The sequence below is a fragment of the Watersipora subatra genome, chromosome 7 (assembly GCF_963576615.1).
Source record: "Watersipora subatra chromosome 7, tzWatSuba1.1, whole genome shotgun sequence".
Taxonomy (NCBI): domain Eukaryota; kingdom Metazoa; phylum Bryozoa; class Gymnolaemata; order Cheilostomatida; family Watersiporidae; genus Watersipora; species Watersipora subatra.
The window spans coordinates 17,897,292-17,969,380 of record NC_088714.1 but is presented as its reverse complement, the minus strand read 5'-3'; the positions used below and the strand labels follow the sequence as shown (position 1 = coordinate 17,969,380).

Genomic DNA, 72,089 nt, shown 5'->3' with positions numbered 1-72,089 from the left:
TTCAGTTTTAGTTCAATTTTGAGCTATAAGGAAAGTGTCATGTTTAACCAAAACCAAAGCAGATAAAAAATAATCAAGTAAGTTAATTATTTGGCTCAAGTTTAATTTTAGATCAGATTTTTACTATTATTTTTACAATTTGAGATGTATAAAATTTACTCAAAATTTGTTTCTACTTATAAATAATAATCATATAAAATGTAATTGTTTCACAATTAAACATATATTAGCGAATCTTTTGATAATTTACGTTCTTGTTATCAATTAATTAGTTTTTGATAGTTTAATTTGTTAAGGCAATAGAATCTTCTCCTGTCATAGTTGTTACAAGCGTGTCTGTTGAGCTAACTTTGCATGATGGTTTATTGTAATGCTTGCTTAAAGAACATAAAGCTAGAAAAAAATTCCATTATAGATTCATTACTTAGCATATAGAAATTTGGCATAAAGATATTTGGCAAATTTCGTTCAAGAAACTCAACTCTGCTAAAACAGAAATCATTATGTGACTGCAGTATTATACATGTAAATGCAAATACAAATGGTACCTTCCCATTTGCTTTCCGCATAATCTGTTTGACTCCATGTATATCAGAATCTTCTAAAAATGCTTCCCACTGAAAAGCTCCAATCATGGCTGTAATGTAGCATTCTACAAAACATCCTTATTTAAATAACTAAATTTTAAAGCTATTACTAGAAGAAAAAAGGTGCATAGAAGAATGAAAAGGTTTGTAGCTGTGAAGTTAATATTCAACTGCATCACTCGCGCATTATGAAGTAAATGTTTTGGAAGGAAAAATTAGAATATAAGCGCCTAAATACTTTTTTATTGAACTTTATTATGTAGATTATTTATTAATTCTAAAATGCGTAAGTCTTTAGTAGGAAGTTGATTGTATGGAATATAGAATATGCCTGAATCCTGGCAACTTAATCAGATTTTACATGGTTGCAAATACGTTAAAATCATCAAGATAGCCAATTCACATATAATGAGGAAACAATCTTTCTAGGCAAGAGGTATTTACTTTCACCAAAACACAATTCGGAGTGTTTACAAAGTAACAACTAGTTGAAAACCTTTTTCTAAAGTCGCACAACCTTTTGTATTTTAGAAGCAAAATAAAGGTTTTTAAAATATGCTTTATCCTTAAGTTGAGTGTATTCTTGTGTTTTGCTAATTTAATTTATCCTACTGTGATTTAGCCACAATCATAACCTGTCTATCAAAAGATGAATACTTTCATTTTTGAGTGACAGGTCATGCTTGATAAATATTTTCTGATAATATACGAGTAACAGCAAAATGAAAAAAAGTGATGATAAAGGTACAAAAATAGTTGAACACTTATTTTATTATATATAGCTAAGCAAAATTTCATAACTATATTGCATCCAGTTTTAACGGAAACAATTTAAGGGGTGTTCAAAATGTATTTTAAACTGATAATAATTCATTACAGATCACCTTTTTCAAAGCTTAACTTTAGATTTCCCAAGAATATATTTTGAAAACGCTAATAGTAGTTTTGATGTATATGACTACTTGAATACAAAGCTCCTGGTGAGCTAAAAGCACATAAGTGTATATGAGATATATAAGTCAGCCTAAACTATACTAAGACCTCCATAAAAAAATAATGACATCTTAGATAAAAGCTACTCTAGAGATAATTTCTATTCTACCTATCTCAGGCTGTACAAAAGCTTACCAGGTAGAAACAGCGTCTTAGTTAAAATGTCAGCGCTGCAGTAAGACATCAAGTATGAAATGTATTAAATTATTGATAAATAGTGAGTCATCAAGTTTGTAGTGTATTAAATTATTGACAAATGTCTCCTAATTTAAGAAATTCTCATTTACTGCCATTCATAGGTAATTTAGCTGACTGTGTTGTAATTAAGTTAGTTATAAATTGATTTTCCAAGATTGTAAACTCATAAGAGATGCTTAAACTACCCTTAATTTATTAAAATTGTTGTGAACCAGAAATGTGTAAAACTGAGTTGAACGATCTAAATAATATGAATGTAGAGTTTTGATGTAAACTCTTAATTTTATTTAACATATGGAACTATATGTGAGGTGATTTCACTGGTTACTATGCAGGTCACAATCTTTATTGAGTACCGTAAAACATTTGAAACTGTGAGTACCTAAAATAACATTCCAGTACCATTTTTTGTACTAACTTGTTGAGCACAACCATTATGAATGGAATAAAAGATGAAAAGTTATCATATGATGGTAGTAAAAGTACTGAACATCAACTGAAATGTGACAAGAAACAAAATAACATGGAATAATAAAACAAAACAGATAAGTAACTAACCTGTAATATCTTGTAAATAATCCCATGGTAATTGACAACTTAATAAATGATAGTGGTAATTCAAATCTGGCTGCCTTCCACTGAAGCTAGAGAAACGTCATGCTATGAGTTAAGCGCAACTTTCGCTTATGACTCAACGCCTGCAACTATCATTGGTCAGCACAGATTAGGCTATTCTGACTCGGCATGAACTCTGGGAATGTTAAACTAATAAAATTTTTTTACACTCACCTAAATTTCCTAAATTAATTATAATACATAGTTTTTGTTGTTTTCTTGTTGGTTTCCGGTTTATTAATTATTGAATAATTTACACTAAACTACTGATAATAAGTAATATTTTGTGATTGATAGTTGCTAATCTAAGTGCTCCGCCAAACTACTACACTGTGTACTGACTTCTGCAGAACAGTTGTTTGCGGCATGGGTAACCCTTTTTTTATTAAGAAATCAGTTCCCCAATTTGATTTTTAGGTTGCGCACCAAACTGCCTGAGCCCGCAATAGTTTTGGTCACTCTACCTAACTTCCAATCACTTCCAGCTCACTGGAGTATCTTTTCTTAATATCTATACTCTATATACTTTCTTTATGTTTATACTGTAGCTGACTAGATCATTATTCGTCCTCACTTTTGATTAGAGGAAGGTTTCACTGTAGAGTTTTGATGAAAACTCCTAATTTTATTTAATGCATAGGAGTATAGGTGGGGTGACCATAGTGCACCAAAGGGTTTCTGAACAGATCAAGCCGTTTGAGCCAGCAATTATTTCGGTAACTCTACCTAGCTTCCAATCATTTTTAGCTGTCTGGTTGTCTTTGACAATGACAACGTCTCCTTCTTTGACATTTGGTTGCGTCTTTGTATATTTCTGCCAAACTGTTATGGTGGTTAGATAGTCAGTTTCTATGCTTTCCAGATCTCTTCTGCTGCTGCCTTGGGCTGTCTTCCCCCGTTTACTGCTATACAAGTCATCTTTTGTGAAGTTTCAAGGTGGTGGAGCCAGTAATGGTTGGCATTTCATGGTCACTATATTAGGTGTAATCACATGATCCTTTGAATCGCTTGTTGAGGTAGCTGTCAGGGGCCTACTGTCGATGATATTCCTTGCTTCATAAAAGAAGTTTTTAGAGTGTTGGCGTTCAGTTTATTTTTCAGCTTGAAGGTCATTGCATTGAGTACTGCTCTAACCAAACAAATTGTTCTTTCCAAAGCTCCTCCTTGATGACTTGTCTCAGGTGAGTTGAATTTGAAATGAATGCGGTTCTCTAGCAAGTATTGCTTAGTTTCCTTACTGGTTATCTCTAGTTGCTTTTCAATCTCATTTTTTGCACCAACAAAAGTAGTTCCACTGCCACAATATATTGTTTGAACTGGGCCTCTCAAGGCCATAAAGCATCTCAGGGCTTGTATTAGAGTGTCTGTGCTCATGTCGTCTAAGACATTTATATGAACTGCTCTAAAGAAAAGACAGGTTATCAGAAGTCTCCATATTTTGGGCTCTGTGCGCCAGTTTTTCACGTAATAAGGACAAAAGGTGTTGATTCCAACGATTGTGATTAGATGAGTAGCCTCCATTCTTTCTTTGGGAGTTCTCTCATCAGTTTTGTGTCTGGTGCCTTTCTTAGTCTAGCACAGCTCACATGGTTAAGCACTTGCTTTACTACACCAGTTCCATTTATTATCCATATTTCAGCATCTCTAATTGCTGCGACTGTGATTCTTTTTCCTAAATGTGATATTTGTTTATGGTAATGCATTGCCAAAAGATATGCGAGGTAGGAGTTCTTAATGATGATATGGTGTTTTTGTGAATAACTCAATGTTGAAGCACTGGTTCTCCCATCAACATAAACTATACCCTCATCATCAATCTTAGAATTGAGCTTGATGAGAGACTTCTCTTTCCACTCCATAGGATAACTCTCTGCTTGTGCCATCTTTAAGACCAGTACTTCAGTCTTGTTCAGATCATTGGTGTTCAGTTCTTTGCGCCCCCGCTGTTTCTGTTTGATGAAGCTCTTCAAAAATGCTATCCTGTGCACTAGTTTCTTCAAACTACTGAATAGAGTGAATTTTTTTATGCTCTGTGTGTTAAAAGTAACCATGGTAACTAGTCCCTTCTTTGGCACTTCTTGGTCAAATTCATTGATTGTTGTGTTGACCTGATTTGTCTTAATGAAATCTAGCGCATTTGGGTTTTTGTGGAAGAGAGGCATATTTCACCACATGCCGTTATCAATGATTTATTTGGCACTTATTCCACGAGAAGCTATGTCTGCTGGATTGAATTCTGTGGGAACATAAGTCCATTGTTTGGGTTTAGTTGTCTTTCTAATTTTACTTACCCTGTTGGCAACATACAGATGAAACTTTCTGACATTGCTGAATATTTATCCTAGCACTACTTGAGAATTGCTTCAGAAGGTTTCTTTGTCCACATTAAACTTTAGTTCTTTTCTTAAATTATTGGCGAGGCGACTTGCAGTTACCGCTCCCTGCAACTCAAGCCCAGGATTTGTGGGCTTTCTAGTGGGGCTACTCGTCATTTGGCTAAGATCAGGTTGTATAAAATTGGTCCACTGTCATTAACCTGTTTAATATATGAGCAAGCACCATAACAATTCATACTTGCATTTCTGAAGTGATGCAATTCAGTGCCCACTCTGTCGGTTTCTGTTTTAAAACAACGTGGTATGCTCAATGCTGTTATATTGACCATGTCAGTTCCCCAATCTTCCCATTTGTGTTTGTCATCTGGGCACATGGGTTGGTTTCATAGTTGTTCTGAGGCAACTACTTTCTAGAGAATTTGCTTTCCTTTTAGAACCAAGAGGGAAATAAGCTCCATAGAGTCGTAAAGTGTGCTATTGTTGAGAGCGCACATCTTTTAGTTGATGGTTTGTTTTGTAACTTTTTGGATGCCAAGTAGAAAGGTCATTCTTTAAGCACCATTTCATTCCAAGCATTCATCTACTAGGAAGTGTTTCTGTAAGTATATAGCTGTAGTAGATTCACCACGCTCAGAATTAGGTACTGTAGCTAGTACTTCCTTGTTATTAAAGATAAATTTATGGAGCCTTATGCTCCCTTTTGAGCATGTTTCTCTCAAGGTTGTAATCAGGCCTTTAGTATCTTTAGCTGTAGCAATGCTTGTTACACCATCGTCGACATATAACTCATTTTGTTGGAATTTGAGGCAAATGCTGAGAGGGATTTGTAGTCATTGGCTAACCTTCATAGTCCGAAAGTTGCCACACCTGGTGACGATGTTGCATCAAGCAGGTGGACATCTGTTCTAAACTTTTTGACTTCACCCCCATTATTCATCCACAGAAATCGCAAGTAGTCTTTGTGTTCTGGAACTACCAGAAAGTTGTAGTACATTTTCTGAATGACAAATGTTACTGCTACAGGCTTTCATCAAAATCTGATTGGTATGCCAAATAAAGAGTTGATGTGATTGGGTTCAGGTAACAGCTTGTCATGTAATGAGATTCCATCAAAATTTGAATTAGCATCCGAGACCACTCGAAGTTTTTGTTTCTATTTATGTCTGACACCGAAATGATGCATGTATCATACTTGAGCCTCCGCAGCAGCTGATGTTGCCTTTTCAGCATGCCCTGCCTTTATCAGGTTGTCCACAAATGTTGTGTACTTGCATTTGTATTCTGAATCTTTGGAGAACTTTTTTAGTAAGATGTTTTTGACAATATTCAGCTTGTCTTTTATTATTGGGTGACATAGGCAATGATGATTTAAATGGCAAAAGCATGACTTAATAATTTTCACCTGCATTCTGCTGAGTTTATGTCTTTAGAATTTCATAAATTTAACATCATTTTGATATCTGTATGAATCCTCATTTGTGTCTAAGAAGTCTCTTTCGAGTATATTTAGCAACTATACTTATTTGAACGTGTTTGTTTTATAAAATGTTTTTCTAAATTTTTAGATGGTTTCTGATGTACCTCCACACACAGTCCACCCAAATAGCATTCTTACTCCATAGGCTTTGTACATTTTTCTATTAACTGCAGGCCTTGACTCTAAAAGTTGAATTACTTCTGTGGTGTTCATTCCTATTAGAAGTCCAACTGGTATGTTCATACAGGATGGGATTTGTGTTGCTATGCACTTCAGGTGGTCTAGTATTATAGCCTAATTTTGAGTGGGTAACTTATGTCCCTTACAACATACGTATTTACGTTTGTAAGCACTAGCTTGTGCATAGCTATTTGGTAAATAACCCCGCAGCATAATATCATCAAATCTTTTGATGTCTTCAGTTATTGGTCAATTAATGGTGTGTATAGGGAGGTTTTTCTCTGTCTCACTAGTTCTCGCTTTTAATGTCGCTACTGCACCTTTTGATACATAATATGTGGCCCAAATTTTTTTGAGAAAAGCCTAAACTAGCATTTCACAACTTGTGCCTAATGAGATATAAACAGGCACAGTCATGCTTGTTAAGTTGTTCACTTGTGTTATTTGACATTTCAGTACCTTAGTGGTAAGGTGCGCTTTCATTGCTTGTTGTGGCTTTGTTTCAGCATCAGCCCGATTAATTTCACCAGTGTTTGAAGTTGCCTTCCCATACTAGTAGTTGGAGTCATGATTAGCCGTGGCATGTACTTTTTACACTTCATACATTTTATCTTTTTATCACAATCCCTCGATCGATAGCCATGTTTTAAGTTTTTGAAACATAGTCCCTTCTTTCAAAGGAGCTCTTTTATCTGGCTTGGACTATTGCTAATTGACAACTTAATAATTGAACGTAGTAATTTAAATCTGGCCACCTTTAACAGAAGCTAGAGAAATGTCACGCTATGAGTTGAGCACAACCTTAGCTAATGACTCAACGCCGGCAACTATCATTGGTTAGCACGTATTAGGCCATGCTGACTCGGCATGAACTCTGGGAACGTTGAACTAATAAGAATTTTCCTGCAATGAATGTGTGTTGTTTTATAAAAATCGGAAAGTAATGCTTTGTTTACAAATAAACGGCTACAAGGATTTAGAAACATCAGCAAGCGCATGACTGTTTTGCAACTTTTATGATTAACTAGCGGCTTATCAGGTTTCTAACTCATTGAATGCACACTTGAAGTAGCCAAAATGATAAATATAGCTGATAATGTCAGGAAATAATATTTATTATTTGCTAAGATGCAGTTGTGCATGCGAATTAATATTTCGGCAACAGTGTAACTAATATGTATTTTTTCCAATTTAGTTATTCTAATTATAAGTGAATCAAATATTTGAAAAATCTTTCTTAAAACCAATTTATTAGTCACTTTGAGTATAATATGTCAATCCATTCATAAAGTTAATTTAAACTTTTTTGTGTAAATTATTTGACTCATTCTATCAATTTTTTTAAATAGTTTGTTTGAATCTATATTTAAAATTGTGTTTTTTATAATGAACAAAAACTTTTAACATTTTACAGCTTCTAGTCTACTTATAAAATTAGTTGATGTCAAGCAAAAAAGATTAAAAAAGATAAAAAACCAATCAGCGATGTATTTGCGTCGAACAAAAATAACTCTATAGTATTTTGAATAGAGGGCCCAAAGCAAAATTCTAACATACAGTCAAAATAACAAAAGTCAAATCTGAACTAGTTTTAGTTGCAATTATTAACACACTGCAAACACACTAATTGAAATTAAGAAAAATGAAAAATTATCAAACTTTCTAAAGAAAATGCATTAAATTAAATATGTGTAACGAGATAATCTGAACAGTTATGACGTGCTGACATAAGAACACATTCACTTTTATTTGAAGCCACATGAGCAGCGTAGTTGCAAAACTTTATTTGATGAAAGTTGGATGATATCACCATAACTGTGAATCTTGTGAGCTGGCAGTGTGAAAACAAGTCTATTGAGCTTTTCGAAAAAACGGTTTAGCTATTGCTTTCTCCATGCAAAGTTTAAATTATGGTTGTACCAAAATCATTCAAGCATGACAAAGCACTATTTTTAAAAATTGATGTTGTTTTTGCTTTAGCTGAGAACAGCTGTATTTTGCTTGCATATTGGCCGTCTGCTGAGATTAGCAGGTTTTTTTGTGAATAATGCAATACTCAAATTTAAAATTATTCTTGTTTCTTGTTCTTGCTTCATTCTACCAACCTCATGCTAATTGTGATGACTAATTATTTATGTAAAAAGACTGTTAAAGCTATATGAATAAAAATGTAGTTAAATTTATTCAGAAGTTTTACATAAAACAGGAAACCTGTACTTTAAGAATTTTCAGTCAAAATAAATGCTTTCATAAAAACTGACATTACAAATAAAAAAACATTAAAAAAATTTAATCAGCAACTTGGAACACATTATATGTAACTAGTGACTCCTTAAAATGATCACCAGAATGAGGCATTTGGCACGATTCTAAGCTGCACAGATTTAAAAGTTTTCAAAATTACATTAAAGATCCAGAGAAAATACAACTTTTAATGATAGTTTTAACTCTGTCAAGGTATAATTCAATGAACGTTGGATGATGCCAACAAATTTACAAATTATGATTGGTATTTAGCTTTTTGAGTTAAAATTCTGGCTATAATAGATATATTGACAGTAAACTACATAACTTCTGTTAGCATACAACAACCATCGCTTGTTATTAGTCTTCCAACACCTTGGGTTCACCTTGGGTCCATAGTCTATATTTTCCCATCACCAGTAACTAGTTTGTATGCTTATGAATAACACTAGTGTAATAGCTAAGTACAGGTAAAGAGAATGTTTGATATTGCCTGGTTGTGTACTTGTTGGTTTTATTATGAAATAGGAGTGTGTTCAGATAACTCGGAAAGTAAAATATTCACAATCAACAACCTACAGTTAATAAAAATAATTAGCCAGAAGTGATAACGCTGTTGCTAGTAGACTTTGTTTTTTTTTTCCATCACCAATAGCATTTATTTCCTCACCAATATTAGTTACATTTATAGAGTAGCTTTAGTTCATAGTATCTCACAGTCAACCGTAGACCACTATTTTTATGTTAAATGAAAGTTTTGGGTAAATGCTCTGGGTAAAAATGCTCTGGTTAGTACCTTCTAATTGGATCAATCTTAATATTTTTTTGGTATTCTCAGTTGAACTAAATGTATTTAATTTCATCAAAAGTCTTAAAAGAAAGCTTTGATAACTTCAACTTTGATAAAATTCTGGTGGCTACTTTGATAATTTCTTTGTAAGAATTGCTTTTTTTGCAAAATGGTAAAAAGTTTGAAAATTAAATGCTTCAAGTTACTACGACTTTTTTTCTAAACATTTTGTTATAGATTTTTAGTTATTTGGATACTAGATGCAGTATTTATGCAGAAAATTTGATGATGTAACCAATACTAATGAATAAATTGAAACAATGTAGAAGAGGCAATATGCTGTGGTTACACTGTAAGAGAAACATTAAGAGTTACAGCGTTCACTTCTGTAAGGGTTGAATTAAGGCGTGATCACACGAGCACTGAACCGACGTAGGATCGGTTCGGTTCAGAGGCTGGTTCGAATCGTGGCACATGTCACACGACGTCCGCAGTCACTTCGCTTCCTAGGTACCATACGTATAGAGACAGGACACGGTTTCATTAGTTGTAGTTGTTATGTATTTGAGTTAATTATTTCTATTGTAAACAAAAAACTTTAAGGAACAATTATAAATTATAATTACACGGTAGTTTTATCAGAAGATCGTTCAGCTGCTCAAAATAAATCACTCGATACAAAAATTTTGCCAACTCTTCCCATCAACAGAATTATATTTTTTTTATTAACATATGAATGTTTTTTTATGCTGAGTACATAACAAACAAAAACAGTCTTTATCATAGTACTGTGGTTTTACATAAATAAATCAGTCAACGATACTTCATCAGGATGAATATGACGCATTACTTATATTCTACACAAAAGAAAATCACAACCATTCCCTTACATTTATGCAGAACTTAAGTGCAACATCTTACAGTTATGCAACACCATCACAAGTTTGGGTGAACCTTGTCGTAAATTGCTTCATTTTGTTTATTTAACGAAATAAAATATCGTCCCATTTCTTTTTTAACTTTACTCACACACACGTAAGGAGAAATGTGACGCATGCTCGCTTGAATTCTCTAATTTTAACCAGCCAATAAGAGCAAGGGTTTGGCCACGAAATTTTGAGCAATACCGAAACGGTTCGTTTCGGCCAGAAATGTCTTCGGCCAAACTTTTTACAGCTGAGAGCAACGTCACTTTGCGTCATTTAGTTCGGTTCGGTGCTCGTGTGACCACGCCTTTAGACGAGCTGGCAGAAATCTAGACTCTTTGTGGCAGTAAGTGCTAATATAATCACATTGACTCGCTTGTTTTCAATGAGAAATATATTATTAAAACTACTACACTAAAAAATCCTCATTTGTAATAGTTATGCAAATAGTTATTCTGCACTGCAACAGTGTAGTCAAATGGTGCAGTTCACAGTTGACCTGGCTAAGAATTGCAATATCCAAGTTTGGTTCTTAAGAGTGTGTTCTTTTTTTTAGGATCTTAGTGTTGCTTGGAAAGATGCTCATACAGACATGGCTCTTATTACATGTATATACATTAAAGACTATTAATATAAAATGCTCTTTTAGGTGAAGCATGGCTGTAAAAGCAAAGAGATATTCATTTGAAAATTTAAGGCCATGTTAAAAAGTGCTGTACTTTTATTCTTTAAAAATTTGAAAATCTTTTTAGTTTTTTATTGGGAAGGAAACAATAGAACACAAAAACTGAATAAATGCTAGACTATGATTAACTACCAAAAACATTTCAGTTTCCAACATTTATCCTTTTGTGAATGATCAAGCTAAACAAGGGATTTCAACAAAATGTGGCAAAGTAACTCTTAAACTTTGCTAATTAGCTTTATTTACGTAAATTTTTAATTTTTGAAAACCTAAAATTGTTGTTTTCATATTATTCTACCTCAAACTGTGAGAAACAAAACTATATTTTAACAATTTGGAATTTTGGTTATAGAATCAAAGGTTGCTAAACTGTTCTTTGATTACATCTTTAGAACAAGTGCTCACCAAGCGCTCAAACTTCTGTTGAGATGCAACTGTGACTTTTTATGTTTGAACCAGTTTACACCAAAATTTTTAGCGGATACTAAAATACTAAAACCTTACAATTTACAAAACTATTTGAAATATTTTACAGCATATAAAAAATTATGTACGTATCTTCTATGGTGAGACAGTGTGAACTCTCAAGGATAAATTACACAAAAGTGTAAAGAAAAGTCAATAGCATCTTAAGTAAATCCTGAACATATGACCGACTAGGTCATTACAAATGTTTAGTGTTTATCATCTACATGTGAGTTATAACTGTCTAACACTTATGGATTTTCCAAGTTTTTCTTTGCAATTACTGACTTTTCAGTCTTTAAATATTTGTTGTGAGATTAATAATTAGATAATAACTTATGCTGTAATACTGCATTTAACAACCTTTTAATTGTAGTATCTGAAAGTTTTAGTTTAAATATCCTTACACAATTTTGAATAAATTCATAGGAATTACACAGGAATAACTTTAAATTAACTAGGGTGCATTATAAGTCCAAAATGAACTCTTATGTATTTATCTACAAGTTGTGTGAGATTTTTTTACAGAGCTTTCGATATAATTCAAATGATATAGTAAGAACAAAATTGACAAACAAACGATTATTTGTCAAAGAGCATATCATATGATTAAAATAAACTAAATTTTCCCATTTTATCTTGTTCATTATCTTAAAAATAGGTTGAAATTTTATATCATATTTATCCTCACTACAGCAATGTAGTTCATTTCAAAAAGATTTTTGAAAATCAAGCAAAAATGATAAAGGTATTAGTATCTGAAATAAATAAGGACTATTACTGTAACTGGTTTTTTTGACGCAGAAATCTGGTACTCAAACACCAAAGGTCATTAATGCCATAACGAATTAATGTGGTACTTGACTACTTTGCTACTAGAGTGCTATTATTTGACAATGCTGCCATACATAATAGTTCTTGTTAATCATGTTGCGGGATATGAAATGATGTAAAGGAAACTGTTGATTTCCTTTACTATCCACAATAATAAATACACCGAGTGCATCAAAACTATGAATATATATTTTCGCTATATATATACTAATACATGAAGTCAATGTGTGCGCATACAAGTCCCATCATGCAAAAAGAATGCCGCTATCTCTGCTTTTTGTTCTCATCAGGCTTTTTATATAGCCAGTTGGCATGGTAAGCTCTGCCCTCTTTTGACGTCTTGGTTTGCTGGTCCTTTGTAAACCAGCTCAGTGTGCCGAGCTGGCTTACCTACAACCAAATCTCCTGCTGTGATAATGAGACTCAGTCCAGCCGGGGTTTCGCTGTAAGATCAGCTGGGTAGCGAGTCCTGATCTTGGCGTTCTGCCATTACAATAGCTAGAATAAAGCAAAGACATATCTTTTTTATTAATTGTTTAAAATTATCGGGTAAAATTGTCTTAAAGAGAAGCTAATTTTTTCTGGCTAGTTGCCATGCGCATTCATCAATAGATTTGGCCGGCACCAAGCATATAATATTGATCGTTTTAAACTAAGTGGCCAGTCTTCCACACTTAAACAAGGTTCTTTACAACAAAAATGTTTGTTAAAACATTATGTTGGCCTGTTTAAAAAAAACTTACATCATTTGTGATTTTCTTTTAACAAAACTTTCTAGACAGAAAAGTCATATACCTTCTACCAACTCATAAGAAGTAACCAAATAATGCCATGAACATTTATCTACATTCAAATACAGGTAGTTGTAGTTGTGTTGAATAATCAGGCTTGTACATAATTAAGATTCAAGCATTGTACAACGAAGTATCTAGATTTTTACCAAAAGAGCATGCTAAGCACAATTTATAAAGTCTATGACACAATAGCCTTTTTAATAAGATTTATGCAATTTGTTTCAAGAACTTGCGTTTAAAAAACTAACAGCTATTACAGTTTAGAAGCTGTAATATTAGCTAATGTCGCTCTCATACAATTGCAGTATTACAAAAACTAAAATTCTGGTAGCTTAAAACTCTCAATAGTTAAAAGGGTGGGACTGTTACAATGATCCAACAAATTCAACTAGATGTACTTCATCATTAGTAGTTTTTATCGGTTATGAAACTCATTTCAAATAATGTCAAATACAATTTAATTAATATTGATACAGAAAAGTTCGCCTATCCTACAAAAAGGCATTTAGTTTCAACCATTTCTACAAACCAGATAGACTAAACTATAAGCAATTTTGTTGTGAACAAATAGGTAGTTATATAATAGCAGTTGATTTCTATAAGAAACATAAAAAAATTTTAAACTCCAAACTTAAAAAAAAACAAAATAAAATATGATAATCTGGCTGTGTATTCTAAAAATAATCTCTTATACTATTTATTATAAATGGTGATAAACCCAAAAATTTCTAAGCAAATATTATTTAGCGCATCTCGCCCTACATCATCAACCAAACAGTTTCCACAGCTTTTAACATATGAGCAGCATTAGCTGTGCAATAGCCTAGATTGTAGACCAGCCTATCAAAGTATCACCCTTTGCATTAAATAAGCTATATAAAATACTTCTTTTAGGATTTAGTTTTTAAAAGAAAGTAAAACCGCTAATTACAAAAAAATCTACATAATAAATTTTTAGGTTACGAAATGCCTTTTTCCAAAAATTCTGCTTCAGCTTTTAAAAGATAAATTATTTTAGATACAAAGGCTGAAAGGCCTTTAGTAATTGGGGATGTTTGTTTGCGCCTTGATTGGTATGCTTTTTTTGGTATGATGTACAGCGTGTCTCACTCAGTTGTATATACTAGCAAAGGTACATAAATGACAAGTGTTTCAATTCTATTTGTTGTTTAGTTTGGAGTTATTTAATTTTACATAGAGAGTAGGACAACTTTCAATGTCTGTATGGCAGCATAGTTTTTCAGTTTTTGTCAATGTAAGTAAATCTTTCAACATTCTCCATACTCTCTTAAAAGCATTTATTCTAAGAAAAAATATAACAATACTACCCCCGCCCCTCCCAATTTCCATCTTCCTACTTATTACCGTGTTTGCTTAGCATCAGCTTTGTGGCTAGCGTAACAAAATCCAACAAGCCTTTCATAATTTTTATTCTATTATTTTGGGATCTTTCTTCTTTCTCTGTGTACTTTTTATTATTTAGCATTATAATTGTATTGGGTATTTGTTACAGATTTTTATCATTAAATGTATTTAGAATTTATACAGCAGATAAAACTTTTATATGGCAAAACCGGTTTCTACTTACAAAATCTTCAACTTACCAAACTGTTTCTAGAACGAATTAATTTGGTAAGTACAGGCTTCACAGTATACGTTAATACTTCTTGGAGCAAACATTTGAAAACTAAAAGTTCGTGAGGAGCTGCTGCTTTTTGGGAAATCGATGATCCTCAAAAGAGTTTTGATAAAAAGTGATGTATTTGACATACCTAGCCAACCTTGAAACATTAAATAAGTTACAACAACAAAAAACCGCTTTCCTTTTTAAAGTTTAAGTAAAAAATAATCCATTCAAGACCTTACATGTAGCTGCTGCATAAAAATGAATAAATCCAAAAGATTTCCTTCAAACTATATTAATCCAAAAATATGAACATACGTATTTCACAATTTATGTCTAAGCAATGTTTTTATTAAATTAACTGGTACATTTTTTTGCATTTTTTTGAGCTATTTCGTTCTGATTACTTTTCATGAGTGAAACTTAAACACGCCAGCTTCTAACTTCTATTGGCCATTTCCAGTTAAAACATCAGCATTGAGTGTTTGTTGACTGGTAAGTTGCTTGCAGTATGTAGTAGCCATTGTAATATATGAAACAGGTGAGAGTTCATCTTTAGCAGTATTGGTCCCACAGACATGTAAAATATAGTTCATGAGGATTACAACACGGAATGAATTTTTAACACTAATGAAGAAGATTCCATAATTAATAGACGATAGTGAGCTAACTAATGTGCTAATGGGCTACAATGCAAGACAATAAACTACTATAAAGCTAGAAATAGAAAGAAATGGATATTTCTTCAGTTATTTTTCTGAGTTTAAAGAGTTGATGTAGATTTGAGTACATTAAATCAATAGACTTCTCATGTTACAAATATCGTTTCTTTCTTATTCACAAAAGTTATTCACTGCTATGATCTACTTAATCAATCAGACCTAACAACAGGAAGAAGCTGTGTATTGCATAACAGCCAATGATTTTAAATTTCTTTTGATCATATAATTGTGAAATTTTGTCAGCAGTACACTAGTCAATGCAAAAGAATTGGCTTCAATCAGGGTAAACTATTTTTAAGTACAGCAGATGTTTCTATAACGTATACCTCCTATAACATAAATTTCAGATAATATAACAATTTCCATATAATGTAAAGTGTCAGGTCGGGTGAGTTTTCCAAATTGATTTGAATGTTAGTTAATTTTGCTGCATTTGCGGAAGAAAAGATGCTGTGCGTTTAGCGTTATATCTATTATATATGAATTTTTTTTGACATTCTAGTTTGTCATAATAGATTGTTAATTGTGTCAACAATAAGGCTAATAGGATAGCTGCGCAATTATTCATAAATACAAAGGTGATCGATTGGTGCAGGTGTTACAGCGTCGGTCTACCAGTTTTAATGTCACAAGTTTTTTTCGTTTGGCTTTATTTTAGACGTACAAAATTTTTTTTATTAGATGTACTTTGCAGAATATACTTTGCCATTTAAAAAAACAAGCAAATTCTTGTAAATGAAGGTTAAAAATGTGCAACTCCTATCAACTTGTCAATAAAACCAGTGAGATTGATTGTAAACAGGAGAAAAGTTGTTGATACAAACCAATAATTCTACAGTTACGGTACAGCCCACAAATTAAAAGAGTTAAATAAAGGTTTTTTTGCCTGGCCAAAGAGGGTAGTTTGAAAAGATTTTAGAGTGGATTAGTCAATTACAAAGTTCTCATAACGTAAATTCCCTACAACGTAAACGTTCCTGGATCAGGTTATTTATGTTGTAAGAGCCCCTACTGTGACTTGAAAGCTCAGAATTTTACTTGTACTGTCAATAAACTTTTGACAGTAAATCTTTTTAAATGTGAAGAAATATTTAGCACAGTAAATAAACTGTTGACGGTTCATAAAGAAAAAAGTGAAATGAAGGTTTAAACTCGGTTGCAGTTGTTCTATTTTATTAATTTAGATAAACCAATCTTATGAAGTGCTGCTTAAAATAGACATCAAACGAGCAAGGAAGGTAGTTTCAACATTTAAAAGTGGCTTTATTTTTTTTCAGTCGATTGTTAAAAATACCAATTATAACAATTTGGTACTTACCTTCTTGTATATTTACATGAATTGGCTCAATTTGAAGCTATCTACTAAACTTCATGCATAAAGCTATTACTTTATATTCAACAAATGTAAAGATTATGTCGACTTGCAAAATCTATGAAATTTTTATTACGTTGAAAGGTGTTTGACTTTTTCAATATTAGTGTAACAACAAAAACTAACTAGTAATTATGGCTGATATTATTACCGCCCTTATAAAAAGACTATCTGTTCTCAATGTAGGGTCTGTTTACTGAAGGTAACATCAAATGGATAATAAATTGCATTCTACAACAAGATCTTTAGATGTGTTGAATAGTTACGTATAATTTAATTCACAAAGTTTGTTTAAAACTCTTTGTTATAAATGCTTTAGAACATAACCTGTAAATTGATATAGTTTCATGCTATTTGATATGATAAGCAACTTGAGCTACCCTATTGTGAGATCTATAATTGAGGCGCTGATTTATATAGAGTCAATGTTGAGGATGTATTCATCAGACATTGTTCTTGAATATCCTTTAAATTATTTTCACACATTGTCTCCAATTCCTTCGTAGCATTAAAAATGTCTACTTTAGTATTTATAAACTTAAAATAGAGTTATTTTTTGCAAAACATTTATAAAAACGAAGTCATGTTCTATTGTCATTTGGCTCTCTACCAAACCTTTGGTAGAGTGTTAGTTTTGTGTTAGTTTGTCTATGTTAGTTTTGTCTATTTTTTGAACGCTTTTTAGGTAGAAAAACATTAATGTCATTAGCATCAGCATTTTTGTTAAACCAGTTTTTATATACATCAAAGTAGTACATTTAGTTAAACAAGAAACTAGTTAGAGTGAAAAATGATGCCTTTTTCAAAATTTTGATGAAAACAACTGTAAAGCTTTGGAGTTAAAGAATGGACATTGGTACATAAAACAATGACTGCTACAACGTCATATGGTTTTTTCGAAGAGCACTTTCATTGTTTACCGAAACTCTTCAAAGTTTTTTGGTAAGGTTGTAAACCACATTATATACAAATCTGAAAACAATTTTAATTTGAGGACAATCGGATTTAGACCTTAGTGACTTTTAATCAGAGTTAATCCTGATGACTAGGAGGATTAATCTTTTTAGGTACACCAGCACTAAAGCACTAAACTACTAAACGGCTACAGCGATAACAAAATAATTAAAAGTTATTGATGTAACTGAGTCATTATTAGTACCATTTTCTGAAAACTTTTCAACTGATCACTCTTTATTATGGATTTTATCTGTTTATTTTAAAATTAGCCCAAGAAAAAGGTGTAAAAGCTTAAAATCTGTATTTACAAGAATTGAAACTGGCACGGCGTATCATTAATGTTATCATAAAAAAATGTTACCTTGCTAAGTAAACAGACCCTGCATTGAGAACAGATAGTCTTTTTGCTGCCCTTTATTGGAATGTCACCTAAAATAAAACTCCACTTTAGCAGGTGGGTTAATTAGTAGAGTTTCATGAAGTTCAAATATATGTTTCAGAAGGACAGACTACTAAATGGTCATATACCCATATTAGAGCAGGTTAGTAGACACAAGGGCTAATAAATACTTGAAATGGCAAAGGAAGGTTGTTTAAAAATAAAAATTTTTACTGCAAAATGTTTTGGTTTGACTTGTTAAATCGCTTACATTTTTTAACATTCTTACATTTTGTCTTAGAAATATGTAGTTTATTAAATTTTAGGTAACCTTGAAAATTAGCATGAATCTCATAATAATGATTGCCTCAATTAAACTAACCATTATTTATCTTTTTATTATTGAACACATTTGTTCCCACATGCACATAACTTTATAAAATTACTGCTGTAACTAAACATTACCCCATTAGCTGAATTGAGATAAAATGCATATACGTTGCTTTGGGCATGACCTTTTTGACTTACTCAAAGTTTTCAAGCTAACACAAGTTTTTATATTGAAAGAAATCATTTAAAGCTTTGGAGTTACGTCTTTCTTTGTTAGATATTCTTGAATTTAACATTTTGCCCAGTTTTACAGATTTGAAAAAGTCAATAGCAAGTTATTATGAAAATGTGAAAATAATATTTTTGCATCTCGAAAACCGAAAATATACTGAGTTTTGAGTTAAACTAAAGTTGATACTTCCGTTCTAAATCCTGAAACAAGTTAATATTTCAGTTAGCTAAAAATTAAAAAAAAAAACGATGTTGATGTATTATATTATCTATAAAACATTATTATCAGAAAGGATAAGATTTTTATTTATTTTAATTTATTTAGCAGACATATTCTAATAACCTTTTGCACATATTGTAGCTTCTGGTCAAGTAATAGTTTGTTTTACCCATTTTAAGCAGTTAAGGTTGCAGCTTTCAGTCTTTGTATGATATCACTTCAGTTTGATTTATTGGCAATGCAATTAAAACTAAAATTGTATTAGTTTTTCAGTTTTTGTTTTAATCAGTGCGCTAGCAAAAATTTGTATGGTGCATTTCTGCAAATAAAAAATACAGTTTATTTTTATTTTAGCTTTTCTTTTTTGAACAAGCGCACTGAATGATGAAAATTTGTTTTCTCCTAAGATAAAACTATCTTTTATAACATGTCTACAAGCGCTACTTGCTAAACAAGCAAACCCTTTACAACCTAGTAAGCCCATTTATTCTAAAATTCAAAATTACACAAAGAGTTTTTTAATTGCATGTAGTTGTTAAATCATTTTGTTATTTTTAACAACTGAACACGTCTCTAAAACTAAATTAGTAAGATAGTCAAGAGAGTGCTCTCTAGCTTAAAATGAAGGAATAGAACAAGGCAATATAAAACTTGTTTGGCTATATTTTAGCTTTTTTTCTGGACTTCATGTATTGAGTAGGAGCTCTCAAGTTATCATTTTACTGAGAAATTAAATAATTGACATTGTTCAGTAGTTTACAATGAGCTTGAGTTTTTAAAGTTGTGTTCAGTGCATTAGCATTGACAATGAATCAAAGTAAATTTATAAGATAGTAAAATCCTAACAGAAAATTATTTTACCTTATTTAATTCCTGCTTCATGTCAAACTTCAAAAACTGAACAGATTATAATGAACCATTATAATAAATTTATCTACTAGTTACTTCTTTGCCAAAACAATCATAATTAAAATAGACTGTAATGTTGAGACAGATAAACTTTCAAAGCTTTCACAATCGTGTATTTTATAGCAGAACAAAATGCTTATTGTGCATTTCTGCTCTGATTATAAAGCTCAGTACACTTAGCAATGAAACCGCAATATTTTCCCAATAATTTATTCTGTACATTATTTTGTTAAGTAAGCTCTCTGGCTGACTGTGATGAACCATTTAAAGAGAAAAGCAAGTCTAATGAATTTAGGAAAATAGTAGAAACCATGTGGTAAGCTCTTCTTAAAGAACTCTATTAATTTTTTACCTAATCTTACCAATAGTTTCATAGTATGCTCTTCCTCGCTACTACAAATTTCAGAATTTCGCAATTTCAGTTAATGAATGCTGCCACTGAGTAATTTGAAAATTGCTGAAAATTGATATATTTTCCCTGTTTTACTGTCAAGTATTTCCAGGTAGATATATTGAAAATTCTAGTTGCTGGCCTGTACTAGCTGGTGGTGGTGTATTAAATTTAAAACAAAAATTTCAGCCAAAAATTTTAAGTTAGGAATTATATACTGTCACTTTATCATTTAAAATAGGTCTCCTTCAATCCTACTGTGAGAGGTGACAGGTGACAGGTACAAACAAGCCCTTTAAATGAATATGAAATCAGCTGATGCAAGACAGATCTATTCTTCGACTATTGAAAATTCCTTATGCTGTCTTACTGTGGGATGCTATACCAGACTTCCAAATGGTGGCCATGGTCATGGAATTGTTGATGAGCATTGGACAACTAAATTATTTCTCAGCGACATTGATAGGTGTAACAAAAGTAATGTGAAGATCTATAGACCTGTTATGGTAGATGTTTCTATCTCTTGTCATTGTCTGCTTCCATATTTCTTTGATTTGTAGAGCTAAATTTGGAAGATAACTAACAGTTCATTTCTATACCTCTGTTAAAATAACTCTGTGACTTTTATCAGATCCACACTTTGACAAACTCAATTTAGACAACATTTTGGCTGTTTAATCACATTGTTATATGCTGGGCACATTTTCTGCCCAACTATTTTTTTATAAGAGCATAACACAACACAATATATTCATAGTTACATTGTTAACTCTGTTTTTATTCAGTGACTCTATTTTCTAATTATGTTGTTGTAGAGTCATAAAATACAAAATATATGTTTGTTTGTTTTATTTGCTGTAGTTTACTTTGATGTCAAAATGTGACCAGCATAGTTTAGATCTATTTAATTATTTGCAATTCATGCTCCAACAATTGTGCATTATTAAAATATTGTTTTTAAAGTACTTTACTTAGCATGTAATGAACTTTTTTTGAGAAACAGATGATTTTTATGAGGTAGGCCTACTAATTCGCTAATAAAAGTATGAAATGGAAACAAAAGGAAATGCATAGTGATCAAAACTTCCCAAATTGTTACAACCAATATACCGTCATACATCGACACTGATGTGCAATATTTAGCCGAAGCATAAACTCTACTGTTTATAGACTAATTTTCAACGAACAGGTAGTTAAGCAATAAAGATCATTTATTGATCAAGAGATCAAATTCAGACTAGTTGTAGATCGACAAGTCTTTTGCGATGTAAGGTCAAATAAGGAAAACGGTTGTGAAGCTGGTGTTTTATGATACGTTAAAGCAGCTTATTAATTTAATTATATTTAATGGTAAACATAGTCACCATTCTAATTACTAACAGATATATTGTTGGCAAAAAAATTCACAAGTAAAAGATTTTGTTTCAGTGCTTACCTTCAATATTCAACTTCATTTTCATTGCTACTAACTTGCAAAAATAAATTTAGCTCATATATAAGGAAGCTCATGCATGTATAACTCCTAATTCCAAGCTATCAGACTTTTTAACTCTGATAAGATTTTTCAAAATTTTGCATGTAATGTCATTCAACATTGTTCATTCTAACAAAATGATACAAAAATTAGACTAGAACAAAACTATCTCACATCGCAACAAATTCATTTTAAAATATGTAAGGAGCAAGTATAAGAAAGACCATTGTTTCAATTTTTCCATATGCATTCATATAGAATGGTTTTGAATTTTTTGTCTGAATAGAAAGGTTTTAAGATCCAAAGACAATATACTTGTTACTACATAGTGATCACTGTAGTAGTGTAACTACTTACCATAAAACCTCTATTTGAACACCATTTCTTTTTCACCATCACTGTGACATTTTTTGATCTTTACAAACCAATAATAGAAGATTATTAGTAATAAAGTATCCACAAAGTAGTACTAAAATTAATAATGACCCATTTATATCAACACACTTAATTTTTTTTCTTTTTGTTGTAATGGTTGCCATGGTTTTAGCAACAGTGTACCTGAGAAGATCGATCGTTGAAATCATCAGAACTTTAGCTATTATAACCTTGATTCAAAGTCATTAAGGCCTAACTCAAATCTATTGTATTTAAAATTGTCCATGACGTGGTTTACAATCATTACACTGAAGACATCAAACCTTTTTCATGAATGAACAAACACCTTTGAGGAACACCATATGACGTACTAGCATCCTTTGTAATGACTGTGTCAAGATTTATTTTCTAACTCCAAAGTTTTACATTGTTTTTTTTTTTAACTTTGAAAGCGTCGCTATCAAAATAATCAGTAGCTATATCTGGCTAATGGTTTTTGAACAAAATAAACTATTTTTTGACAAAGTAGTTCCTTGTTTAATTTGGTCTGTTATATTGAGGTACATGTACATCAAAGAATGGCTTTGAAATAATGTTGGTGCCAACAGCATTAATATTTTTCTGCCAAAAGGAGAGTGGCAATAAAATGTAAGTGACATTAGCATTGCTTCTACCATTTTTAATTTGTAATTCATCTTCTCTAAATTCTTACAAGCAAGTCAAAACGTACAACTCCCTTCTCTATTAGAACGTCACCTCTAATAAAATGTCACAATAGGGAAAGGGTAGAAAAATACAGCACCATGGTGTTCACATAGAGTTTTGACAGCACATATAAAAAATTCAGTAGAGTTATCACAAAATGGTTGCCTATTAAAGATATAATTCTTATTTTTTTGGAAGGAATGTCATGTGATATTATATAGATTATTTGTATTGTCTGACTACAAATAACATGTTACATTAAAAAAAAGTTAGGCAACCAATAAGGAAGTTAGAAGCTAGTCTGTAATAGAGGAGTAGTACGTTAAAGAACTTTAGAGTCTGACTCAATACAAGGAAGTATAATATTATAAAACTGTTGATCATACGTGCATCTTTAGAATTTATAAGTTGAGTTGTAATGTATGAAATGATTATGTGGTTTGATAAAAAGCTCTTTGGACATGAAGAAATACAAGAATGTTAGCAACAACCATGTCAGTAAAAATACTTATTGATGAAATACCGGAATTTTTTACAATGAATTTAGGAGCAAGTTTCATGGTAATCAACAACAAAGATTTGGTTTCAATAAAAGTCATAGTAAATTTTAAGTGGCAAATTCATGGTACTGATATCAGGAGTGGTGGATAACAATGGTTCTAAAATATTAAAGTATGGAATTTTCATTCTGATCACAATATTAGTAAAATAAGTAATGACATTCTTGTCTCATGTAGTGACAATGCTTGGTAGTGTTCTCATGCTCCATAGAGGAGAAACACACCGCCGAGACTATTTTTTTAAAGCGACCTTGAGTGGTCTTAAGACTTTTCAGGGGCTTTTTCTAGAACTGTCAGGTTTACCCCAAGGAATGCATTTTGCAACACGTTCAGTCTGACAGAGCCAGGTAGCCCTTTCACTTGCCCAATGTGCAAAAGACGGAGGTGGGTCTTTAATGTGACCACGTTTCCAGTGTGGTAAGCAGGGCTTCCAAGCTATGGTCTAGATCCGAAAGGCCTAGCAATTCAGGGTTGAAAGCTTGCTGAGAGCTTTTGATTAAATCAGCATTAAGCAGGGCTCAAACCATCAACCCCATGATTGACAGTCAAAGGCACTACTACTAGGCCACCCTGATCACAGTATTACACTTAGTTTAAAACAAATTGCTAAATAGATTGATGTACGCAACTTATGATGACTATCTAAAACTTATACTAGTTGGGACTATCATTTATATTTGTGTATAATTCTTTATTTTTTTGCTCATTTGCAAAATTATGGTCATACTTGGACATCTAAGCTTAATGCAGTTTGAGGCAAAGCTTATATGTCTGTTCTCTTATCTCTCAAATCAATTCTTTCTATAGCAAATAACTAAATACAAATTACTTTTGTCCTATCCTTTAAAAACACCTAAAGACTTAAAAGCGCAATAGAAAACTGTGTTTTCATTGTTCATATACTCTCACATACATATATATTTTTTCAAAGTTGGTGTGTCTGTCTGTGTGTCTCTCTGGCTATAGCTATAGCGCACACTGATTATTTTACCGATGCTGCTACGCACTACGATGCCATTACTAAAAATATTTTTGGTAAAGTCAATTACTATATCTGGGGTCAAAGCCAAATCTTCTCCCGCGGAAAAATATTCTGTATTTGTGAAAAGAGCCTCGACATTCTCTCTTTTTGGTCAGAAAAAGTATGATATCTCATTTTTACATTTGTACCAGTATCTAGAGATAATAGTATTGTCATATTCAAAGTTTTAATGGATATATTTTGGTGGAACAGTAATCTTTTTTAAACACACACTTCTACGCAAGAATTTTTATTAATAATTCAACATATTCAAGGTTTTTTTTTTACTCAGTTCGTAATGATTGTATCACTACCGAATCATATTTTATTGTAATTGTAGCAAAACTGACTTAACTTAGCTATTACTTGCTAATTATTTCACATTTATATCTAAACCTTTTTATAGTTGTTTTATTTTTGTAATTTACTTGACCTGCACAAAACATTTTAATCATTATATGAAGTTTGAAAATTACAGTTGTTTGACAAAGTTTGAAAATCTTAAAGTTTTTTTTAATTTTTTCTTAATTTATTTTAACTACACAAAACACTTATCTCATGATATGTTGTTTGAAAATTAGAATGGCTACTGTTGTAATACGTTAAATAAAAATGAATTTTCTGTCCAAAGATTTTTTTATTAATTGAGCAACACCGGGCTGTACAGGTATTGTATATGTATATATATTTATATACATATATAATACCTGTACAACCCGGTGTTGCTCAATTAATAAAAAAATCTTTGGACAGAAAATTCATTTGTATTTAACGTATTACAACAGTTGCCATTCTAATTTACTATCTTTTAGAATTTTCCGATTCTAAAAGTTTACTGTCTTCATAATAATTTTTCAAATATATATATATATTTTTATATATTTGAAAAATTATTACGAAGAAAGTAAACTTTTAGAATTTGCGCTACAAATTTGTTTCGTGCGAAGCACTCAACAGACACGGTTGTACTAAAACCTTACTTAAAATTACTTTCTTCGTAATAATTTTTCAAATATTTCATTCTCCACTAATTATCTTTTAGGTTTTTAGTGTAGAGTTCTCTTTTTGTATGCTTTTGCACCTGCTTTTAGTTAATATATATATATACATTGTATATATATATATGTATATATATATATCGTAAAAACTGTAATTGAACGTCGCCTCTATTTAAATGCCTTCCTAATGACCGCCACTCTGAGAAGAAAGTTGAAAAATAGACCGCCGCACTCCAATTGAACGTCACCCTATTTGATCGCCACTTTGACATTATTTGTTCTTTAAAAGCCCATAATATCAACTGATTAGTAGAAGTGTCCGCAAAATTGTATTATTAATGAGTTTTATATATCAATGACCAATTCCAAAGGTTTTTTGTGTTTTTTTATTAAAAATTGGAAAGAATTACCCAAGCAATAACCAATAGCGGTCTCAGGCTAGTAGCTCTCTGCTTAACGTGGTCTTTCTATTTCAAAGTAGTCTACACAGTAGAACTTTCAAAGCAAAGCTATAGAAATAATTACTGTCTCAGGCTAATATTAGGTCCTTGTTTAGTGCAGCCCTGATACTTTGAAGAGCATGCTTAAGAAAATCGGTTCGCAAGTTTTGGACCAAAGGTTACGTTTAGCAAGCAAACTTTTAGGCGCTGCATTAGTGCTAAATGTAGCGCTTGAAAGTTTTGTTTTGCCAAAAATTGTTTGAACACTAATATCCACTAGTTTAGCAGTGCAGAAGAAGAGTTGAGGCCAGGACATATTGTGGAAGGTATTGGACAAATATAAGATGCTCATTCTATTGAAAGCACCAATCAGAATGCAGCTATCCGAGCAAACGATAGAAATATTTTTGTTTTAAAAACGTTAATTTTTGTTTCTGCATGTAATATAAATTGGTTAATTTATTTCACGAATATACATTTGTATCATTTAATAGAGTGTATTATTGTGTAGTATTGAGTGTAGTATTGTTGTATAACTTGTAAATATGCAGATTTATAGCATGTTATTCCACGCACAAACACTCGCTTCACTCGTGTTTAGGAGCTTTATGATAAATGCATATGCGCAACCAACTCCTAAAAAGTTATCCGTCAACGGCTGTAACCAAACCCTTGTACCGACATCCCATCAAAAAACTTAACCATTTTTGTGTAGAGTCGTTTAAGTATAACAATGATAAAAAACACATATAAACCTATTTAAATATGCTACCAAGTCTTTGAAAAGTTGAGACAATATCCTAAAACTTACCCATCTGATCAGATTATACATAACTAGACAGATTAGTTTGGCCTGAAATCGTGAATAAAACCTAACAAGCCTTTTTTAATCCAAATTAAGACTGGCAAACAAAACTCCAATAAAGCCATGCGACAGATAGTAGAACTATTAAGCTATGCCCTTTTCACATGAAAAACATGCACATTTCACCAGTCTATGACATTTTCCAATTGCCAAAGTTTCTGTAATAAATGTAGACCGTTTGAGGTGTAGACCGATTTACAGGTACGAAAATGTGGTACACAGTTTATCAGCCTAAGTTTTTTTTTGTCCAATCATCGAAGGCTTCATTAAATGATCTAGAACATTAGGCAAATTTCTTTACATCTTATGTACAAGCTAGGGCCAAACTACAATACCCCTTTTATGACAAGAGCATTTCTTTATTTTGCCCTAGTTTGCAGAAAACCTCTAAACACAGGTGAATGCTAATGCTTGCTTTCCGTTACAGATCGCTGTAAAAACCATTCTACATTCAAAGCAACCAACTTTCAAACTGTGTATGCTACACAGCAGCTTGCCGTTTTACTTCTAATATTGCATTTCTCCTATTGCAGGGGAGAGATATAAACATATAATCTTTTCCTATCATTATTGCTGTTTGTTGTTCATAATAACACCCAGTACACTACAGCTACCATTGCAGTTCTCTTATTGCACTGCAGTGCCATTTGACTGCTAATATTGCATTTCTCAACAAGCAGTACCCTTTCTTTTTTCCAATATCACTTTGGTTGTGGGCTGTATGACAGGAGAAATTCTAGTTTAATAGTATTCTTGCAACTATCTTAACACGGCTTACAATGGATCAATGCTCATAACTCTACTTCTATTGCACATAAAAAGCTAGTTTCGACTCCAAACTGTTGCTAACATATCAGTGAGTGCAATGAGTTTTTATTCAACAATGTTGAATCTACTGTATACTGTAAATGACAATCGTTGTCTGTCTATCTGTCTGTCCGCTATATAGAGTACCGTACTTTTCGGACTATTAGCAGCTACTTTTTTCTGATGGTTTGTGAGCCATGCGGCTTATATGAGGGTGCCGCTATTCTGTGTTTTTTTCTTTCGCCGCTAGGGCGCCTTAACGGGAATCTCCGGTTAGTACACGCCTCTATACATAACCTACTATTTATCGTAGGGATGGACGATAAATACTGATATGCTAATAATATTGTATCTTTTTGAGTTGTTTTCTCGATATATCGAGTTACCGATAACTCCCGAATATGAGTAGTACAAATAGCTTATAGAGCGGTCTTTTCTTCTTTGATTCGGTCGTACGAAGCAAACTTAATTAATATGAGTAAGTAGCAAAATTAAATTAGTAGTAAATAGTAGTCGTGAATTAAATAAAATTTACTAATTAAATAAATTGATGAGTAGTAAATTACATCTAATTAATATTTACTCCCAACGTGTACCGGGAAGGTCATGTGAACATTTGTTTCTTGCAACCACTGGAAAAATGCTGTTCTCTATATAGTAGATAGCTGAAATTGAACATGAGATGGAGTCTATATATTCTGAACAATAGAATGTTGCGGAGGTCGACTCACAACATTCATAGGAAAAGGAACCGTCATTAACATTGATTTATGGGCTGCAACCACGTCAACATGAACTAAGCTAAAGTTAGAAAGCGGAGGTAGTCTAGAATCTTGATATTCTACTAAACGACATCATCAGTCTAACTCAACATCTATTCTACCTTTGTGTCTCAGGCTAGAACCTCCAGGTTTAAGGAAAGATCCAATAAGATTGTTACACGCTGGCAGAGCGTCTCTAACTAACCTGAGGTGGGAGATTCGGAGGACAAAAAGATATTGTTTTGGAGTCCGGATTTCCAACATGGTGAATGCACTGAACCCGACATTTTTTCAGAAATACCAAAGCGAGTAGAAGACCCTGAGCTATTCGAAACTGTCACCAAGCACATGGTACATGGTCCATATGATCAGCTAAACCCCGGTTCACCCAGCATGAAATATGGCATATGTACCAAGAAGTATCCTAAGGCTCTCATTAAAGACACAGTTACTGGCATAGATGGGTATCCATTGTATCGTCGTCGTTCCACTGATGATGGAGGTTTCACCAAACAACACACATTGCGAGCTGTTGGAGAGGCCTACGACACCACTTTGGACAATAGATGGATAGTGCTTTACTGCCCTTTGCTGTCCAAAGTATTCAATGCACACATCATTGTCGAATTTTACAACTCAGTGAAGTCTATCAAATACATTTGCAAATATGTCAATAAGAGTAGTGATCAAGCAGTGTTCGGCTTAGAAAAAGATGGAGCACAGGTTGATGAAGTAGCTCGCTATGAGAGTGGAAGGTACATCAGTGCAAATGAAGCAATGTGGCGCATCTTCAGTCTCCCCATTCATGCACAAAACCTGACTGTCCAGCATCTGAGTGTCCATTTTGAGAATGGCCAGAGAGTGTATTTCACTGAAACAAATCTTCAGCAACAACTTGAAGAACCACATGACACTACCCTTACAGCCTTTTTCAAGCTTTGTACACTTATTGATTTTGCCAGAACGCTTCTCTACTGCCAATTGCCAGCCTATTACACCTTTGACGGATCCACAAAATGCTGGAAGAGACGAGTTCATGGAGCTGTTGTGCCTGATCATATTGGCATATATCAAACTGATGCCCTAGCACGGGTATACACTGTTCATCCGAACAATCGTGAATGTTTCTTTCTTCGAATCATGCTGCATCACGTGGTTGGCCCAATGTCTTTTAAGCATTTAAGAATTGTTGAAGGTCATGTCTGTGCCACTTTCCATGAAGCATGCAGGCGTTTGGGGCTATTGGAAGATGATGCACAGTGGAGGGAAGCCTTGGAAAAATCTGCAACTGTATGGTCACCTGTCCAGCTGTGCAAGTTGTTTGCTATTATGTTGAGCACCTGCCAGCTTTATCAACCTCTTCAGCTGTTGCAGAAGTTTAAGGAAAATTTGGCTGAAGACATCCTGTTGCATGAGCGACAACTGTTTCAGGATCAACAACTGCAGTTCAAAGTGCTCGAGGTCACAAACAACAACCTCTCAATTTATGGACTTCCCAGGCCTGTTAGAGTGGAGCAACCTGTTGTTTGCAGGAAAATATTGCGCGAAATGGCATATGATCGTGAAGAGCTCCGTCGCCATGTTGAAACCAATGAACCACTGCTCCTGGAAAAGCAAAGAGCCGCATATAACACAGTTTTAGAGAAAATTGAACAAAGCAGTAGCGGTATGGTGTTTCTTCACGCACCAGGTGGAACTGGCAAAACCTTCGTCACTAATCTTATATTGGCGGAAGTACGAGAGTCTGGAAAAATTCCTTTGGCTATAGCTTCATCTGGCATTGCAGCTACATCACTCCCTGGTGGCCGCACTGCGCATTCAGCACTGAAACTGCCTCTTAATTTGGCCAGAACTGAGAATCCTGTGTGCAATGTCAAAAAGAACAGCAGAACTGCCCGACTTCTGCAATGATGCGTTCTTGTTGTGTGGGATGAGTGCACAATGTCGCACAAGCTCGCGTTTTAAGCTCTAAACCTTACACTAAAGGACTTGCGTGAAAATAAACTTTTCGGTGGGGTAACTCTTTTACTTTCTAGAGATTTCTGCCAAGCATTGCCTGTCATGAAAAGAGGCACACCCGCTGATGAGATAAATGCATGTATTAAATCATCATTTTTGTGGCCGTCTGTTGTGCAGCTGCATTTGACATGAAACATGCGAGCCGCTATTCTTAGCGACGAAACAAGTGCACATTTTGCTGCTGGACTGCTGCGTATTGATGAAGGGCGTTTGCCAGTCAGTGCTGAGGATGGTTTGGTGTCACTTGATGGCTATGACACTTTTGTGGATTCAACCGAGGAACTTCAGGAGAACGTTTATCCTAATCTGCGACAGAGGTTGCAAGATGTTGATTGGTTATCTGAGCGAGCTACTCTTTGTCCCCGGAATGATGCAGCTGCTGCCATAAACTCACAGCTTTTAGCCCAACTACCTGGCAATTTAAAAAACCTTCACTTCTGTTGAGACGCCGTTGACTGATGACGCTGCTGTAGAATATCCTGTGAAATTCTTAAATTCACTGGACTTGCCCGGACTTCCCACTCATAAATTGCAGCTAAAGATAGAAACACCGATCATTCTTCTTCGCAACCTCAATCCTCCAAAGTTATGTAATGGCACTTGACTAATTGTTACGCAAATGTTTTGGCACGTAATTCAGGCCAAAGTCATTTCAGCATCTGGTAGAGGAAAATACGTTTTTATTCCAAGGATCCTAATTATTCCAACCAATCTACCATTTGAACTTAAAAGGATTCAGTTCCCCATCAGAGTCTGCTTCGCTGTGACCATCAACACGTCGCAAGGTCAATCCCTCAAAATAGCTGGTATCGACTTACTGTCCCCCTGCTTTAGCCATGGCCAGCTGTATATTGCCTGCTCAAGAGTAGGCACAAGCTGAAAACTGTATGTTCATACACCCGACAGAAAAACAAAAAATGTTGTCTATCCACAAGTGTTGCGTTGATTAACATTGTCTTATTGTTATGTCATGCTTGCAATTAAATTAACATTATGTTATTATTGTGTCATGCTATGTTCTTAATGTACTGCTATACCTACCTATTATCCACATGCAGCATATTCTAGCATATTTTTCAGTATATATATATATATATTTTCATGCATTTGTTTTCCTTATTGTGTCTCATAAAAAGGCTATCATGTTGGCGTTATGTTTTATTATTGTAAGGTGCTAATGCTGTATCTGCCTTGACATCGTACTGTCTGTCCTGTTATACATGTAAATTTTACTGATACATTTTATTAACGCAACCACATTACTGCAGCACTGTTTGTATATACCATGTCAAAACACAGGCTGTAGACGAAGAACTGGTGAGCCATGATTAGGGTTAGAACTCTCCATTCGATGTAGAACTGTAGAAGTCATGTATAGTGCATGTAGATGTCTTCATTCAATAAATGCTAGCAATAGCTCAGCAGTGCAATAGCAAAATATTTTGTAGAATTTCTTAAAACATGCACAATTTTTTAATACTGCCAGTTTGAACAATTTCAGTTTGCCTAGCAATGTGAATTTCATTATCAGTTCTCTGTACAAAAATAGGACAACTCCCATTTTAGTGGTTTGAGACTGATGCATTGTAGACTAGCTGTAAAATACATTGCAGATTTCCATTGTTCTCCCCAAAATGATTGACCTGTATGACTGCGCATGTGTATGCTGTCTGATCAGCCAAACAATTTCAGTAGACTGCATATTTGGAGTTGTTTTACAGTATGAAAGAAAGCTCTCAATAAACCTCTTGCTGTACGTGAATCTGTTCCCGTTAACGGGTAATGCAGCCTAGTATAGATATAAAACAAAAACATGTCTTCAAAACTAGAATAAGATATAAATTAAAAATGCCAACAAATTGCAAAGTATGAGACAGACTGGATTACCACTGGTCAATCGCGATCAATAGATATCAGATGGATGTTAATAGATATATATTTTTTGGTTTCTTTGTGCACATGTATTAAGAGATCTTTGACAAGTTAGAGATAATTTTGCAGATTTATTGCAATCAAAATGTTTAACATCGGTCCACCAGAAAAAGAGGGCAAAATAGAGGTGACATTCGCTTCGCAGTAATAGGGCTATATTAATATTACGAAAATTCTGTCGAGCAATTTGAAACATAAATCGCCAGCCTATATTTGAGCGCTGCCTCCAAGTGACTGCCACTATTTGGAAAGATTGAAAATTAAAGCGTCATGGCATTAAACTAGAGGTTTTACAGTATATATACGGGTTATATATGTATACATATATATGTACATGTATGTATACATATATATGTACATGTATGTATATAGCACAAAGTATTGTTGAAGACACAATATACCTTGTAGTTATACTCTTCATAAAATTTTATATGAAAATCGATCGTTTCTTTTTCAGAAACTTAATTATTAAAATGTCAAATAATTAAATATGCAGCCCGTGAAGCTTAAATTCGGTCAACCAGATTTAACCTTGCGGTAAATAATATGCTGATAAAATTGCTGATAAAATTCTAGCACATCTGCACTTACAGAAAATTATCCGTGGGAAGTGACGTTAATATTTATTTATTAATGCTCTGCAAATTCCCATTAGTGTGTTTGTGCTTGGGTGCTTTGTTCTCAAAAACTAGTTATCAATAGATCATTAGATATCAACTGGTAGTGATATTTCTCGGTTTCTTTGTGCAAATGTATTAAGAGATCTTTGACAAGTTAGAGATAATTTTGCAGATTTATTGCGATCAAAATGGTTAATATCGGTCCACCAGAAAAAGAGGGCAAAATAGAGGCGACATTTGCTTTGCCGTAATGGGGCTATATTTATATTACGAAAATTCTGACGAGCAATTTGAAACATAAATTGCCAGCCTATACTGCCCTATGTTGACATAACCCTATATCTCTTCAATTTTTCAAAATTGATTTTTTAGTCTCAAACTCATTTACCTTGCTCAATGTAAGCTGGAAAAAAAATTTCTCAAAAATTTCCATGGGAAAGCCATTTTTTGCACTTCATAAACCCTATATCTCCCACTAATAAAATATAAACTGCGGACATAACCCTATATCAGCTAATACAGGGCTTTGTCTGCATAATATGCTATTCAATTGATGTCCAACCTGCAGACAAAGACAATCAACAACATTATGCCATCAATTTTTTGCAATTTTTTTCGCTAAAAGTTTGCCTTGTTGTTAATGACTAGACTGTGAGGCTTCATGGATAGGATTTGCAGAATGGTAATATATTCTGAGTTCATGGAATCCTATCACACTGTCTGAATTTGTGTGATATAAGTTTTGCTGGCAGACTAATTTCATCAGTGAGTGCTAGTCAACCAACAGCAAGAGTTCACAGATATATTCAATTTTACAACTCACAGATATATTCAACTTTACAACTAAGTACTACTTTTAATTTATATTTCCTCATGTCCAAATGGATGGAGAAGCCGGACCACTTGATATCGGAGCTCCAGCAGCAGCAGGTATGCCTATTTCATCATTGCGATCCATCCACCACGAGTAAATTTTGTGCGATAAACTTGTTCCTATATTAATATGATATAGCATATTTATCTTGTCATATTTTAGTATATTCCAGTGACAATAATTAATTTATGGTTTACGTTTTATGAAACCAAAATGATATTGGTACCACACCAAAATGTAGGAGGACAGATGAAGCAAAGCGGCAGCATGATATTGAAGAAGGCTGTAAATGTTTACGACTTTGATGACTTCACAAAGTGTGTGGCAGCAGTCTCAGTTAAGGTTACAGTGCCTGAGGTTACTCAGTTTGTTAACTACAAGAGCCACCAATCGCAAACTAAGCTGCAAGCAGCTGGCCGTTCAATGCTCAGTGAAGTTAATGTGATAAAGTTTGTAAGAGGAAGCAGAAACTTCTCTTACAAACTTAATCATGAAAATGACACTCCATGGCTGGAGTTCGACTTTCTAAAGTCATGGTATAAACCTTCGGCTGACCGAGGACTGATGCAGTCAGCACATCGGGGAGTAAGCAAGCAGAAGAAGCAGGGACTGGTCAAGAACCTGGTTGAGAAACATATGCCACCGAGCCGTCACCCATTTTGGAATAATTTGGTAGTCAGCAATGCTGTAGTCTTGGTCACAGACTTTGAGTAGACCCATATAACTATATGTTAAGCAAGTGATCCGTCAATTATTATATAGCGTTACCGAGGTTTTATAATTGGTGTGGTATAATGATTATATTTGACTGATCTCCATATGTGTTACGCAATGTTTCTCTATTCCAAACCATATATCAATAATTCAATACATATTTGTTCAAACGTACATGCTAATATGTGGATTATTGCAGGTGATAAAATGCAGACCAAGCCCTATATCTCTAGGTAAAGGGTTTTGTCTGCATAATCTTAGTCAACAAATGACAATATTAGCTCACTAAACCAATTATCCCATTGTTTATCTCATTGTTTAACTCCAATCAAAATTTCAATTGATAATTATATTTGAGATAACCATACAAACATTGTGAAAGAAATTTTTTTTTATCATATTCATATGGTAAGGCTAGACAACAAGCGCTCTTAAATCGTCTCTGCTGAACAATTTCACATTCCGGAGATATAGGGTTATGTCAGCACAGGGCAGTATAGTTGAATGCCGCTTCCAAGTAACTGCCACTATTTGGAAAGATTGAAAATTAGAGTGACATGGCATTAAACTAGAGGTTTTACAGTATATATACGTGTTATATATGTATATACATGTATATATATATGTACATGTATGTATACATATATTAATGTACATGTATGTATACATATATATGCACATGTATGTATATAGCTCAAAGTATTGTTTAAGACACAATATACCTTGTAGTTACACTCTTCATAAAATTTTATATGAAAATCAATCGTTTCTTTTTCAGAAACTTAATTATTAAAATGTCAAATAATTAAATATGCAGCCTGTGAAGCTTAGATTCGGTAAATCAAATTTAACCTTGCTGTAAATAATATGCTGATAAAATTGCTGATAAAATTGCTGATAAAATTCTAGCACATCTGCACTTACAGAAAATTCTCCACGCTGCGTAATTACGTTAATAGTTATTTATTAATGCTTTGCAAACCCCCACCAGTGTAATTGTGCTTGGGTGCTTTGTCCTCAAAGACTAGTTGTCTAATAACAGAATGTGTGATGACAAAATTATGTCACTCTGTATTGACAGAAGCAAAGCAACTATGCTAGCTTGGCCATAACAATATCAACACGGCATTGCCAATTATGGTGGCTGTTTTAGTTACAACTAGCCAAATACAAACCTGTGCTTAATAGCCTATTTTCTAAAATTGGCCAAAGTTGGAAGCCGAGCTGGTATAAATTTGAATTAATCAATCCACTTTTACTAAAGATTTTATTTTACTTTTGCTCAAGTTTTACTTCATCTAGTTTGTGTTGACTGGTTAGGTAAATAGCACTTCAGCTTACGGCAGCTGCATTTGCCTTATGGCCAGTTTAGTGCTTGCTTACATATTTTAACAGAGTGTCTTCAATGAGCAACTGATAGTACGAGTTGACTTCATGGAGATTTCACTCTTTTAGTGCTTACTCTTTTTAGTGCGAATCTATATCAATCTCAGCCATGAGTTTGATATAGATTAGGATGGGGCATCACTATCCTAAGCTTTGAAATTATGTCGTTGCACTTTTCATAAAAACTTAGTTCGTCTGCTCAAACCGAAATATTTCTGAATTCAACATCATTAATAATTGTTGATTAATGGCTTTCAAGTTGACTCCTGTATTTTATTGTTTAGTGGTTTTGTGTGTAAAGACTAGTTGTTTAGCAACATAATGTTCGACAGGGAGATTATTATATCTCTTTTATATTGATATAGACTTTAGTGGACAGAGCTACATAGCTTGGTGATAATGGAATCAGGGCATATTTAATTATGCTTGGCATTTTAGATGCAAATTAAATTTGGATGGGCCAATAATATGCAAATATCACTGAACCTGATTACTATATCTCTGTTCCTAGGTGCTCAACTATATTTATAACTCTGAAAAGTGTATATTTTTGAAACTATTTAAAGACATAATTTCTGTTTGTCTTTAGTACATATTTCTTGCCCGAACATAGAAGTAGTTTTTGAGCTTTATTTTGACAAATTTACTTCACACTCTTTTCTTTTTCAAAGCATCAGCAATGCTCAAGTGAATGAAGTTAAGAGATGTTTCTGCAGTTAACAAATACTTTTGCGGAAAAGCAAGGCAGTGTTATAAGGGCAGCAAAGGCAGCAAAGCCAAAGCTGCTCATATCAGTATTTCATATATAGATGGCAAGAGTTGCAACCACAGTTTATAATCAGTTTGTATTTAAGTAATCACTCCGTAGAACTCATCTTGATGAGGTAAGAGAAAGTTAATATTATAGCAAGTAGCCGTCTTTAATAATGTTTACCTCCTATAAAAAAATTCATTAACTTGATATGAAAGGGATGTAAATGGGTTGTCATTAATCAGTTTTCATATAACAAGCTTTTTAGTTTTAAAACCACAAGTTTGTATTTACTTATCAAGTTAATGGCAGCTTCAGCTCATTGCAGCCGCATATACGTAATGATGAGATTGGTGCTTGGTTATAGTTTTTGCCAAAGTAAATGCAGTAATCAAGAGCAAATCTCTTCAGAGACAAAACAAGGTTTGACTCATTTTGTTTTTCACCCATCGCTCATTTTTACCAAACTGTGATGAGTTAACTGTGTGAGATTACCAGTGTTCATAGACAATAGAAATTAAAAACTGCAGGTATATGTACACTCTCGAACACTACCATGAAAAAACAGTACTGATGATGTCAAGCCATAAATTATTTTGCTCAGTTGAGGGACTCTCAAGCATAATCCGCGATTGTCTATGAGTGACTCTGTGCTGTCTCTGATTAGAACTTTGCGAAATAAAATCAAAACTCTCTAAACTCTCCTTTACCTTTACAAGACCTAAAAGTAAACTGAACGGATAACCAAAACCTTGTATTATATATTTCACATTTATACAAACACACAATCAGATAGCTTGCAGATATGCAATCATTGTGCTAGTGGATGACCTTGTACCAGATAAAAGTGGCATAATTTTCTAAGCTGTGTTAGAGATAAAAAGGTTTTTCTCAGACAAGAAGATTGGATATGAGTAACCGGTACATACAGAAGAAAAAACTGCAATCATTCCAATATACAGATCAATATAACTAAAGAATGCTACAATATTGTAACTCCATATACAGGCATAACACCAAAAACAGTATGAGTCTGTATGTTATCATGAGTTCTGCTAGCTCTAGCAGGTCTCAACTCACCAATTAGTTTTGACAAGCGTTTTATTGTTCAGAAGTTTCAGTATAATGCATCTATGTAAAAGTTCTGGAAGCTAGCAGCTGGAATTTAAACAATTTTACTTCTAAAAAGATGAACCCTAGCAATCACAATTATTTAATGTTTTGGCTAGTTATTGTCAGATGTAATTCCTATTTTATGGGAGGTTTCTGCAAATATATACTCTAAGCCAAATGATAAAGGCATAGCAAGTGTTATTGACTCAGGAACTTTAAAGCAAGCTCACAGTAGCAAAATAGTGAAGAGATTGAGTTTTTTATTTTAGTGTATAGTCAGTTATGTTGATACATAAACATATTTGCCTACATAATTCAGCTGCTATGATACTGATGATACAAGCTGGATAGATAGATAGTTTGTGTAACGAAGCTACTCAGCTGCAGCTATTAGTTTGCATGCTCCCTTCTGGAATTATATATTCAAAGTCAGGCAAAGAAAACTGCCCGACCCATTACTTTCTACAAAGCAGTCAAACAATAAACACACAGAATTTGAGCTTCCAAAATAGATATTGGAGCAATACATATATACATATATATATTTATACTAGCAGTGCTACCCGGCGTTGCCCGAAGAATAAAAAGTCTTTGGACAGAAAATAATATATAATGTTACCTGCTACTCAGCTGCAGGCAACATTATATATTGCTTAAAAATATATTTTGGTGGTGAAAACTCAGTGTGTTTACTGGTTGACTGTCTTGAGGAGAGTACAGGAACAAAGTTCCTTTTGTTCCATTAGATTTTTTTTCTGAGTTTGTGTGTGTGTTTGCCCAGCTATAGCTATTAAAATATCGGAATAAAAAATCCATATCGCCGAAGATTTGCTCGTTTGCTCGTTTGACCCCCTTGTTTTCCAGTCCAGTTCTTTAGCAATTAAGCCACAAAAGCTTGAAGGATTCCTTAGGTGATACATGCCGATAACTGAGTGTAAATATGCTACCACTCTCCGTTACGATGCAACGTCATGAAGAGTAGTAGAATAATTTATGCGTGCTCAGTCGTGAGAGTAAGTAGTTAGCTTTCATTAGTAAACTTACTCAAGTTGGCCGATGGCAATTTGTAAGGCTAATAGCAAGTGGCAGGCAACTACATTATCTATTGTTGCTTATAAGATGACTTTAAGTGCCTGTACAATGCTGAGCATGCTGCTATTATATATGTACATACGTAATATATATACATATGGTTGTATATATATTTATATAAATATATATTCATATATATCATATATATATATGTTTAAGTATATATTTATATATATATGTTTAAGTATATATTTATAAATATGTATATATATATATATTTATATATATATACATATAAATATATATATATATATTGTTTCCTCACACCGGATACCCCGTATGGGTGGTAAATTCTGCTCTAACTCGGGTCTCCTACCAGAGACCTGGGAGTTTGAGCACTCGCCTCAAGATCTTAGCTGTTCCCAATAGTGCACTTTTCTGCAACTCACCTGCGTTGATTGTTGTTGGTATTTGGGCAAGCCACATTTTATGCGCCGGTATTATTGCGCCCAGTGCCCCAATGACTACTGGGATTACAGTTGTTCTTACATTCCAGCATTTTTCAAGTTCTTCTCCAAGAGGGAGATATTTCTCTACCTTTTCTTTTTCTTTGCTGGCTATATTGTAGTCATTGGGTACTGCTATATCTATTATAGTAGCCCTCTTGTTCTCCTTGTCTACCACCACTATATCTGGTTGGTTTGCTAGGACATGCTTGTCAGTTTGGATGTAGAAGTCCCAGAGGATCTTAACGCGGTCATTTTCATTCACCTTACCAGGAGCTTCCCACCAGTGTTGTGGTTTATTAAGGCCATACTCATCACATAGACTTCTATACACAATACCTGCGACATGATTATGCCGCTCAATGTATGCGTTCCCTGCTAGCTGCCTGCATCCACTGATGATGTGTTGGATGGTCTCAGGTGCATCTTTGCACAGTCTGCATCTAGGATCGTCTCTAGTGTGATAGATTCTCGTTTGGAGTTGCCTTGTTGGGAGCACTTTCTCCTGGGCTGCCATGATTAGCGACTCTGTATTGGCCGTTAGGTTTCCTTTGTTCAGCCACATATATGTCTGGTGAAGATCGCCATTCTTAGATATTTGTTGGTGGTAAGCACCATGAAGAGGCTTCGTGTGCCAGTCAATTTCCTCATCATCAGGGCGTTGGTCCGTTGTAAGAGCAGCCGATTGAAATTCAGCTAGCAACTTATTTGAGATGGCCATGGAAGCTGCATATGCTTTGATACTTTGCTCCTCCTCTTTCACTGTCTGCTGTACACTTTTGAGTCCCCTACCACCATCTTTCCTATCAAGATACAATCTAGTAGTATCAGATTTTAGGTGGAGTGCTCCATGCATGGTTAGCAGTTTACGAGTTGCTATATCTGTTTCTTTGATGGCTTCCTCAGTCTACTTTATTATGCCTGCTGGATATCTTATTACTGGCAGTGCGTAGGTATTTATTGCCATGATTTGGTTCTTGGCATTGAGCTGGCTCCGTAAGACCTGCCGAAGGCGTTTCTTGTATTCGGTAATGGCTTTGTGACGTACCTCGGCTTCGTGGTTGATGTTGCTTTGCATAATCCCTAAGTACGTGTACCCTTCTTCTATATCTTTGATGGTACCATTTGGCATTCTTAGGCCATCTGTGAGCATAGAATGGCCTTTCTTAAGAATAAGCCTTCCACATTTCTCAATACGGAAGGTCATTCCGATGTCCTTGCTGTATACCTGAGTGAGGCGTATTAGCGAATCAATGTCCCTTTCTTTGTTAGCGTACAGCTTGATGTCATCCATGTAGAAGAGGTGGTTTATCTTGGTGCCACTCTTAAACTGGTACCCATATTGAGTCTCCTCCAGCATATTGCTTAGAGGGTTTAGGCATATGCAGAAGAGCAGCGGTGATAAGGAGTCACCTTGATAAATGCCTCGCTTAATTTGTACACTCGCCAGCTTTTTGACATTAGCCTCCAGTTCCGTCTTCCATTTGGTCATTGACATCTTGATGAATGCCACAAGAGCAGGGTGAACATTGTACATACTGAGGCACTCAAGTATCCAACTATTTTGGGAATTGAGTCTTAGGCCTTTTTTGTAGTCAATCCAAGCCATGGCAAGATTGGTTTGCCTTCTCCTGCTGTCTTGACAGACCGTCCGATCCACCAGTAACTGATGTTTAGCTCCTCGGGTGTTGCGCCCAATTCCTTTCTGAGCACTGGTCATATAGTGACTCATGTGCTCTTCCAGTTTGTCTGCAACTATTCCTGAGAGCAGTTTCCAAGTGGTGGGCCAGCACGTTATTGGTCGATAGTTTTTGGGAATCGGCCCCTGCTTTGGATCTTTTATCAGAAGTACAGTTTGTCCTTTGGTCAGCCATTCTGGATGGTCACCTTGTCCTATTAGGCATTCCATCTGCTTAGTCATTCTAGTGTGAAGTGATGTCAATTTCTTTAACCAGAAGGCTTGAATCATGTCATGGCCAGGTGCTGCCCAGTTCTTCATACGCTGCACTCTGCACTTGATGTCCTCTTTGCTGATGGTAAGTCCTTGCTGAGCCACAGTGTGTTGATGGTTCTCTTTAAGCCTCTTCAGCCAATTTGCAGTGGTGTTATGAGTAGTCTCTTTCTCCCAGATGTCCTTCCAGAACTTTGAAGTGCTAGATCGTAGAGGCTCAGACATTGGCCTCTGCAGTGCACCTTTGAACTGGGAATACACTCTAGATGGATTATTGATGAACAGTTTGTTCATTCTTTTGTTATCCCGCTCTTTGGTGTACCGCTTCAGTCGTGCCGAGAGTGCTACTAGCTGCTGTTTGGCAGATTCTAGAGCTTCTATTGTGGCTTCCCCGTTTTGGACGCTCCAAGCTGTGGTTAGATCTCTCACTGAGCCTACTAACTTTCTTGCGCAAGTCCTTCATCTTATTTTGTAGCCTCAGCTGCCAGGATGGAATGGCTTGAAGCCTTGTTGGCATTGGCTTAATATCCATCTCTTCCAAGATGACGGTTGCTGTACTGTAGATTAAGGCATTAGTCTCACTGATTGATCCAGTTGAGATCGTCTCCAGTGCCATGTTAATGTCTTCTAACAGCTTCTTATGGCCTTGCTAACTCTTCGTAGTGGTACCCTGCTTCCATAATCATTAGCAGCTGAAATCTTGTTGATGATATTTTCTGCAAGCTCTCTCACCCTTGGATCAAGGTCCAAGTGCATGTCTTCTTCAACCCGTGAGTCAACACATGCTATGTGTATGCGTGACGGTGTGTGTTGATATGCACTCCTCGTTGGTTGAGGCTACTTGGGTGAACTGTTCCCTAATTTCATCTACCTCAAGTTCCGTTATGAGGTGCCGTTTGATTATGTTACTCCTCTGAGCTACAAGTTGCTTAGCGGTTAGTGGCAATTCAGGGCGCATGTTTATCCACATTTGCCGCATCCTTCCCATATAGTCCCACTTTTGAGGTTCACTCATAAAGTAGCACTGCATGAGGTCCGTGTTATCAGTCCAAGTCCATTTCATCCGTTTTGAACCAGTAGCCCATTTTTCACTGCCTTGTCCTGGTTCAGCTACAGGCAGCGCGGACCTTGTTTGACCGGGCGACGTCCGAGCCGGCATGGCTTTGGTTATTGCACTCATCATAGAGGTTGTAGACATTATACAAGCAAGGGTCTCATCCAAGGACCACCAGAAAAGTGCAGTTGTTGGGGTTTGAACCGAGGACCTAATGATCACGGTCCCAATACCTTACCAACTGCGCTATCTGTCCTGTATATTTATATATATATATATATATATATATATATATATACATATATATATATATATATATATATACATATATAATAATAATAAGTTATAATAAGTTATAAAGGTAATAAAAAGTTATTCGACTAAAAAATTATACTGGTTTAACATATACATCACTTACCATCCTAACTTTTAAACTTCATATCATGGGAAAAGTGTTGTTTTTGTGCAGTTCGAATGAACTAAGAAAAAAATAAAACAAATGTAAAGGTTTTAAAACTTTTTCAAACTGCTGTAATTTTTAAATTCACTACTTTGAAACATATACATTAAATAAACTAATGTATATGTTTATACATATGTACATATATATACACATGTATTTCCTTGTACAACAACTGAGCATGCATGCAGAGAGCTCGTGTGCGGTGTGAATATGCTGTAAGGATCTAGTCAGGATCTTTTATAATTAGGCTTTTTCCTACAATAGGCTCCGCCTCCTGCTTATTACTTTCTGCCATATTCTTGTGTGATGTAACTGTGTGTACGTGATTCGGCTCTTGCAGGCAAGCCATAATGTGGTCGATTCAGCTGAGTGGAGTATAGCTGAGGTACCTGAGCTGACTCTTTGTCCAGAACAACTGGGACGACCCTAGCTGTTTCGTCTAGATTTCGTAGCCCAGCTGGCTATTACACAATTGCTCAGCTTAAAACACGTGCCAGCTGTAGTTCGTGACCTTTCAGCCTGAGTGCTCGGTGTTAGTGGCCCTACAGTCATTAATTAATGATTATTAGCCACCTTTATCATATTCAGCTATGAAGAGACTGAGTCAGTTGCAGACTGCTGGTTCTAGATAAAACACACCTAGTCTATCAGGTATTATTCATGATTCAGCTTTACTTTTTTGCTTTAGTTAGAAATACCATATAGATGTCAGGGACTTGGGATTTTATTTTCTTAACTCTGCTTTGTAGATATGAGGCTCCAAATCTTCTGCGCGATATTGCTCTTCAGTCAAACTGGACTGTCCGTGGCGGTAAGTTAACAAACCATAAAGTGTTTATAACATTTTAATTGAAAATAGAAATTTAGAGCTAATGGAAATGCTCTAAACTGCTACACCAACTTGATAAAAGTATAAAAATATTTTTTGATAATGAAAAATGGCTGTCTGTTCAGTACATTTTAGTTTAATTAGAGTTCTATGTTTTGAGATATTATGAGCAAAAGAAAAACCCATTTAATCTTCAGCTATCTTGGTAACTTGTACACAAAATGTATGAAGTATTTAATTTTTCTTCATGCCTATCTTTTTTTTATTAAAGGATAGCAGAGAGATGCATTCAGGAGTGTATAAAAACACAACTGGAGGAGACCTAATTGAAACCTGGAATGAAACCACAACTGCTAATGTGAAAGCTTGTTCCATTCAGTGTTTGTCAACTCTTGAGGATAACTGCTACTCTTTCAATTTTAATGAAGGAAGCAAAGTTTGCAAAATGTCTCATCTTCCTGCTGTGGCATGCAATGAAGTTAGAGACCCCGCCTCTTTTGTGTACAGTCGTATTTCTTCATCCTCAGCGTATGGTGGTAACTAGAGAATACTTATTATCTTTTCATTCCTCAGCTAATCTGTTGCTCTTTTCAATATATATAAATATGATTTGTCAAACTTGAAATTAAAATATGCAATTAAAATAACAACATAATTTTGTGTAGCCATCAAAACACCGTGTCTATTTTACAATGACCTACCAAATAATTCCCTAATCTTTATGCGAAATTGTATACACGTGTTAATTGCTAATTTGAGAAGAATGCTCTCTAACAAATAATATATTTTTAACTCTCTGATAACTAGCTATATTCCTTCTTTTTTGAACATATGTTTTTGTCTTTTGTCTCTTACCATCTTAGTGGTAATCGGATGTGGATTAATTGATGTCTTCTTTTACAAGCTGATTGCTTGTGTGGAGTTAACTCTTTTGCTGATACAACAACATAAACCTCATTTTTTTGTAGAAGTTTATAAAGTCGTTGCTTAGTAACAAAAAAAGCATACAAATGCTGTTAAGTTTAAATGGTTGCCGTTAAGATATTTATTTCTGAATTTCAATATGAAACAACTCTCTGAAGCCTATTTTTTGGCACCAGCCATTTCCTTTTGCAAACGATCCGGTTTCTGACACACAGGTATTAAATTTTTATTTGATCCTGCTGTGGTCAGAAGTTGCTTGACTGATCAACACAATAATAATAATTCATGTGATAGTGTCGATGTCAACTCACAGAACTACAAGCCTGATGAAGACTATTATTTACACCACTATGAAAGACTATGTAGGTAAAATATAGTCAGCTGCAGTCTAGATATGCTTAAAAAAATGCTAAAGTACAGACGCTACTGCAACTTTTGCCAGATCATGGTGTCAAAAGAATACTTATAAAAGTGTAAACATAAAAAACTTTATCAGAAGACCTGAGGACAGCACCGTTTTGTAACTCATACTTTCAGATGTTGATGGAGGTAGAAATGAGAACAGAGCTTGTGGCCAGAAACTTTGTGTGAACACTATAGGTAATGACTCTTGCAGCTCTGGCAGTCTGATGTTTGAGGACATGGTGGAGCTAGTACAGACATGCAGAAGTATGTATGCTAATAAAGTAGATGTAGATTTCTTTCATTTTTAAGAGCTAGTTGTAGTAAAACCATTTGAAGATGTTACTCCTGTGAGTAAGATTAATAATCTACTGGCAACTTTATTATTACTGCCTGCCATATCATTGACACAGGTAATACACAGTTTCTAAAGCTCTATTCAAAATCACACTACTTATTAATGGTTTTTGTCAGACATGAGTTATTACTGAGTTCAAGGATACGGTGTGAGAATGACAAATTCTGATAATCGTTGTGTCAATATATCAGAATGAAGATGTTTCTCTAAAAAGATTTTGTAGTCAACGAGAGGGTATCTTATGCAAAGTGTTTTTTCTGCTTCTATAAACATTTATCTCAAGTTTGAACAGCATTACGCAGACTTTTGATCTTTTTGCTTATATAAAACAATCAATAATTTTTAAATTCGACTGCGTAGTTATTTTTAGAGAAAATCTGAAACATATGTTTCTTTTAGCAAAAATTAATTTGTTCTTTTATTTTCTTTGATGAAAATGTTGTATAATAGTCTTTGACCTGATGACATAGTTTTTTACCATCTGCTATTAACTTGGCTTCGCTGTTAAAAGTCATAGACTGAACAAAAAAATATTTGATTGTACTATGAGCCTATGTTTAGAGATCCTACTATTACTGAGTGCCCCAAAGATGAAGGTTTGTTAAGTATTTAAATGGTCACTCATAGAAAATAAACCAGTAGGTTGAGTTATCATCAACTGACTTATTTTAGTTGTTCCGAGTTCTATGACCTGTAATTGACTCTTAAACCAACATTTGATGAACCAGTTTTGTCAATATGAATATGTAACCTTGTTCGGTGCACAATTATCTGAAAGAAACATATCAACACATATGCATTACAAAATTCTTTAAAAGTAGGTTAGTCAAACCAGCCAGAAAATTCAAGTTAGTTAATGTAAAGTAAAAACGTTGAAAATATAACATATTGCGATATAACATGATGTAACTATTGTAAGGCACTATAATGTAATGTGATACAATGTAGTAAAACAAAATATAGGATAATATATTATCGTATATCATAATATGGCAATATATAATGCTAGACAACATAATACATTTTAATATAATAAAATATAATACAAGGTAATGTATCATACATGACAAATCATATCAAGCGATATAATACTTTTTACGGCAAAGTGCTGTGAACAGGGTGGTAGCTGTAGGTTTCCTGGTCACCGCGGTCATAGTGCCAAGCCTTAAAACACCAAAGAAGACCTGGCCACTGTTGAAGCAGTCGAGCTACCGAGAAGAAACCAGGAAAGCAAAAAAGAGAAGACTGTAAAAAAGAAACCAAGCGTAAAACAAATTAATAGGGGCGGAGCCTCAAACAAAAGTAAAAGTATAAAAGGAATAAGATTCGGTCATTTTGAGAGAGAGAGAGAGAGAGAGAAAGAGAGCGCTATGCGCACCCTCTCTGCATGCCTTAAATGTGGTTTATTTTCTGTCATGTATGTATACTTACACACTGATTCAGTAAATACCGTAAAACCTCTAATTGAACGCCATGGCACTCTAGTTTTTAAACCTTCCTCTATTAGTGGTGATCAATTTGAGATGGCATTCAAATAGAAGCTGGGGTGGTATTTTTTAAATGGCTGGTTAGAATTTTGAAAAGATAAATTTAGCCCTGTTACTGGCGAAGTGAATGTTGTCTACAGTTCCCTCTTTTTTGATGGAACGATAATTAGCCTTTTGGGTGCAATAAATCTGCTAACTTCCTTCCAGCTTGTTCAAGATTCCTTAATAAATATGTAATAAGAAGCAAAGAAACATTTCTACCAGTTGATATCTATTATTAATAGTTGATATCTATATATCTTGCAATTGTCCTGAGATAATATTATAGCCTGTGTCCTGCTTTGCAATTTGTTGGAGCTTTCAATTTTCATTTCGCTTTAAAGTTGAAGTCATGTTTTTATTTTATATCTACATTTACCATCAAAGCATAAAAAACCCATTGCACTCATTGATATTTTTGCTAGAGTTTGCAGCCAAAACTAGCTTTTAATTTGCAATAGAAGAGGAAGTACGAGCATCGATCAATCGTAAGGTCAGATTGCGGCAATGATGCTGTCAAATAATATGCTATAAGCCTGCAGATTTATATGTTTTATAATGATAATCTATTAAATGATACAAATATATATTCAAGAACAAGTGGCATAAATGAACCATACTTATATTACATACAGAAACAAAAATCAACGTTTTTTAAAGAAAATGTTTACATCTTTTGTTGGGCTAGCTGCGTTCTGATTGATGCTTTTCATAGACCGAACATCTTTTGGTTGTCCAATATTTTCGACAACGTTTTCTGATTTCAAACCTCCTGCCGCACTGCATAACTAGTCAATATTAGTATAGCGGTTTACGCTAGGTTCGTAGCTGGCAAGTGTATTAAGCTGGAATTGATTCACTGATTTGGAGATGACCCGTTGATGATTTATTCAGTCAACACCGAAACCGTGAAATCTACAAATGATTATCATATTTAAAAGTTCTTCCACAGCAATATAAAAAATAACGATATTATAGAAATAGAAAATTATCGACACAAGCCTTTTGCCGTCTTTGAAAAACACTCACACAGCTAAATCAAGAAGTCAAACGAAACAAACTAGCGATAAATGCCAAAATGTTCTGAACAGAAAAATCGTCAATTAAATCATCAGTTGCGTGTTACTAGTTGAAATTCAAAAGTCATAATGCCAAACGTGGATGAAAGATAATTGCAGGAAGTGAAGGCGTGTCGAGACACGTCAAAACAAAACACGTCGAAATAACCCTTGTGGCGCCTTAGATCCGGATACAGCGATGGTTTACTTAACACAAGACAATAAAATTGGTGAGTTAGTAGTAGACAGGAAATGTTAGTAGGGTTCTCTTACACTCCCACCAAACATAAATTCTAATAGATTTTATATTTCCGCTGCACCATGTACGTAATTGGACTCAACAAAAGTCCTTTTTTTCATGTCAGCACCCTTTTTTGCAAAACTATAGTAGTAATACCAAGGTTATATTCTAATAGAAAACAATAGATTTGAAGGTTACGTTAGTAATACAAAATATATAAAGTTTTATCCTAACAACAGCAAAACCAACACAAGCAACAACAAAAACCAAAAAAAAAACAACTAACATCTAAAGTTGAATTAGCACCACAATAGGAGGTTGCTATTAAACGATATAATATGGGCAACGTAAGTGGGAATTATATATCCTCTAAGAGTTTTACCAATTTTTGTATGGGACGTTGAAGATAAGTTGGTTCTGCCATCTTTCGCCCCTTCTTGTCTAGGTTACAATTTCCCAGCCTCACAGTCACCTTACGCACTAAACCGTCTTTACCTGGAAACACATCTTCAACTCGCCCTATTTGCCACATGTTCCTCGGCTCATTGGATTCAACTATAAGTACAACATCTCCGACCTTCAAATTGTCTTCAACTTTCGTCCAGGTTTGACGACGCGTGATGTTGTCTAGATATTCCAGCTTCCATTTTCTCCAAAACTCTTGAGCTACCCACTGTACCCTTTTCCATCTAGCACGGCAGTATATTGCTTCATCAAAATCTCCAGGTGGTGGCGCAGTGGGTTCCTTTCTTCCTGTTAGAATCATGTTTGGTGTGACTGGTGTTTCTTCATGATTAGAGATGTTGATTGCTCCTAAGGGCCTGTTGTTGACAATAGCAGCAACCTCATAGAATGCCGTTCTTAGGGAAGTACTGTCGAGTCTAGAACTTTGCCTTAATATGTCATTGAGCACTGCTCTGATGGTACGGATCTGCCTCTCCCAAACGCCTCCCTGGTGGCTTGCCGTCGGGGAATTAAATACAAACTCTATGCCTCTATCGCATAGGCATCTTTTTGCTTCCACATCCAACAAATTCTTGGCGCCGACAAATTTTGTTCTATTGTCAGAATAGAGCTTTATCACAGAACCCTGTATGGCGATGAAACAACGTAGTCCATTGAGAAAGGCGTCGGCAGTTAAATCGTCTAAAACTTCAATGTGGAGAGCCCTACTATACAAACATGTGAAAACTAATCCGTACTTTTTCATTTCCTTCCTTCCCTCTTTAATCGCGTATGGGCCGAAGCAGTCCATTCCTGTGTGTGTAAACGGTGGGGCACAGCTAGTTCGGTCTTGAGGTAACTCTCCCATTTGCTGTCTTATAGGCTTTCTTTTCATCTTCTTGCATGGCATGCATTGACCTAATTGTTTTTTAACTGTTCTTATACCCGATATGAGCCAGAGGCCATTTTGACGCATGGATGTTAGCGTGTAGGAAGGTCCCATGTAGTGTGAAGTTTCATGGTAGTAGTTAATAAATAACTTACTCGAGTGAGAGTTCTTTGGTAATATTATTGAATGTTTCTCTAGCTCGGTAAGAGATAAAGAATTTCTTGCTCTCCCACCAATCTTTATTAAGCCATGTTGATCCAGGTAGGGGCTTAATCGAAGCAACGAACTTGTTTTCATCACTTGGTTACCTTTTTTCAAAACTCTGATTTCCTCTTGAAAATATTTTGTCTGTGTAATTTTCAATACTAATCTTTTGGCCGCTTCGATATTTTCAATTGATGGTCGCGTCAGAGGAATCTTTAAGGACTTGTTCTTGGCCATCTGGAGTAAGTAAGCAAAGGCTCTTAGCAGTCCCTTGAGCGTGCTATACTTCTTCAACTTGTTGTACATGTCCATGAGTGTTGAAATCTCAGTCGCTCTGACAACTTGGACTTTCTTTACTTCTGGATCATCCTCTGACACTTCTCTTCGTGTCAACATATCCAACTGTAATCTATGTTGTAGTTCTGGCTGCGATCGTAAAAACTTGGAACCTGTAAACCACATGGTGCGTTTTAATTTTTCGGCCTCCATCCCTCGAGAAGCTATGTCGGCAGGGTTTTCTGCCCCGGGTACGTGATGCCATTGCTCAGTGTTAGATGCTTGTCTAATCCCATGAACTCTGTTAGCAACAAACGTGTGAAATTTCCTCCTATCATTGCAGATATAGCCAAGCACGATGGTTGAATCACACCAAAAAAATGACTTGCTTATATCCATGTGCAGTTCCCTTTGAAGCGTATTGTTGAGTTGGGTAGCTAAAAAGGCACCTTGTAGCTCTAAGCTCGGAATGGTGGTTACCCCTTTACTGGGTACGACTTTTGCTTTTGCCAACACAAGATTGGTGCAAACATTTCCTAGGTTGTCAATGGATCGCAAATACGAGCAGGCACCAATGCCTTCCAGCGAGACATCTGAAAATGTGTGCAGCTCATACACGCATTGCGTCTGCAACCCATCCAGGCACCTAGGTATTTCTAGTTGGAGTTGTGACAGTTGAGTAGCCCATCTGTTCCACAATTGCTTCATTTCCTCATTGAGAGGTTCATCCCAATCAACACTAGTCTTATTGACCTTCTGCAGTATATTTCTTCCCTGGTGTGTGAATGGTGCTAAAAGACCAATGGGATCAAAAAGCTGACCGACTACCGACAGTATGCCACGTCTTGTGACAGGCCCAGCTTTAACATCACTTCCACTAAATCTGAAAAAATCTGTATTAAGGTCCCACTCCAATCCTAGGGTTTGTTGAGGGGACAGATAATCTGCAAACAAATTGATTGCTCTCTCCGACTCGGGAATCGATGATAAAACTGAAGAATCATTGCTAATGAACTTATGAAGTCTTAAATTTCCTGTTGCGCAAAGAGCCCTAGCGTCCTCAATAAGTTGCTGGGCTTCTTCCGTTGTGTTCACGCTTGTGATACCGTCATCAACATAGAAATCTCTCCGTATAAATTCTGCAGCTTTTGGGTATTCCCCGGCATGGTCGTCTGCTAAAGTTCTCAGACCATAGGTGGCGACAGCAGGTGAAGATGTGGCTCCAAACAAGTGCTTTGTCATCCGATACTCTTTGACTTCTCCCTGTGTTGTTTTCCATAAAAAGCGCAAATAATCTCTGTCAGATGGAGTAACATGAAAATTGAAGAACATTTTTTCTATGTCGCAAGCGATTGCGATTTTTCCTTTTCTAAACCTGCACAAAATCCCAAGCATACTGTTGGTCAAATCAGGGCCTTGAAGCAGATGCTGATTTACAGATGTTCCCGAATATGTAACTGCACAATCGAATACCACACAGAGTTTGCCTTTCTTTTGGTGCTTTACTGCAAAGTGTGGTATATACCACACACAACCTTTCTGAGGAACAATATTGGTAGCCTCTTCAGCATGGCCCCCCAAAAACATCTCCCGCATGAATTGTACATACTGTAGTTTAAACTCCGAGTTGCTCTCAAATCTCTTAAATAGTGAAGTGAGGCGTTGTTCGGCTTGGCGTTTGTTGTCTGGTAAGTGTGGTCGCTGCCTAAATGGTAAAGCCATCTGATAAGACCCTGATGGTAGCACTTCCGTTGTTTGTTCCATGATGTTTAGAAATTTTATGTCTTCTTGAGATACGAGGACATGATCGTCGAGCTTGATGCATGTACGGTGTGTAGTAAGTCTTCTATCTCCTTGCCGTCTGTTGTCTGCTCCAAAGACGGTCCACCCTAACATTGATTTCCTGGCATACGGCAAGCCTTTGACTTGAACTAATGCTTCTAAAGGGGCAAAAGCCTCGGGACAATTAGCTCCTATTAGCAATCCAATGGGAATGTCCATCAAAGGTGGCAATTTGCTTGCAAACTCTTTAAGATGAGATAGTTTTGCCACATTATTTCTGCAAGGAATGTGGTCGCGATTGCATGCAATATCTTTCCAACCATAGGCATCTAAGTAAGTGAAGTCTGCTTGTTCGTATCCTTGTATTCTAATATCTTGATATAAAGTGACCCATTTTGTTGATTCTCCTGTGAGAGTTTCTACTGTGACCAATTCTCTTGTGTAGTCGGGTTGGAGATATTTCGCCAAGTCTGTATTGATGTAAGAGAGGTCTGAACCTGAATCAAGGAGCGCGTATACAAGTAGCGTTTTTGCAGGAGATTTGTCAGTAGTTATATGCACTGGCAAGATCATGCTGAGGGAGTTACCTGTTGTACCAGTTTTCTTTGAAGATATCCGTTTAAGTTCTGCACTTGGTTCTTTTCTCGGCTGAATATTTGTGCTGGGCATCGATGTGGTTGAGCTTCTTTCACTTGGTGGCTTTGGAACCGCAGCTTGTTCTTGGTTTCTCCAATGTTTAGATGTTGTTGAAAAGTCGATGTGTAGGACTGTTGGATGTCTTTTCCCACATCCTGTCTTGGAACAAAAGGCTCTGTTTGGGCACTGTCTTGATACGCGTCCTCTTTTAGTACAGCCAAAGCAAAGACCATTCTCCTGAAAAAATAAGTTCTTTGGTTCTCTTGGCAGCTTAGCAAGTGCCCAACATTCGTTCGTTAGATGGGTTTTCTTACAGTAAAGACATTCACTTATTTGAGAGGTTCCTGTTGAATGGCTTCGTAATTTCATTGGATTGGCTGGAGCTTAGCTCCTTTCCTTTTTATTGAAATCTGGCTTATGTTGATAGTTTTGACTTGCTTCCTGTCCGCTGATCTTTCGTTCTTCTTCCATATCTTCAGCTTGCTCTTTGACGAATTCTGAAAATTCATTAAAAGTAGGATAACTGCTATATTCTTTTACACACACTCTCACCTTTTTGGCCCAGGATCTCAACATCCATTCTGGTAATTTCCTAGCAAGAATCTCATTTTGGTTTCTGTCATTCAATAGGCGCAACTCATCACATCCTCGCATTGCGGATTTGATGTGACTTAGAAGATTTGCGTATTTTCTCATAGAGTCAGCATCCCTTGTGCCAATCTTTGGAAACTCCTCAAGCTTTTTTCTTAATCCGAGAGCAGCATCATACTGTTTACCAAATCTTTCTTTCAAATCTTTCCTTGCGTCTTCATAAGCATCCATTGTGTTGGTAAGAAAATACCCACTGACTGCATCAAATGCTTTACCAGAAATAAACCTCTTGAGGTGTCTTAGTGGTTGCAGTCCTGTTAAGCCTTCCGATTCAATGTAGGCGTCGAAGTCTATTTCCCATTCCTTGAACATAGTAGGATCACCCTTGAAAACACTGGGTTCAAGGGTTGAGCGCTTTGTGGACTTCATCGTTGCGATCAATGCTTTGGTGAGGGCTTGTATTTCACCTGAACCGGAGTTATTCATTTTTGTCTCAGCGTTTGAAGCTGCAGACCCTGTCTCGGATTTTGGAAGACGATTGTTCTTGTTGTTTGTGGAAGAGCTCTGAGAGTCCCTTGCCTTCTTTCTAGCCATCAGCTGCTGAAACTTTGCAGCTGCCTCTTCCAGCTCTCTTTCTATATCACTGTCATATTCTGCGGAGTTGACCCTGCTTGCCTCTTCTATTCTCTCTGCTAACGTTCTCTTGCAATCATCAACAGTTGACCCATAATATTCAAACATGTTCTGTAGTGTGGTTAACCTTTCATTATCATCAGTCAGTTCACACAATTTGACCCACTTCTCCTGTATTTCCTTTAATATCTTCTCGATAGCAGAAGAAAAATCTTGCATTTCTTCTTCAGTGTGCATATTCGTCAGAAAATCTTCTATTTTCCCCAATTCATCATTTATCAACTTTGGAATATCCTTGAGTAATGTAGACTTTTTGATACGATCAGATGTTCTAAATATAGGTGGGCTATTCATTCTGTGGCCACTACCTGCTTGTGACGTGTGCTCTGCTGAATTGACATCTTGTTCTGAATTCATTATGATGTTTAAAAGAGCAATAATGATAATACCCTGAGTTCGTTTATAATTACAGAAAATCAAAATGGTGAAAAATCTGAAATAGATTGCTTTAAAAGTAAATACCACAGTCAAGTCAATATCAATACAAAATTAAATCTCATACTTTTACACAAAAGAGCTTCAATAACATTGAAGCTGCAAAATATGTGATCTACAAGAAATTTCAATACGTCTAGTTTGGGTATGTGAAGTCAACAAAATAATACCAGTTGCAAACTGGGCCGAAAGCGCCACAATAGATTATAAAGTACGAGCGAGGACCGGCCAAAGATGTCAGACACTTCGGAAAAGACACTAACCGCAGCGGCCAAACCGTGTGCCGATCGATTACCAACCGAAATTAGCAACCATCCAAGAAGGGCAGTTTACAAGAATAGTAATCCAAAAGATTGCAAAATTGCTCAAAGAAAAATTTATATGACAGTTTCAAAACAGAGTGACGATTTTTAAAAAATTTTTTAATCTTAAACGATCTACAATTGTTCAGTAGTTATCTAATAAAGCTATCAAAATGTTTAAAGCTTTCGAGTATCCTAATATTTCCTTATCTCAATAGTCTGAATAGGGTTCTTAGCCGGCAGATATATTGTTCTATTTAGCCGGTTCGTTGTTTCGGTAATTACTGAACGTATATTCGTCGACTTAAATGGCGTTACGATGTTGTGTGGTATAACAACAGTGTAGGTCTGCGCGGCGACTCAGGGATCCCGCGTCAATCAGTGTCCTTTAAATAGTTCAATATAGCCAGTACGTCGGCTCAATAGTTGAATATAGCCAGTACGTCGGTTCAATATTTGTGGCACTTGTGTACACACGTTCGGTAAATACGAGACACCTTTAAGTCCGCCCAGCAGTTCTTTGATGTTCGTTGGTTATTTTCTCTTCTAGGAAAGATTTCACTATAGCGGTTTACGCTAGGTTCGTAGCTGGCAAGTGTATTAAGCTGGAATTGATTCACTGATTTGGAGATGACTCGTTGATGTTTTATTCAGTCAACACCGAAACCGTGAAATCTACAAATGATTAACATATTTAAAAGTTCTTCCACAGCAATATAAAAAATAACGATATTATAGAAATAGAAAATTATCGACACAAACCTTTTGCCGTCTTTGAAAAACACTCACACAGCTAAATCAAGAAGTCAAACGAAACAAACTAGCGATAAATGCCAAAATGTTCTGAACAGAAAAATCGTCAATTAAATCATCAGTTGCGTGTTACTAGTTGAAATTCAAAAGTCATAATGCCGAGCGTGGATGGAAGATAATTGCAGGAAGTGAAGGCGTGTCGAGACACGTCAAAACAAAACACGTCGAAACAACCCTTGTGGCGCCTTAGACCCGGATACAGCGATGGTTTACTTAACACAAGACAATAAAATTGGTGAGTTAGTAGTAGACAGGAAATGTTAGTAGGGTTCTCTTACAATTAGCGTCTAAACCAGTTTTTGCCAGAGCAAAACTTTTACGCTTGTCATTTAGCACAAATAATTTGCATAAAAGTTTCGCTTGCTAAACGTAAGATTGGTACTATCGTAAATGCAAACCGTTTTTATATACATGTGTACTTCAAAATATCAGGACCACATTAACCAAGAAACTACTATTAACCTGAGACAGTTATTAGTTATTTCCCTGGTGTTGTTTTCTAAGTTTAAACAAAAAAGGCTAACGGTTTTGGAGTGGGACAACAAAATAATTGATTGTCATTGATGCAAACGATTCATTAATAATACAATTTTGTAGACACTTTTCAACTGATCCTTTTATATTATGGGTTCATAAAAATCAAAGATTGTCAAAGTAGCATTCAAACAAAGATGACGGTCGATTAGAGATGGTGTTTAAGTAGAAGCTGGCATTGTATTTTGCAAATGTCTCATCAGAATTTGGGAAGATAAATTAAGCCCTTTTATGGGCAATGGAAGAGGAATTACGAGTGTCGATCAATCATAAGATCAGCTTACTGCAATATGATGCTATCAAATAATATGCTATAAGTCCGCAAATTTACACGTTAAAAAATGATAATCTATTAAATGCTACAAAAATATTGTTATAGACCAGTGACATAAATGAACCGTACTTATATTACATGCAGAAACAAAAAGCAACAATTTTAAAACAAAATATTTGCATCGTTTACTGGGTTAGTGGTGTTCTGATTGTTGCTTTCAATGGACCAAACATCTTTTGGATGTTCGATATTTTCCATAATGTTTTCGAACCTCAAATCTTTTAATGCACTGCTGAACTAGGCAATATTAGCATTGAAATAACCTTTTAACATAGCAAAACATTAAGGTGTTGCATCTTGCACAAAAGCATCGCGTAAAAGTATTGCTCCCTAAGCACAACTTTTAGCCTGAACTAGTTGTTCATATACCATCGTGAATGTAAATGGTTTTTTACAAACTTCGAAGTATCAAGACCCCGCTAAAAAGGAGCCAATTTTAGGCTCTTACTGTTACTAATTATTTTTATGATGTTGCTATAAAAGTTTTAACAAAAAAAGCACAAAAACGCCTTGGCATTGAACAATGAGAGAACTAATTGTTATTGATGTAAACAATTCCTTATTAATATGATTTTGTAAAAGATTTTCTACTGATCACTTATATTATAGGTTGGCGGTCAATGGAGGTAGTGCTCAATTAACGATGGGCGTTTTATTTTTCGGCCCTTCTCCCATAGTGGCGGTCAAATAAAGGTGGCTTTCAAGAAAAAGTAACGTTCAAATAAAGGTGGCGTTCAAGTAGGGGTGGTGTTCAATAGAGGTGGCATTCAAGTAGAGGTTTTGCGATATACATGTATATTTCATTGACACTTAACACTCGGTGTCGTTGTTTGACTGCCTTGTGGAGAGTAAAAGGAACCGACAGTTTCCTTTACAATGTTTTATATATCAATATTCTCAAAGTTTGTGTGTCTGTGTGTCTGCATGTACTTTTGTTTGTCTAGCTATAGCTATTAAAACATTGAAATGAAAAATCCGTTTCGCAAAATATTTGATCTCGAAACGTCCCGCCTCCCAGACAATATGCTAAACCATCGAGCTACGCAAGATGGAAGGATTCATCGGGCAATCTATGTTGCTATGTGGGTGACAATATATACTACCCCTCCCCTCTGTGGCACAACAAATTTATGCATGCTTTCACAGCTCTTATTAGTAAGCTTACTCACATTAACCATTGGCAATGTGTCAGTCTAATGTCATATGGCAGGCAACTACATTACATCTCACTGTTTCTAAGCTGATTTTAAATCCCCATTCAACGCTAGGCATTCTCCTAATAATACCGTTTAACAATACAATCATTTATAGAAAAAAATTTACGCAGAACATTCATCTGGTTTTTTATTTAAAATTATGTATATAGAATCACACGTGAGTCTTTTTTCAAACTGTAGAACTACAAGACATCCTTAATGTTTTGTTTGTAGATGTTTTGTAAGTGTTTCCATTTCGGAATGCACATATACGTGTAGTTACTAGTCTACACTTTCTGTGAACAGGTCATTTGACTGCCTCTCTCTCCTCAAGAAGATATCCGAGCTACAATGGGCCTTGGTCTGCTGTAGACGGGAGTAAAAGAAAAGTCGATGCAAACCTTGCGATGTCTGATATTCAAGATTCTCCATGGATTCAACTTGACTTATCAATCGCTCACTGCATTCACATCATTAAATTCTATAAACAAGTAATGGGCTGGCAATCAGGTAAATGCAACTGTCACAAGCTGAAGGTGCTATCAGCCAAATATTACTAACTAGTTGTGATAAGACTGATAGGTGTAGCTTTTGGCAGTTATACTGTGTCATTATCATACTGCCAGAGTTAGTCTGCTAAAGCATTTTGTATGAGTCAAAAACATTTAATGAATTGGACCACACTATCACTGATGCAGCTTTAATAGGAGAATAGGTAGAAGACAACTAGTAAATCAGCAAAAAAAGGCTCAAAGGCTACTTCTAAGACTAAGCAAGAAAAAGCTTCTTTAGGACAAGCAGAGAGAAAATCTTCGAAATGGTTTATGAAAGATCAAATTACTACAGTTAGAAATCTTGTTGAGCGTATAAGAACAAAAATACAGTGACAAAGTTAAAAAAAATTGTGTTTTTTAGAGCCTCAGAGTATTATTTCTATATAAAACAGCCACCATAATTAAATATGCTAGACTCTATTATCACAAGCTAGTAAAATCAATCAAAGTCCGTATCAGTATAACAGTGTATTTTCTCTGTCAAGCAGCCTGTAGCTAGGCAACTGTTGCTAGTCTGCTGCTAATATTTGAAACTAAACAAATAAACAATATATTACTGATATCAAAGCGCAAAGCATTAAAAAACAATTATGAAGGCTTTTCAACACATTAATGTTACTGTGTGAGCTGATGTGCAGGGCTTTAATCCAGTAATTGTTTAAATGCTTTTTATGGTGTGCTGTAAATTCACAAATTGTTTCATCAATCTTACAACTTGATTATGTAGATGGATTAATGGATGATGTTAAAATTACAATTGGAGAAACTGTGAGTGACTTGGCTGATGAAAGCGAGAAGCACTTGTGTGCCTACTATGATGGAAAACCTCCAGGAGAAGAGTTCACTATGACTTGCACTCAGAGACTCTATGGGAGATTGATCAGAGTAACTACCGTTGGAGATGCCAAAAGGATGAGTGTTCGGGAGATAGAGGTGTTTGGCTGGTAGTTGTCATAAATATAATGTTTCTTGGAAAAAAGTCAAATTTGCATACTAAATTTGAACTTTCTGCTCGTTTCTACTGAATTATTGAAACATACTTTGATATTCGAGTCTCAGGAGAATGAATAATCAGTTTTCATATGAAGTTCTATAGAGAGTATAACTTGCAGGTCCCAAATATGTATAATGTGTTGTGAACAGTGTTTTGAGCTCTATATGTATGGAAAATCACATAATGCTTTTATAAGCTGTATTTTGGAGACTGAGCTTGCTGCAATTGGGTTAAATCTTATGTATTACATTTGGTGTTGTTACCAAACTAATGCTGTTTTTCTTGCTGTTGTCTTGCTTGCAGTATACAATATTTATTTGAACACTTTGCTGTTAAAATCTTTTTAAAGGTAATGTAAAAGTTGCACATCAAAAGCAAAATCAGTGACAAATATATTGTGCTGTTCATGATCCATTCAGTATTTATATCTCTTTTGCAATTGTTTTCCAGCAATACATTAAATAAGCAACTCCTTACCACTTTTGTTACTACAAGCATTGAGACAACTAGGTAGTGCTTTATAGCTGATAGCAAAAAAGTCCTCATATGTAGTTTGTTATTACTTTGAGAATTTGCAGCAGTTTATGCTAAAAAAGTGAGTTACTTAAAAAGGATTTGCCTATGACAAAGAATACTTGCGATGCAAAATTCAATTGTATTAAAATTCTGTTTCGCACTGCAATCTCAAAAGCATTTTATTATATAGCTGAAACACGTTTTTTATCTTCGTTTACATCTACAAATTATAAAATGTACAAGTCCAATCTGACTGTTAACCTGTCCAGCTATGTACTATCAAAGAATTGTCCTTACGTTCATTTTGAGTGCTTGTGTACATAATCATTTACTATATTACATGTGTATATACACAATAGAAGTATATTTGTCCAATTGATAAATCTGAGTGATATCATAGCAAACTATGTACTATCAACGAATTGGACTCACAGTCATTTTGAGTGCTTGTGTACATAACCATTTACTATATTACATGTGTATATACACAATACAAATGTATTCGTCAGATTGATAGATCTGATTGATATTGTAGCAAACTATGTACAGTTGAACCTTGGTTCTTGAACAACATCCGTTTCAGAAAACGGTTCGAATACCGAGTTGTTTGAGATCTGAAATAATTATTCCCATTAGAAACAATTTATGTAAATTTTAATCTGTTCCGAGTCAAGAAAACAACCTCGGTCAAGTATTTTTTTTAATATTTTCTACCATAAACTGCACTATATACTACATACTATAAACAAAAATGAGTAGATATAGACCGTGTTTAATTTTAATAAAAGTTTTTCTATCTGTGATGGTGAAAAAAGAAAGCAAAAAGTAAACATTTTGTACGTTTTGCTCTTAAAACATCGAAAACATTTTATGTAAAGATGCAATACCAACAATTGAAGAAATTGATAATGAAACAGCAAAAAATGCAACAGCTCAGTTACATCAAAAATCATGTCAAAAAAATATAAGCAGCAATGGCACATTTACTTCACATCTTTGAAAGAGAACCCTCTTCCAAAAAGATTTAGGGTAACTCGACTGAAGGAGTCGTCTTCTTAGCAAATCTTTTCGGTAGTGGAGACGTCGCTCCAAATATTTCCTTTCTTTTTGTAAAGAGTTTATGAAGCGTAACTTGCTTCTCTCTTTGTTAGCAAATGTTGTCATGCTAATTCCGGAGCAGCTCCGAATGTTTAATTCCAATGCGCGTGGTCCAGTTTGATTGAGAACCAAATTTATGTTCGAGATTCGAGACGAACAAATCTCAACTTTTTTGTCAAAAACTGAATTGGTCGAGAACTGAGGTTCCGCTGTACTACCAAAATATTATTATCAAATACTACATGACACATATATTGATACAGATAGATATAAATTTGGTAAAAAATTAATTAAAATTTGAACTTTTAAATAATTTGAAATTAAAATTTATCAAATTTTTTACCAAATTTATAGTAAGCTCTACTTTAGTATCAAGCACTTTAGGCTGATTTTTAGCCTATACTTTATTGTACAGATATATATATCTGGTATATATATATATATATATATATATATATATATATATATATATATATATATATATGTATATATATATCATATGGAAATCGAGTGTTCATTTTCTATAGAATTTAATATTAAAACTTTGTTGAATAATTCAGGATGCAGCATGTGAAGCTCAAATTCGGTCAATCAGATTTAACCTGGCTGTACACAATATGGTATTGATAACAACCACAAGTCAAAAACCTTCATCGCCTGATGCCCAAGTTTAATTTTATTTCTTACAGCAGATATTCTGATCAACCTCTAATAGAGTCTTTGAACTCAGATCATGCTAAACTCGTGTCCTGGAGGCTTTCCTTAATTGTAACAACATGAGCGTTTCTTACCTTCTTCATCCGAGTCGCTCTGTGTTTCTTCAACTATCATCTAACATTAACCAAACTTTCTTCTTCAAAATCAAATAGTTCAATGTGTTGAACAGTTTGTAATCTTAAACCGATGCATAAAAACTTACATTGTCATTTCAAGCATATAATAACATCGCTGATAGAGTTCTAATACATCTACACTTACGGACAATTATTGATGCGGATTGACGTTAATAGTTAATTATTAATGCTTTGCATACTCCCACCAGTGTGTTTGTGCTCGAGTGCTTTGTCCTCAAAGGCATGTTGTCTAATAGCAGAATGTTTGATGAAAAAACTATGTCACTCTGTATTGACAGAATCAAAGCAACTCTGCTAGCTTGGACATAACAATATCAACACGGCATCGTCAATTATGGTTGCTGTTTCAGTGGCAAATAGCCGAATACAAACCTATACACAACAGCCTATTTTATAAAATTGGCCAAAGTTGAAAGGGTGTAAAATTGTATTTACCTATACACTTAGAGGAAAAATCATGATTTGTTGCAAAAATTCTCAAATCCTAGAGATAGACAACTTTCAAAATGTTTAGATTGTTTAAAAGTTTGATATGAAAGGGATGCAAATGAAATTTCTCAAACCAGCTTTTACCTAACACGTTTGCTTTAAATATTACTACAGTTTGTTTGTGTTGACTGGTTAGATAGATAGCACTTCAGCTAATGTCACGGCATTTACCTGATGGCTAGTTTAGTGCTTGCTTATATATTTTAACAAAGTGTCTTCAATGAGCGATTTATAGTACAAGTTGAATTCATGGAGATTTCTATTCTTGGGCAAGGTAAAGTTTGACTCATTCTTTTTAGTGCTAATCTATACCAATCTAAGATTTCGGTTTACCACTATCCTAAGCTTTGCTATCATGTTGTCACCTTTTTCATAAAAACCCAGTGTGTCTGCTCACACCGAAAAATTTCTGTATAGAACATCATAAATCAATGTTGATTAATTGCTTGCAAATTGACTCCACTTCATTATTGTTTAGTCGTTTTGTTTTCAAAGATTAGTTGTCTAACATCAGTCTGCTTGACAGAAAAATTATGTATTTTTTACATTGATATAGACTTTAGTCAACAGGGCTAGCTTGCTGATAATGGAGTCACAGCATTTTTAATTATACTGGGCATTTTAGATGCAATTAAAATTCGAATGGGCCGAAAATATGCAAATTTCACTGAATCTTATTACTATATCTCTGTTTCTGAGTGCTCACCTAAATGTATATTTATGACTCTAGAATGTGTACAATTTTAAAACTATTTAAAGACATCATTTCTTGTTTTAATTTGTACATCTTTCTCGCTCGGACTTAGAAGTAGCCTTTGAGCTTTATTTTGACAGATTTACCTCACATGTTTTTCCTTTTAATGCATCAACAGTGCTCAAGTGACCGAAGTCAAGAGATTTTTCTTAAATAAACACATATTTTAGCAGAATAAGTCAGGCAGTGTTATAAGGACACCGACAAAGCCAAAGCTGCCCATATCACTCTTTCATATACGCATGCCAAAGTTTGAAGCCTTAGTTTATAGTTCATTTGTATTCAAGTAATCACTCTGTAGAATTCATCTTGATAAGTTAGAAGGAAGTCAATATCATTGCAAGTAGTCATATTTAATGATGTCTACCTACAATATGAAACACCTAATTAACTTGATATAAAAGGGATGTAAATAAGTTGTCATTAATCAGCTTTTACAATTTATTTATTTTATTATTATAACAAGTTTTTCAGTTTTACTACCACAAGTTTGTATTAACTTATTAGGCGAATGGCGGCTTCAGTTCATGACAGCTGCATAAACATAATGGCTAGGTCAGTGCTTGGTTAAAGTTTTTAACAAAAGGAATGGATTAAGCAATTGATAGGTCAAGTTGATCCTATAGAGTATGTCTCCTCAGAGGCAAAACAAGGTTTGACTAATTTTGCTCACCAAAACTGTGATGAGTTCATTGTGTGATATTACCAGTGATCACATATATTACTAAAAACTACTAAATACTAAAAAACTGCAGGTATGTGTACACTCTCGAATACAAACATATAAAAACAATTCTGACCATTTCAAGCCATAATTTCTTTTTTTAGATGAGTGACTCTTAAGCATGATCCGGGATGGTGTATGATTGACTCTGTGCTGCCTCTGATTAGAATTTGGTGCACTACAATCAACGAAATTTAAACTCTTCTTTAACTTTACAAAATCTAAAAGTAAGCCAAATGCATAATCAAACCTTGTACATGTATTATATATTTCATATTTATATAAGCACTCAATCAGATAGCTTACCGATATGCAATAATTGTACTAGTGGATGACCTTGCACCAAATATAGGTGGCATAGTTTTCTAAGCTGTGTTAGATATAGAGTTGATTTTGTCAGACAAGAAGTTTAGGTGACAGTAACCCATACATACAGAAGAAAAAGCTGTGATCATTCCAATGTACAGATCAATATAACTAAAAAATACTATAATATTGTAGCTCCAAATACAGGCAAAATACCAAAAGAACAGTATGAGTCTGTATGTTATCATGAGTTCTGCTAGCTCTAGCAGGTCTCAACTCACCAATTAGTTTTGACAAGCGTTTTATTGTTTAGAAGTTTTAGTATAATACACCTAGGTAAAAGTTCTGGAAACTAGCAGTTAGAATTTTAACATTGTTACTTCTAAAAAGATGAACCCAAGAAATCACAATTATTTAATGTTTTGGCTAGTTATTGTAAAATGTAATTCCTTCTTTATGGTAGGTTTCTGCAAATATATACCCTAAGCCAAATGATAGCATGCTAGACAGTTTATGTTGCTTAATATGTTTTTAAAATACTGTTTCGAGTCTTATGTACACTTATCGGTCTTTCAGTCTTATTGAAGATCTGTAAACCAATATAGCAGCCAATTAAAAAGAACATAATGCACATATTTAGAGTAAAAAGGGTAGAAAAGTTTGATGAATACTGGTTTACCAATCTTCAAGCTTTATTAATATGGCGTTAAAGTACAATGTAGTCAAAAGGTTCAACTTATATAGGCATACCGAAGCAGGAAATTAAAACAGCTCACATTAGCAAAGTGGTGAAAATATTGAATTTTTTTATTTTGTATGTAGTCAGCTATGCTGATACATAAACATAATTGCCTACACAAATCAGCTGCTATGATACTGCTGATATAAGTTGCATAGCTAGATAGTTTGTAGAACAAAGTTACTCATCTGCAGTTATTGTCTTGCATGATCCTTTTTGGAAATATATATTCAAAGCCAGGCCAAGGAAACTGCCTGTTCCCTTACTTTCCACAAGACAGTCAAGCAATAAATACACCAAATTTTAGCCACCAGAACATATATTGAAACAATATACGTTTACGTACAAATATATATACATACATGTATAAAATAGATAATAAAAGAGCAGTGTAAAATTTGATAAAAACTGTATAACTTAGAGTTTCATGCTCAAAAGATGTTAAAATATTAAGCACTCATCAGACACTCATGTATATATCTATACATGTATATATTTCTCAAATTTTGTTGTCTGTCATCTGCTTTTTGTCGTTTGTATCTCAGTATGTCCAACTACAGCTACTAAAATCTTAGAATTAAAATTCCACGTCCTGATGAATTTCAACTCATGGAAATTGAGTCCACAAGTTTATTAACTACAAGCTTTACCGCTGAGCTATGCAAAGCAAATGAATCAAAGACATTACCATATATTGTATAGCGTTTGCACAACGCTAAATGACATATTATTCGAAAGTCAATTAATTCTATCAACTTTATGAAACACAATGCTTTTTTGCGTCTACGTTAACTTCTATGTCCGGCCTTTAGTAAGTTTCAATTGCTAAATTGCGGTCAAGCTCAATACTTTTCAAGAAGGCAATGTATAATCTCAAGTAGAAATGACCTCCACATTCTCACACCGTTCGATCAGACAAAGACAGTCTGATATCCTATTTTTACATATATACTGGTGTCCAGAGGTACCGGTATTGTCGTATTCAAAGTTTTGAAGGAAAGTTTCTTGTGGAACTGTAACTTTTTTTATATACACACAAACACTTCTAGGCAATAAATTGTTATTATCAGTTCACGATATTCAGGATTTTTATTTTGTTTTTTCAGTTCATATTAATTGTATCATTACCAAATCATTTTTTTTGTAATGGTAGCAAAACAGACTTAATTTAGCTATCACTAGCTAATTGTTTTACATTTACATTTAAACCCTTTTATTGTGGTTTTGTCTTTTTTCAAATTCATTTGACTTTCACAAAACATTTTCCTCATGATATGAAAGTTGAAAGTTACAGTTATTTGACAAAGTTTGGAAAATCTTTATAGTTGTTTTGATTTTCTCTCTTAATTTATTTCAACTAAACAAAACACTTTTCTTTTCTCATGATGCGTAGCTTGAAAGTAAGAATGGCAAACGTTGTTATATATTAAATACAAATCAGTTTTCTCTCCAAAGGTTTTTTATTACATGGTTTTTGTTACCTGTTTTCTTATGACTATGCTGTAACAATCTACATGTAGTTAGGCTCCTTTTATATGCTTGTTCTCACAATAGGCTCCGCCTCCTGCTTATTGATTTCCGCCATGTTTCTTTGTGATATAACTTGTGTACGTTGTTCGGCTCTCGCAGTTAAGCCATAGTCTGACCGGTTTAGCTGAGCTCAGTATAGCTGGGGTACCTAAGCTGACTTCTTTGTCCAGAACAACTGGGGCGCCCCTCGCCGTGTCATTTATGTAGATTCTGTTAGCCCAGCTGGCTATTAGATTGCTAGTTCATGGCATTCCAGCCTGAGTGCTTGGTGTTAGTGGCCATGCAGTCATTAATTAATGATTATTAGCCACCTTTATCATATTCAGTTATGAAGAGACTGAGTCAATTGCAGACTGCTGATTGTAGATAAAACACACCTAGTCTATCAGGTATTATTCATGATTCAGCTTTACTTTTTTGCTTTAGTTAGAAATACCATATAGATGCCAGCGACTTGTGATTTTATTTTCTTAACTATGCTTTGTAGATATGAGGCTCCAAATTATCTGTGTAATATTTCTCTTCAGTCAAACTGGACTGTCCGTGGTGGTAAGCTAAATAACCATAAAGTGTTTATAACCTTTTAAATGAAAATAGAAATTTAGAGCTAATGGATATGCTTTACACTGCAACACCAAATTGATAAAAATATAAAAATAATTTTTGATAATGAAAAATGGCTGTCTGATCAGTACTCTGTAGTTCAACTAGAGTTTTATGTCTTGAGATCTTATGAGCAAAAAACCTTTAATCTTCAGCTATCTTGCTAACTTATACATAAAATATATGAAGTATTTCATTTTTCCTCACGCTTATCTTTTTCATATTAAAGGATAGCAGAGAGATGCATTCAGGAGTGTATAAAAACACAACTGGAGGAGACCTAATTGAAACCTGGAATGAAACCACAACTGCTACTGTAAAAGCTTGTTCCATTCAGTGTTTGTCAACTTTTGAGGATAACTGCTACTCTTTTAACTTTAATGAAGGAAGCAAAGTTTGCAAAATGTCTCATCTTCTTGCTGTGGCATGCAATGAAGTTGGAAATCCCGCTTTTTTGTGTACAGTCGTATTCCTTCATCCTCAGGATATGATGGTAACTAGAGAATACTTATTATCTTTTCATTCCTCAGCTAATTTGTTGCTCTTTTCAATATATAAAAATATGAATTGTCAAACTTGAAATTAAAAATATGCAATTAAAATAGCAACATAAATTTATGTAGCCATCAATTTACAATGGCCAGACGTCTATTTTACAATGGCCAGACGTCTATTTTACAATGGCCAGACGTCTATTTTACAATGGCCAGACGTCTATTTTACAATGGCCAGACGTCTATTTTACAATGGCCAGACGTCTATTTTACAATGGCCAGACGTCTATTTTACAATGGCCAGACGTCTATTTTACAATGGCCAGACGTCTAATTTACAATGGCCAGACGTCTATTTTACAATGGCCAGACATCTATTTTACAATTGCCAGACGTGTATTTTACAATGGCCAGACGTCTATTTTACAATGGCCAGACGTCTATTTTACAATGGCCTACCAAAACATTTCGTAATCTTTATGCCAACTTGTATACATCAGTTAATTGCTAATTTAGGAAGAATGCTCTCTAATAAATATTATATTTTTAACTCTCTGATAACTAGCTATATTCCTTCTTTTTTAAACATGTGTTTTTGTTACTGTTTTTAATTCTTTCATACCAATAGCTTATCTTTTACCATCTTAGTGGTAATTGAATGTGAATTAATTGATGTCTTCTTTTACAAGTTGATTGCTTGTGTGGAGTTAACTATTTTGCTGATACAACAACATAAACATCATTTACCAGTTCCTCGGGTAAACAACATAAACCTCATTTTTGGTAGAAGTTTATAAAGTTGTTGCCTAGTAATAACAAAAGAGCATACAAATGATGTTAAGTTTAAACGATTGTCCTTAAGATGTTATTAATTTATGAATTACGATATGAAACAACTATCTGAAGCCCATTTATTTTTAGTATCGGCCATTTTTTTTGCAAGCGATCCAGTTTCTGAAACGCAGGTATTAAACTTTCATTTGATCCTGCTGTGGTCAAAAATTGCTTGACTGATCAACACAATAATAATTCTTGTGATAGTAGCGATGTCAACTCACGGAAATACAAGCCTGTGATCGGCTATTATTTACACCACTATGAAAGACTATGTAGATAAAATATACTCGGCTGCAGTCTCGATATGCTTGAAAAGAAATGCTAAAGTACAGACATTACAGCAACTTTTGCCAGATCATGTTGTCAAAAGATTCCTTATAAAAGTGTTAACGTAAAACACTTCATCCGAAGTCCTGAGGACTAAACCATTTTGTAACTCATACTTTCAGATGTTCATGGAGGTAGAAATGAGAATAGAGCTTGTGGCCAGAAACTTTGTGTGAACACTATAAGAAATGACTCTTGCAGCTCTGGCAGTCTGATGTTAGAAAATATGGTAGAGCTAGTACAGACATGCAGAAGTATGTATGCCAATAAAGTAGATGTAGACTTGTTTTATTTTAGAGAAACAGTTGTAGTAAAACTATTTGAAGATATTACTCCTGTGGGTTAGATTAGGAATATACTTGCAACTTTAATATTACTGCCTGCCATATCATAGAGACAGGTAATACACAGTTTTTAAAGCTATATTCAAACCCACACTATTTATTAATGGTTTTTTTCAGACATGAGTTATTACTGAATTTCAGGATACGGTGTGAGAACGACACATTCTGATACTTGTTGTGTCAATATATCAGAATGAAGAGAAATCTCTAAAAAACCTTTGTATAGTCTACGAGCTTGTATGTTATGCGAAGTGTTCTTTCTTCCTCTATATACATACTTTTATTTCAAGTTTGACCAACACATGCAGACCTTTGATCTTTTTGCTCATATAAAACAATCAGTATTTTTTAAATTCAACTATGTAGTTATTTTTAGAGAAAGTCTAATAAATACGTTTATTTTAGCAAAAATTTAATTTGTTGTAATATTTTCTCTGATGAACATGTGGTATAATAGTCTTTGACCTGATGACATAGTTTTTTATCATCTGCTGTTAGTCTTGGTTTTGCTGTTAAAAGTCATAGACTGAACAAAGCAACTATTAGGTTATAATATGATTCTTAATTTGGAGCTCATACTAGGTTCATGGTAGGCAAAGCTTTTTCTTTATTCAACTAACAATATAAAACTCATGACACTACAGATTTCTGTAAGGGGCATTGACAGTTTGAATTTGAGGGTCTTCTTCACATCCCCATTATAAGCAATAAAATTCAGTTAACAATCTTAACCAAGTCTCACAAGATCACTCACTTGGCGAGATCACCACAGAGACTATATAAAATGCTAGTGGCTAGTAAATTAGTTGGTGGAAATTCCGAGTGAATGAGCTTAGACTGTAATTTTTAGTACTTTGCTGCCGAAAATCACTAAAAAGTTGGGGCGGCTCAGTCACCCAGCCGCCCCAGAGAGCACAGGCCTGCTATCAAATAATATGCTATAAGTCTGCAAATTTAAATATTATATAATGATAATCTAACAAATGCTAACAATTTATATTTATGAACAAGTGACATAAATGAACCATATTTATATAACATGTTGAAACATAAATCAACGCTTTTAAAACAAAATATTTGCGCATCGTTTGCTCGGTTAGCCATGTTCTAATTGCTGCTTTGAATGAACTGAACATCGTTTAGTTGTTCAATATCTCCCACAATGTTTTCTGGCTTCAAATTTTCTATTGCAATGCTAAACTAGGCACTATTAGTGACGAATTAACTTTTTAGCAGAGCAAAACTTTCACGCATCGCATCTTGCACGAAACCATTGCGTAAAAGTATTGCTCCTTAAGCACAACTTTTATCCTAAAACTGCTAACTTATATACCATCGTAAATGTAAAAAGTTTTTCACACACTCCAAAGTATCAAGACCGCGCTAATCAATGAACCCCTTTCAGGCTCTTACAGTTACTAATTATTTCTATGCCGTCGCTATAAAGGTTTTGACGAAAAACACACAAAAGGCCTTGGAGTTGAAAAACAAGAAAATTAATTGTTATTGATGTAAACGATTCGTTATTCCAAGGATTTTGTGGATATTTTTCTACTGATTACTTGTATTACGGGTTTGTAAAAATCAAAAGATATCAAAGTGGCAGCCAAAGTAAGCGATGCTCAATTAAAAAATGATTTTTTTTTAACCTTTCTATTATAGTAGCGGCCAAATAGAGGTGGCGTTTAAATAGATGTCGCGTGAAACTAAAGGTGACGTTCAAGTAGAGGTGGTGTTTAAATAGAGGTGGCATTTAAGTAGAGGTTTTAGGGTATATATTTTATTGACACTAAACACTCGGTGTCGTTGTTTGACCGCCTTGTGGAGAGTAAAAGGAGCCGACAGTTTCCTTTACAATGTTCCATATATCTATATTCTCAAAGTTTGTGTGTCTGTGTGTCTGCATGTACTTTGGCTTGTCTAGCTATAGTTATTAAAACATTGAAATGCAGAATCTGTTTCGCGGAAGATTTGATCTCAAAACGTCCCGCTCTCCAGACAATATGCTAAACTATTGACCTACGCGAGATTGATGGATTCATTGGGCGATATATCTCACTATGTGGGGGAAAATATGCTACCGCTCTCTACTATGACACAACATAATTGTATGCTTGCTCACTTGGCTTTTACTGGTAAGCTTACTCACATTAGCCATCAACAATGTGCCAGGCTAATGTCATATGGCAGGCAACTACATCACCTCTCACTGTTTATAAGCTGACTTTTCATACCCGTTCAACGCCAGGCATTCTGCTAGTAATACCATGTAGTAAAATGTAATTTCTATAAATTGTTTTATGCAGAACTATAATTTAGTGCTGTATTTAAAATTATATATATAAAATCACACATGAGGCTTTTTCAAGCTACAGAACTACAAGAGAACTTTAAGGTTTTGCTTGTATATAGGTGTTTTGTAGGTGTTTTAATTTTAGAATGCACACATACGTGTAGTTACTAGTCTAAACTTTCTGTGAACAGGTTGTGTGACTGCATTATTGTCCTCAAGAGAGGCTCCAGGCTGGTTTTGGCCTAAGAATGCTATAGACAGGAATAAAGAAAAGATCGGGCAAACCATTGCGGTGTCTAGTAGCCAACATTCTCCATGGATTCAACTTGACCTATCAATTGCTCACTGCATTCACATCATTAAATTATATAAACATGCTATGAGTTGGCCAGCAGGTAATTGCATCTCTCACAAGCTGAATGTGCTATTCACCAAATATTACTAACTAGTTGCGATAAGACTTATATGTGTAGCTTTTGGCAGTTACCGTGTCATTGTAATACTGCCAGTGTCAATCTGCTAAAGCATTCATATGAATCAAAAACATTTATTGAATTAGATCACACTATCACTGATGTTTCATTAACAGGAGAATAGGTGGCAGGAAACTGGTAAATTAGCAGAAATAAGGCTCAAAGGCTACTTCTAAAACTGAGCAAAAATAACCTATTTTAGGGCAAGCGGATAGAAAATTTGGAAATGGTTTGGAAAAGATAAACTTACTACAGTGAGAAATCTTGGTGAGCATTTAAGAACAAAAATACAGTGATAAAATATGAATAAATTTGTATGTTTTAGCACATTAAAGTATTATTTACATTTAAAACAGCCATCATAATTAAATATGCTAGACTCTATTATCACAAGCTAGTAAAATCAATCAAAGTCCGTATCAGTACACCAGTGATGTAATATCTCTGTCAAGCAGCCTGTAGCTAGGCAACTATTGCTAGTCTGTTGTTAATTTTTGAAACCAAACAAATAAACAATATAATACTGATATCGACGTGAAAAGCATTAATAAACATTTATGAATGCTATTCAGTACGGTAATGTTACTATGTGAGCTGAAGCGCAGGTATTTAATCCCGTAATTCTTTAAGTTTTACTTATGGCGTGCTGTAAAATTACAAACTGTTTCATCAATCTTACAACTTGATTATGTAGATGATCTGAGTAATCTTAAAATTACATTTGGAGAAACTGAGAGTGACTTGGCTGATGAAAGCGAGAAGCACTTGTGTGCCTACTATGATGGAAAACCTCCAGGAGATGAGTTCACTATGACTTGCACTCAGAGACTCTATGGGAGATTGATCAGAGTAACTGTTGCTGGAGAAGCCAATAGATGAGAGTTCATGAAATAGAGGTGTTTGGCTGGTAGTTGTCATGAATATATTATTCCTTAAAGAAAAGTCAAATTTGCATAAAAACATTAGAACTTCTTACTGCTTTCTACTGAATTATTCAAACATACTTTGATATT

At 34.6% G+C, this 72,089-nt stretch overlaps 4 protein-coding genes across 4 annotated transcripts; 2 read left to right on the top strand and 2 right to left on the bottom strand.

The window, feature by feature from the left end:
- Positions 1-3,895: 3,895 nt before the first annotated feature.
- LOC137400496 (uncharacterized) lies at positions 3,896-4,555 on the bottom strand. Its single transcript, XM_068086822.1, has one exon. The coding sequence runs from the start codon at positions 4,553-4,555 to the stop codon at positions 3,896-3,898; it is 660 nt and encodes a 219-aa protein (XP_067942923.1).
- A 24,058-nt stretch (positions 4,556-28,613) lies between these two features.
- On the top strand, positions 28,614-30,176 carry LOC137400495 (uncharacterized). Its single transcript, XM_068086821.1, has one exon. The coding sequence runs from the start codon at positions 28,614-28,616 to the stop codon at positions 30,174-30,176; it is 1,563 nt and encodes a 520-aa protein (XP_067942922.1).
- An 18,200-nt stretch (positions 30,177-48,376) lies between these two features.
- LOC137400494 (uncharacterized) lies at positions 48,377-52,618 on the bottom strand. The gene has a single exon (XM_068086820.1). The coding sequence runs from the start codon at positions 52,616-52,618 to the stop codon at positions 48,377-48,379; it is 4,242 nt and encodes a 1,413-aa protein (XP_067942921.1).
- A 4,381-nt stretch (positions 52,619-56,999) lies between these two features.
- Positions 57,000-58,649, top strand: LOC137400493 (uncharacterized). The gene is made up of 3 exons (XM_068086819.1): positions 57,000-57,033; positions 57,454-57,657; positions 58,429-58,649. The coding sequence occupies exons 1-3, from the start codon at positions 57,000-57,002 to the stop codon at positions 58,647-58,649; spliced, it is 459 nt and encodes a 152-aa protein (XP_067942920.1).
- The last annotated feature ends 13,440 nt before the right edge of the window (positions 58,650-72,089 follow it).

Bases quoted from the DNA above. Each gene is read 5' to 3' on its own strand.
- LOC137400494 (XM_068086820.1), bottom strand. From the start codon at position 52,618: ATGAAATTACGAAGCCATTCAACAGGAACCTCTCAAATAAGTGAATGT.
- LOC137400493 (XM_068086819.1), top strand. From the start codon at position 57,000: ATGGAAGGATTCATCGGGCAATCTATGTTGCTAT. The intron at 57,034-57,453 runs GTGGGTGACAAT...TTCTGTGAACAG, and splicing joins CGGGCAATCTATGTTGCTAT to GTCATTTGACTGCCTCTCTC. The intron at 57,658-58,428 runs GTAAATGCAACT...TTGATTATGTAG, and splicing joins AGTAATGGGCTGGCAATCAG to ATGGATTAATGGATGATGTT.
- LOC137400495 (XM_068086821.1), top strand. From the start codon at position 28,614: ATGGTACATGGTCCATATGATCAGCTAAACCCCGGTTCACCCAGCATG.
- LOC137400496 (XM_068086822.1), bottom strand. From the start codon at position 4,555: ATGCCTCTCTTCCACAAAAACCCAAATGCGCTAGATTTCATTAAGACA.